The 72089-nt window shown below is 33.9% G+C and overlaps 5 protein-coding genes and 1 long non-coding RNA gene across 8 annotated transcripts; 4 read left to right on the top strand and 2 right to left on the bottom strand.

The window, feature by feature from the left end:
- Positions 1 to 20103: 20103 nt before the first annotated feature.
- LOC132641324 (zinc finger protein CONSTANS-LIKE 13-like) lies at positions 20104 to 24017 on the top strand. Its single transcript, XM_060358272.1, has 4 exons — positions 20104 to 21162; positions 22243 to 22443; positions 22900 to 23162; positions 23276 to 24017. Exons 1-4 carry the CDS (start codon positions 20344 to 20346, stop codon positions 23379 to 23381), a joined length of 1389 nt encoding a protein of 462 aa, XP_060214255.1. The 5' UTR covers positions 20104 to 20343; the 3' UTR covers positions 23382 to 24017.
- Positions 24018 to 24763: 746 nt separating this feature from the next.
- LOC132641325 (uncharacterized) lies at positions 24764 to 28246 on the top strand. Its single transcript, XM_060358273.1, has one exon. It carries the CDS (start codon positions 25383 to 25385, stop codon positions 26253 to 26255), a length of 873 nt encoding a protein of 290 aa, XP_060214256.1. The 5' UTR covers positions 24764 to 25382; the 3' UTR covers positions 26256 to 28246.
- Positions 28247 to 38362: 10116 nt separating this feature from the next.
- On the top strand, positions 38363 to 41558 carry LOC132641323 (leucine-rich repeat protein 1-like). Its single transcript, XM_060358271.1, has 7 exons — positions 38363 to 38624; positions 38916 to 39048; positions 39152 to 39223; positions 39917 to 40060; positions 40154 to 40225; positions 40908 to 40979; positions 41201 to 41558. The coding sequence occupies exons 1-7, from the start codon at positions 38558 to 38560 to the stop codon at positions 41274 to 41276; spliced, it is 636 nt and encodes a 211-aa protein (XP_060214254.1). The 5' UTR covers positions 38363 to 38557; the 3' UTR covers positions 41277 to 41558.
- Positions 41559 to 43784: 2226 nt separating this feature from the next.
- Positions 43785 to 44801, top strand: LOC132641322 (uncharacterized). The gene is made up of 2 exons (XR_009582809.1): positions 43785 to 44250; positions 44284 to 44801. It is a non-coding gene; the product is annotated as an uncharacterized LOC132641322 (long non-coding RNA).
- LOC132641321 (pyruvate dehydrogenase E1 component subunit beta-1, mitochondrial-like) lies at positions 44524 to 51562 on the bottom strand. 3 transcript variants are annotated; one of them, XM_060358270.1, is made up of 15 exons: positions 51230 to 51562; positions 50996 to 51080; positions 50805 to 50858; positions 49500 to 49580; positions 49391 to 49417; positions 49121 to 49183; positions 48844 to 48930; positions 47056 to 47181; positions 46639 to 46772; positions 46477 to 46549; positions 46317 to 46382; positions 46198 to 46236; positions 45541 to 45665; positions 45285 to 45399; positions 44524 to 45101 (listed from the first exon to the last, which is right to left on the bottom strand). In XM_060358270.1, the coding sequence occupies exons 2-15, from the start codon at positions 51047 to 51049 to the stop codon at positions 45033 to 45035; spliced, it is 1113 nt and encodes a 370-aa protein (XP_060214253.1). In that variant the 5' UTR covers positions 51050 to 51080; positions 51230 to 51562; the 3' UTR covers positions 44524 to 45032. The 3 variants fall into 3 exon arrangements, with proteins under 3 accessions (XP_060214253.1, XP_060214252.1, XP_060214251.1); XM_060358269.1 differs by having other exon boundaries at positions 51308 to 51562; XM_060358268.1 differs by having other exon boundaries at positions 51227 to 51561.
- A 7320-nt stretch (positions 51563 to 58882) lies between these two features.
- On the bottom strand, positions 58883 to 63823 carry LOC132639705 (uncharacterized). The gene is made up of 2 exons (XM_060356139.1): positions 63500 to 63823; positions 58883 to 58927 (listed from the first exon to the last, which is right to left on the bottom strand). Exons 1-2 carry the CDS (start codon positions 63821 to 63823, stop codon positions 58883 to 58885), a joined length of 369 nt encoding a protein of 122 aa, XP_060212122.1.
- Between the last annotated feature and the right edge of the window lie 8266 nt (positions 63824 to 72089).

Genomic DNA, 72089 nt, shown 5'->3' with positions numbered 1-72089 from the left:
ATACAATGTAAAAGCAAATAACTTAAAATTGGAAATATAACCTAAATTCAAAATCCAAAAGAAAAAGTTCAATATAATACTCTTATGTCAAATTTCAACATTACATAAGTAAGTTTCAATGTAACTTAAGTAAATAATTCAAAAGAAAGGAAAAATATAAGTCTATAACCTCATTCACAGTGAAATTCTACTTTAATAATGTCACTCGTTATATGTCAAGTTTGTTAATGACTCAATCTTTTTAATATTAAGAGGTGTAGTTTGAAATATTCGAATAATAACACAGTTATGTTAAATGAATAAAATAAAAAAATATGAGCAATTACATGAAACCACAAGAAGTAAAGGTTGGGAATGAGAAGAAAGAAAACGAAAAATAAATAATATAAAAAGAAAAATACATTTTAAAAAATAAAAATAATTAAAAAGTAAAAATAAAAATTAAATTAAAATAATAGAAATAAAAAATTAAAAATCAAAAAAGTTAAAATAATAGAAATAAAAAATAAATTAAAAATAAAAATAAACAAACTAAAAAATAACTCTGTAATTACAGGGTGTAATTACACTCAATTCTCAACCCTCCCTGAGAATTGGAGAGCGTAATTACACCCCGTCAACTACACCCAATACTCACATAACTGTGTAATTACTTGATCAAACAAACAGGTCAAACTGTGTAATTGCACCCAATTACACCCAATTTCAATTACCTGGGTGGCTTTCCAAATAGGCCCTAATTATTTTTTTTTGTATTTAACTCTATCACAATCCTCAAAACTTCCTTAGGAGTGGTTTCAGTGGCGGAGCCACAGTCCGGCAAGAGTGTTCAACCGAACACCCTTCGTTAAAAAATTATACCATATAGATATGTCAATTATTACGTATTACAGACATATATTACATATTGAACACCCTTAATATATAGATTATATGAATTCGAATACTTTTGACAAAATTTCTAGTTCCGCCACTGAGTGGTTTGGTTCTAAGATAAGTTATGCAGATATAATTAATGTTGAGTTTAGTAATGTTAGAATTAGTTGTGTTAGTATTTTTTTTTTATTGTTTTGGTTTATTATAATAAAAATAATATGACATTACATAATTTTTTAATAGTACTCCGTCCATTCAAATATAATTAAATTTCTGACATTCTTTTATAGTCCAAAATAAATGAATGTCCAAAGATGTATTAATTTTTTTTTTTTTCAATATTATCCTTCTTTTTAATGAGTTTTTCAACTATTTTAAATTTCATAGAAGTATAGTATTAAAGAGGGAGTATTTCAAGACATAAATTGCACTTACTAAGTTAATTTTACGGTTTCACATTGAATCTTCTTCATTCTCAATAATTGCATATCCATCGACGTTATGATCTGTATCAACATGAGGTCGGAAAGTTCATTTGTATCATACTCAAATGAAATATTTAGATCATATCGTGTTGTATCTATCTTATTATGCTGCAATTTTCAAGATAAAAATTAGGCTCCAATTCAACGAACTTTTCACCGGGGAATAGGTTTCAAGAATTCAAGTTAAGAATTTGGCATCAATTCATCATACTTTTCGTATTGCTTCATTAACGGCTAATCATCATAATCAAATCTCAATATTGATTATCGAAAGGTTTGGAAAGGAGTAAAAGGATAATATCTATAAATCACCCTTTGATTAATGTCTTTAATTAATTTTTTTAACACACCCCTAAAAATTTATTTATTTTTGTAAGAAGGGAATACCGAATAGGGTGTATAAGAATAAGAGTAGTATTGATATTATTAATGTCATGTCTCACTATGTATAAAAATAGTAGTGAATATAGTATATAAGTAATATTGGTATTAGTCATACTAGACTCATATTTGCAATCAAACCTTGCAGTTTGCACTCCAAATTTATATCATCATTATTCTACTTAATACACCCTATCAAACAACCCCTTAATTAAAGCATTAATTTTTAATAGGGTGACATTTCAAGGATAAATTATACTCCTAACTCATAAACTAAGAAAAATTTTATGCAATAGATTTAAACTCTAAAATACTACGTAGTACACATTTTCTCTATCAAGATAATCTTTCAACAATAATTAATTTTAATAGTGTTTACAGAAACATTAAGTAGTAGAAACTTAAAGTTAAATTAACATTTTAAATAACGTAAAATGATAAGTGAATCAAATACATTGAATCACGCTCTAGTCTCCACGTTCGAACATGGTACAAGATAAAAATGCCACGAGGTTACAAGGATTGTCTTTTGTTTTTCATTTCCCCTCTGTATCGTGTGATATTTTCTCAAATTTTCTTAGGGATATTGAAGGGAAAGTTAGGGGTCAAATTCTAAGTATGATTATACAATATATCTATTTTGTGATATGCACGCTATCGCGCCAAAAACATTTTACTTCTCACGCTTGCAACAAAATAATGTTTTCACCGAAAAGATTGTAGTGGAATGATAAATACTCCTTCATTTTTAATCAAAGGTCTTGGGTTCAAGTCATTTGGATACGGAGTAGCCTTTATTAGGGAGTATTTTACCCTCTCAATGTGAAACTTTCCGGAACAAATCCATATTTAGTCGGACTCAATATAGATATAGGACACTGGATGAAAAAAAAAACGCTTTCTTTTTAGGACTTCTCTTGATGCAAAGTACAAATAAAATTGGAAGACTAATACTAATAGTAAAGTAAAGAGCGAGAAGATCTCCCAAGGGTGTTGAAGAAATAAAAAAAAAATGGATATGTTTGAGTTAGTTTATAAATCCGTCAAATTAGCATATAGATACTTTTCAATTTACTAGTGCATACATCATTTGACAACAAATTAAACACGAAAAGGAAATTAGACTGAGCTACAAATTTTGTCGTTAATCCATAGCTAAATTGCTCGTAGCTAACAATTTTATTTGATAATTCATCGCTAATTCGTCTGTAAATATGATTACTAATGAATTTTACTGTTTATCTTTCCGTCGCTAATACATGTTTATTTAGTAGTGAAATAACTTAATATATAAAGAATATTAATAACTTTCAGTTGTTAGATAAGTGTAAAGAAAAAAAATGACAATTCATTTAGAATATATTTTATTTTCTACTATTTCATCCTTGTTATTTTAAAATCGTATTTTACCAATTTGTCATTAAACATTATACTATAATCGATTTTGCTTTATTTCTAGTTTCTTTCACCACCGATATTTTTCTTCTTTAATAAATTTACATAACTTTCTTAGTTTGACTGTTTTGATTTTTTTTAAAATCAAAATATATATTTTTTGGCTTAAAAAAATCATAATTATAAATCTTTTTTAAAATCATTTTTTAAGACAGGAATTTTATCTGTGTATTTTCTTACTTTTTTTTATATATGTTAGAAAACTTAGGAATATTCTGATCTGTTTAACATGTAGATTAATGTGTTAATGATATCTTGCATCTTTGTTAAGTATTAATAAAAGGTGTATATGTGGTAGGTTTCTTTTTTGAATTTCAATCACAGAGACATGTCATGACCAAATAATTTTTTCTTGAAACTCATCCTTAATCTTGCAATTTTGCCCTAAAAGTCTGTTACTAAATCAGGTTTGAGGAAGTTGTCCATCACATAATTATTTTGATGTTGTTTGCACGTTTTACCCTTTAAAATAGATTTTACATTGGACGAAATTATAATTTAATAATATTTCTATTATTTAGGACTTTGAAATCACCGGAAATTTTGATTGTTAAATCTTTCCTTATTTGAATTATGTTAGAAGTCTTAATATTTAAAACTTTGAAATTAATTTTATTAAATCTTTCCATATAATAATTTTGTTCCTTTGAGATCTTGTACAGGATGCTCTTCATGAGTTTGTCCAGATGTAAAAATACCACAAATACAATGACGGCTAATTGCGACTTCAACAAAGTTCAGTTGGTGTTAGTACACGAAAAATACAGAGGATAATAATTAACAAAAATACTACAATTGTGAGCAAGGAATATTTATTTAGATATTAATACAACCACCTGTAACAAATTAACAATAAGAAAAAGGATGAAGATGAGTTTGGTTTTCGACTTTACCTTCTTCATAAAGCAATCAAATTATTTCGTCAGTTCTAACCTTGATAACAATCAATAAAAATTAATCTCTAATTATATACAATTCATATATAATCTTAAACGTTATTAACTAAAAGAAACAAAGAACGGAAGAAATAAAAACTAAAAAGACAAAAATCAAAAACAAAATAAGAACTAAGAAGACAAAGAAGAAGGAAGTAGAAAAAATGTATGTTTACGGCAAAGTGTATGTTTTCCCTAAAGTATGATCCAGAATATATTACTTAAATAGAATTGGAGAGATCCTTTTTTATATAATGTAAAATTCTAATTGATTGAGGAGTGTGGAAAAATATATTATTAGGGTAGATAATTAAATAATAATTAGTTTCTGTCAAAAAAATTTAGTGCCTATGGGAAAATAAAAACAATTCATTGAAATTTAGGGGACTTCAAAAACCAAATTAATAGGCAAAGTTCGGTCTAAAGCCTTGGCAAATTTCGTTCCTTAAGTAGGTAAATAACGAAAGCCTAATTTTAGGTACATAATTCAAATAAGGTAAGACATACATATTCTCTCACCATCTTTATCTCTGTTTCAGATTTTATTTTGTTAGTGGACTCAAGGTACACACAATACACATATTAATGAGTACATATTTTTAAAAAGATATCGAATTACTATTAACCAATATAGCTGAGTTAAATTGTAGGAACTTAAAAAAAAAGTGTAAATCCTGAAAATGGTGAACTTTTATCCCATTTAGCTTAGCTAGGCTTATAAGGGAAGAAATCTTGCTCTACAACAGTTCTTAAATGTAGTTCTGTAACTCTCCCCCCCCCCCCCCCCCCCCCCCCCCAATTGTTTCTGCAAGTTTCAATTTAATTATAATTTGATTAATTGCAGATAGAAAAATTCAATACCTTAATTCATAGAAGAATCTAATTGATTAGGTACTCGTCACTATAAATTTGACAAAGACATTATTTATACCAACAAAAAAAAAACAAATAGTCTTGTCTCAAACATAAGATTAAATCATAATTGAATAAAGAACTTACAATCAACGTCAAGAAAATCGAAGAGGAAGCCTATTAATTCCAGCAACTGAAATTAAACATATAAAACTCAAATAACATAAGCTGTAAATCTGGTAAGGTATTTTTTATAAAGAAAAGTAAAGTCATTTAATATGAATTGTCTCTTAAGACAACATTGAAACTAAAATAGTTGAACTCACCTTAGAATCTATAAGAAAATAGAACATTAAGTGAGTTAAAAATCAATATTAATATCAACCTTATAATCTGCTTCGCAGAAGCATTTTTTTTTATTTTTTATAACTCATCCATATCTGGAAGAACCATATAATAATTTTGTTCCTTTGAGGTCTTGCACAGGATGCTCTTCATGAGTTTGTCCAGATGTGAAAATATCGCAAATACAATGACGGCTAATTGTGACTTCAAAAAAGGTCAGTTGGTGTTAGTACACGAAAAATACAAAAAATACTACAATTGTGAGCAAGGAATATTTATTTAGATGTTAATACAACCACCTGTAAAAAATCAACAATAAGAAAAAGGATGAAGATGAGTTTGATTTTCGACTTTACCTTCTTCATAAAGCAATCAAATTATTTCGTCAGTTCTAACCTTGATAACAATCTATAAAAAATAATCTCTAATTATATACAATTCATATATAATCTTAAACGTTATTAACTAAAAGCAATAACGAACGGCAGAAATAAAAACTAAAAAGACAAAAATCAAAACCAAAATAAGAACTAAGAAGACAAAGAAGAAGGAAGCAGAAGAAACGTATGTTTACGGCAAAGTGTATGGTTTCCCTAAAGTATGATCCAGAATATATTACTTAAATAGAATTGGAGAGATCCTTTTTTATATAATGTAAAATTCTAATTGATTTAGGAGTGTGGAAAAATATATTATTAGGGTAGATAATTAAATAATAATTAGTTTCTGTCAAAAAAAATTACCGCCTATGGGAAAATAAAAACAATTCATTGAAATTTAGGGGACTTCAAAAACCAAATTAATAGGCAAAGTTCGGTCTAAAGCCTAGGCAAATTTCGTTCCTTAAATAGGTAATTAACGAAAGCCTAATTTTAGGTACATAATTCAAATAAGGTAAGACATACATATTCTCTCACCATCTTTATCTCTATTTCAGATTTTAATTTTGTTAGTGGACTCAAGGTACACACAATACCCATATTAATGAGTACATATTTTTAAAAAGATATCGAATTATTATTAACCAATATGGTTGAGTTAAATTGTAGGAACTTAAAAAAAAAAAAAAAAAAAAAAAAAAAAAAAGAGTAAGAGTCTGTTTGGATGGGCTTAAAAAAAGCAGCTTATAAGCCAAAAATAAATAAATTGGGCTACCCCAACTTATTTTTTAGCCCAACTTATTTTATTTTGGCTTATAAGCTGCTTTTTTTAAGCTAAGCCAAACGGGCCAACGTATTTTTTTGAGCTTATTTTAAGTGCAAAATGGCTTATAAGCCGGCCAGCTAAACACTCAAAAAAACTTAAAGCAGCTTATAAGTTGTTTTCAGCAACTTATAAGCTAAGCCAAACGGGCTCTAAATCCTAAAAATGGTGAACTTTTATCCCATTTAGCTTAGCTAGACTTATAAGGGAAGAAATCTTGCTCTACAAAAGTTCTTAAATGTAGTTCTGTAAACACCCCTCCCCCCCCCCCCCCCCCCCACCCTCATTGTTCCTGCAAGTTTCAATTTAATTATAACTTGATTAATTGCAGATAGAAAAATTCAATACCTTAATTCATAGAAGAATCTAATTGATTAGGTAATCGTCACTATAAATTTGACAAAGACATTATTTATACCAAATAAAAAAACAAATAGTCTTGTCTCAAACATTAGATTAAATCATAATTGAATAAAGAGATTACAATCAACATCAAGAAAATCGGAGAGGAAGCCTATTAATTCCAGCAACTGAAATTAAATAGATAAAATTCAAATAACATAAGTTGTTAATCTGGTAAGGTATTTTTATAAAGAAAAGTAAAGTTGTTTAATATGAATTGTCTCTTAAGATAACATTGAAATTGAAATAGTTGAACTCACCTTAGAATCTATAAGAAAATAGAACGTTAAACCAATTAAAAATCAATATTACTATCAACCTTATAATCTGCTTCGCAAAAGCAAATATTTTGTTTTTATAACTCATCAATATTTTGTAATAATTTTGTTCCTTTGAGATCTTGCACAGGATGCTCTTCATGAGTTTGTCCAGATGTAAAAATATCGCAAATACGATGACGGCTATTCCAAATATATGATTTTTGCAAATAATGTCAAGAACTTATTAGTCATATTAACAAAAAGGAAATCGATAATATATTTTACTGAACACGTTGGCTTCTTCATGAGTTTACTTCTTTATATTTTTTAACCTCCTAAGTAAAAATTCTGTCTCCGCTATTAATCCAGGAGGCTTAATATTTCTCCCCGTACTAAGGAAAGAGTTCTAGGATATGCAGTAGTATAATTTAATCCTAGGACAATCAGGGGCGGATGCAACTTGTCTTAATTTGACTTGTCATGAAGTTTAAAAAATAAATGGAGATTTATGAAATGTGTGATCCATAAGAAACATATAAAAAAAAAGTTAAATTGTTTCTAAATATAAAAATGTGTTAATCTTTTTTTGACAAACTAATAAGAAAATTAAGAAAACCTTTTTGAGATGGAGGGAGTAATATAATAGACTCGATACTAAGTAGGCGTTTAGGCATGCGATTTCATCTCATGAGATGAAATCAGCGTTTGGACATGCGATTTCATCTCATGAGATGAAATCCCAAATCATCCAAAAAGGCATGATTGGGATTTGAAATCATGATTTCAAAAAATATAAATGTAAAATTTGACTCATACGTTTTTATTTTGTAAAAAAAGACCCATAAGTTGGTAGATATATTTATCAATCATGTTTACCAACCACTTGTATTAAATATTAAGCTGCGAGTTGGTAAAATATATTTACCAATTATGTTTACCATGTGGAAGGATTATATTAAATAGTAGTTACATTACTATTCATGTTAAATTTTTCCTTTTTATTGAATTAAAGTTTGATCAATTGATGTTGTATTTTTTTAAAAGGCATTCTAGTTGCGTATTAATTTTATTATGAATTATGATTTACTCATTTGGTAAGATTGTATAAGAATTGGGAAAATTTTGATGGTTTTCACAACTTGTGGGGTTTTTATGTTTATAAAAAAAACTGCAACTTAAGAAATTCAACTTGCATGTCCAAACATGATTTCATCTCATGATTTCATCACATGAGATGAAATCATGTCCAAACGGCTCCTAAGTAGGCGTTTGGACATGTTGTTTGAAACCATGAGATGAAACCAGCGTTTGGACATGCATTTCATCTCATGGTTTCAAATCATGGTTTCAAAAAATTTAAATATAAAACTTGACCCATAAGTTTATAGTTTATAAAAAAATACCCATAAATTGGTAAATATTTTTAACATTTACTCTCACCAACCATTTAACGACCTCATTAACTTCCACCAACCTTTATTTATGTTTACCATATGGGAGAATTATATTAAATAATAGTTACATTACTATTCATGTTAAATTTTCATTTTTATTGAATTAAAGTTTTATTAATTGATGTTATATTTTTTAAAAAGGACTTCTAGTAGCATATTAATTTCGTTATGAACTATGACTTGCTCACTTGGTAAGATTGTATAAGAATTGAAAATGTTTTGATAGTTTTCACAACTTGTATATTTTTATTTCTATAAGAGAAAATATAATTTACATATTTAAATTATATGTCCAAACATAATTTCAAACGGCTCCTAAGAATCTTAAAAAATGGATGCATAAAATTTAAATTTTCGATAGAAATTAAAGCAAAATATGGTGAAAGTGGACCACAATAATGGAAGAGGGGAGATTTTCCACTAAAAACGAACTTCAAACCATGAAAATATTTGGACGCGATCGATTGAAAAGACAGCAGCCGGTCGCCCCCAATGATTTAAAGTAGTTGACAGTCGACCCTCCCTAACTACGCCTTTTGAAGGTCCTAACTTTGTGTCTAATCTTTCTACATCAACGTCCAATAACTATCATTTTATTTATTATTTGTCGTTTTTTGTTAAGCATGTTCCTTGAGAAAATTATTTAACTAAAGAAATAATTTGATTAAATTAACTTTATTTATTTTTAGTCTCAATTTAATACTAATATCTTTTCCACCAAATTAATCTACCTTCATATTTATTGAGTAAAAATAAAAATAGTAATTAATTTTATTTTACTATTTTAGATAATTAACTTTTAATAAAAACGAAATAGATAAGAACTACAAGTAAAATAATACTAAGGGAATAAGTGAAACCCAACTACACAAGTAGTAAGTAACCAATTGAAGTAATTATAAAGATAGTGGTTGCTCAGAAATCGATGACTGTTGACTTTAAGCAGCTAATACTATGACTCACGGAATTGAGTGGTCTGACCGACTTTGCCATTAATTAATTCTACACTATCCCGCCGACTTAATTTCAATAAGCCATTATTTAGAAAGATCTAAAGTATACTATAGCGACTGTTAAATTACTCATACGTTCACTTTTATTTTTTATTTTTGACTTTGCACATCCTTTAAGAAATAATAAATGAACTGCATAATTTACTCATCTATCCATCTTAATTGGTGCATATTTTTATTGAATTTAAAAAATAATTTGAAGTGAGTAATTAATATAATGGGTAAAATGAAAAAAAATGTCTTATACTCTTATCTTAATATGCTAAAGTGACAAGTAAAAGTAAAAATCTATTTTTAGAATGCTAAATAAGTAAAAATGAAATGAGGGAATTCATTTAATCAACAATGACTATAATTTGCCTTATTAAGCAAGTTATCTCCACTCGCCCGTGCTTTTTTTGGTCATCTTTTTGGCTTTTGTGTGCTTAATCGTGTTAAGTATCGAATATTTTAGTATGGTTTCTTAAGTTTGGCCGTGCTTGTTAATCTTATTTCTTTTCTTTCAAAGCTTGTAATGACTTCTACTTTAATTTGTTCTTGGCTTCTTGTGCGTATGTCCTCTAATTTTCTTTTACACAGCGTTAAACTCAAAACTTTATTAGAGCCCGTTTGGATTGGCTTATAAGTTGCTTATAAGTTATTTTCAATTTTTTTGAGTGTTTGGTTGGGCAGCTTATAAGTCATTTTGTGCTAAAGTAAGCCCAAAAAAATAATTTGGCCCGTTTGGCATAACTTATCTAAAACAGCTTATAAGTTGAAAATAGCTTATAAGCCAAAAAAAAAAAAAATTAGGCTACACTAACTTATTTTTTTGACTTATAAGCTATTTTCAGCTTATAAGTTGCTTTTTTTTAAACTATCCAAACAGGCTCTTAGTAGACCGTGATTAGTATAGTTTCCTGTACCGGAATTTTTGTCATTTTTCTTTTTACACGTGTATCATGTGACGGTAATAAACATAAGTCCGAAAGTGACGTTTCCTGAAAAGTATTATGATTGAAAAATAAACTAATCAGGGAAAGAAGAAGTAAAATGAATGAAACTAAAAGAAGAGATAGTTGAGCCAAGAATGCAAATAGTGGAAGGTCGTCCCTGTTGCATATGCTGAAAAGGGGCGGACGTACCATCTGAGCATGAGTTCAATTGAATCCATAACATTCGGCAAGAATCTTTAAAAAATGAACCTATATAATTTAGATTCTGAAGAAAAAAAGACTCTGTTTCGTAATAGTATCCGTTTCAGTCTCTCTCATCTTCGTTTGTTCTTAACCTCATGTATAGTGATTTCTTTGTTACATTAATTACTTTTTTTTTTTTGCTACATTGCTACGTTAATTACTGCAGCACCTGTTAATGAAAGGGAAATTTATGTAGTGTAGAGAACATATAAGAGATATTTATATTTAGTAACTGCATTTTACTTTAATTACATTTAATAGCTAAATGTTGTATTTCAATTACACAAGTTAACTAATATAACAACATACGGTTCCTTTCCTTGCATCACAATTCAAAACCCATCTTCCCCAATTCCTCCACTCCTCTTCAACCGCCGTCGGCGCTTCCGCCTCTTCCTCCTCCACCATCTTCTCCACTACATGCGAAATTGAAGAAAAAATACAAATCCCTAAATTGATCTAATTTGTGATGTGGGCTTAGTCTAAATTTCATCCAAACTTGGAGAGATCATAGCCAGCAGAGACGGAGGAGCCTCTAGTGGGCAAAACAGCCTTATCTGAGAGCTTTTTGACATTGAAGGAGGAAGCGATGCCATTTGCAGCCAATTTTGGGAGTGGAAAGCTCAACAGGGTAATCAAAAGTATGAGATGAATTTGTATTTGTGTTGAATACATAGAAAGAAATGGTTTCTGGTTGGATTCTTACCGGTTGCCAGCGGTAGAAAAATTTCCGCCGGTGTATTTTTAGATATGAGTGTAGTTTATTTCTTGTATCTCAAATATGAATGTATTTTATTTTTTGTATTTCAAATCTGAGTGTATTTTTTTTATATCTCAGATCTGTGTGTATTTCAGTGTATTCGTTGTTTTTTTTAGTGTAAAATACAGTTTCTTTATGTATTTTTCGCTTGTATTTCGAAAGAGATTTTTTTGTATACAAATGATTACAGTGAATTTGAATACCATTGAATATCCCTACATATATATATTGGCTCTTATGTTGTTTGAATACGAATTTAAATATAATAAGTTGAATACAGTGTAAAAGTAGCTATGAATGAATACATCCGGATTGAATACAACGAAATACACCCGAATTTGAATACTTTTTACTGTAGCTAGAAAAATGTAATTAACAAAAGTGTAGCTATGCCTAAAAAAAAACCCCAAAATATAGTCATTTGTGAAAATTCCCCTTAATGAAATGTCGTTGTTTTGATATGGTCCCACTATCGCGTCGTATAAGTAATTAAGTCGTAAAATAATTTGAGAGATTGTACAGCACGAAAAGAAACTGAGAGAGTAGCAGTAACCACTAGGGGTGTACATGGACCGGGTTGGTTCGGTTTTTTCCAATACCAAACCAATTGCATCGGGTTTTTAAATTTATAAACCAAACCAAACCAATAAAAGTCGGGTTTTTCAACCTCGGATTTTCTAAGATTTTTCGGGTTACTTGGATTTTTTCGGTAAAGTCTTCATACAAAACCTATAACTTGTACTTCATATATTTCTTTAATTCTAGCAAGATACGACTATTCAATTAAGATATTTTTAAATAAATATCACAAAATGTGAGATGAGAAATGACATTGTACTAAAATATTCAACAAAAAAAAAAAGGAATGAAATGGCATAAAATAAATGATCATAATCTAAAAGTACTAAGCCATGCTATAATAAATACGACTAATTTATAAGGCATATAACAAGGATCATAACCTAAAAGTACTAAGTCATGCTAAAATAAGTACGGCTAATGAGTGTGAATTACATGACTAAATATTAAAGAAAAAATAAAATTAAGTTATGTATTTTCACAGTCTAAATCAATAAAAAACTAAAGAATAGATATCCAACATTATTGTTATTCCTACTGTTAGAATTGAATTTCTTTTGTTAGCATTAGGATTGATTTGATTTTTGTTGGGTTTTATTTGAGTTATTAATATGTATGGGCTATAAACTTATTGGACCATTCAAAATTCTAATTCTAAGCTTGAAATACTATGTTAAGAGACAAATAATTATGAAAAAATGTAAGAACTATTTATAAATTACATTATAAATAAACAGTTTTATGTATAAAATATATTTGAAATTCTATACATGTAATGTTGGTTGGTTTGATTCGGTTTGACTTTATTCAGTTAAAACCAAACCAAACCAATAGTGGTCGGGGTTTTCTTTTTAAAACCAAATCAAGTCAAACCAAATCACAAGTCGGGTTTTTTTCTCGAGTTGGTTCGGATTATCGATTCGGTGCGGTTTGTCGGTTTCCCTTGTACACCCCTAGTAGCGAGTAAGTAAATAGTACTCCTTTCGTCCATTTTTACTTATTCATTAAAATATTAATTTAAGTATATTATCCTTAATTATTATGAATTATTTAAATAATAGAATAATCAAACATACTTTAAAAGTTGTGCAATCACTATAATTTTTTTGAAGTTTCCAACCCAATAATTAATAATAAGTGTAAAATAGACATGAAATACTCTCTCCGTCCTATATTACTTGTCCACTTTCCTTTTTTAAAAGTCAAACTATACAAACTTTGATCAATATTTTGAGATATATTTTTCACCATATTGATATGAGAAGAATTGCAACGTACAATACTTTTTGTTTAGTTTTTGAATATCTAAATTTTAGTTTTTTAAATATTGAATTGATCTAATTCAATTTAACTCCAAAGATTAGTCAACGTGGCCTTCGAAATGAAACAGGACAAGTAATATGGGATAGAGGGAGTAGTAAATTATCTCTTTGTTTCTCAAACTGAACAAACATAAATTAGCATCTATTTTTAATATAGCGGACAAATAAAAATAGACGAAGACAATTGGACCTGAGTGGCCATGAAAATTATTCACTTATTTCGGAAACTTTTTTCACTTCATTTAAAAATCAACTTTTGAACATGAAAATTCCAAATACAACTTGAAGTTGTATTTAAAATTTTAAAAACACCTAAAATCCCATTTTTATTTTTTTTCCACTTCCGATACATTCAAACACCTTTAGGAGGATAAGTTATCCCATGTAGATTAGATTGGGTGGGATAAGATGGGATTACTAATCCCACCTTTTATCCCATCTACATGGGATTGGATGGGATATCAAAAAAGTTATCCCACCAACCAAATATAGGATTAATTCCAATTCCATTGGATTAATAATCCAGCCCATCTTATCCCTCCTACCAAACGACCCCTTATCTATAACGAGTCCGAAACCAAAATGCCCCCAAAAAAATCATTTTGAACCAAAAAACCCCGACAAAAAAAAAATGTTACAAAAGTACGTTTAGCGCAGTAATTTACTGCGCTAAAGCACTTCACGGAGACGGAGCCGTTAAGTGCTATAGCGCAGTATTTTACTGCGCTATAGAAATCTTTCTCTCACCTATAGCGCAGTAAAATACTGCGCTATAGGACTCCGCCATAATCCAAAACATTACATTTTCACTCCTTTTTACGTAGTTTAGCCGTATATTAATCATGCTTTGAAATTCCGGAACTTCAATATTTTATATAGAACTCTAGTTATATTTGTACAATTAATAAAATAGGCTCAACACATCAAGAATACGCAATACTTTGGATTGTTGTTTTAGTGGTTGAAAAGTGCTAGAAGTCCTTTTTTGCTTGAAGACTTGTAGTCATTAGCTTTAAGTTATTTATCTTTTAGGATTTCGTCTTATTTTTAAATTAATGCTTAACTTTATTTCGAATGTGTCACGTTTTTTTTTATTATCAATTTAGGATGTGAAACTATAAACAATAATAAAGACTAAGATAATATTTATAAATATGTAAAAACAATAAAATATAATATTTACGATAAATTGTACAACACTAATGAATATACACTATCGAGGATGGGTCCCATATGTAGTATGCCGGAGACTATCCCTAGGCCTAAGGCCCATACCATCCCCACCGCCTTCGCCATCGTCTCTATCGCCCTTTTTCCTCTTAATAACCGGGCGCTCTAAGTCATGATCATCTCCTCTTCCCCTAGCTATTGCGCCCTTAACTAGAACGTGTTTCTTCTTGGGATCTAGTCCCGCTGGTACGCTCAGAACCTCAGGCTGAGCTAGGTCTAGAAACTCGACCTCTTCCTCGTCAGGAGTTGCCACCGCGGGCGCCGAAGGATGAACCTAAAAAATATATAATAATTAGTATCATTTCTTATTTATATTGAATACATTAACGTTATTTATTTAATCAAACCTGTGTGTCAACAGGCGCCTGAGTAGGCTCTTGAGATGGGTCTGTAGGCTCGTGAGATGGGTGTGGTGGTGAATATGAGGTAGTCTCCTGGACGAGATGCTGTTCGAAGTCCAAGTAAAGGTTATAAAAATTAAATAAATATTTACCTTATATTGAATAAAATTAGTTTTAAGTAAAAAACTTAAATGCGCCTCCGTAGTCTCATGAGAAGACACCTCTGCCTCGGCAGGCTGATGAGAATGCTCCTGAATGGGTAGCTCCTGTGGACCCACTGGCTCCGAATCCTAAAATATGAAAAAAATGAAATAATAAGTAATTTGATTATTTAAAATAAGTACTTTAAATAATCAAATATGTATATTAAATATCGACCTTATATTGAATAAAATAATTTTTAATAAAAAGCTTACCTGTGGCTCGGTAGTCATATGGGAAGACACCGCTGGCTCGGCAGACCCATGAGAAAACGCCTGAGTGGGTGGCTCTGGTGGACCCGCTGGCGCCGAACCCTAAAATATAAAATATTACTAAATAATGAGTAACATATATATATTTAAAATAAATAATTTTAAAGGAACAAATAAGTATTTTAAATACTAACCTGGATCAAAAACTCATCGAAGTCAAGAATCCTGGCTCCCTCTAAATTCCTCACAGGTCGCTCATCAGCTAATGAAGCGCGTAACGCCGCCCAATCAACGTTATCACGCTCCTCCATGTATGCATTCTGGCTCGGCTGTGATGAAGACCCGGGTATCTCAACAAGTAAGAGCGCCGGCGTAAACGTAAGTGAATCCTCAGGTGAGCTGCCACCGGCCTAGAACGGCTGCGGATGGACTAGACCGTGAACGCCCTATGGAATGGGATCGGCCTCATCCGCCTCATCTACCAGATGGTGTCCTCCACCACCAGGTCCTCTAGCAGCAGCGTCGCGTCCTCTACGCGCACGACGTCCTCGAGCAGCACAGCATCCTCTGCCAGCACGGCCTCCTCCTCTGGAAGCACCCGGTCCTCCTCTTGGCGCTGCCTGATACCCAGCCTCCGGAATAGGCTCCTCCCTGCGCCTAATCTCGCCTGCCTGCCGGATACCATCCTCGGATATCCGTACCATCTCTGCGGCAAGCCCCGCAGGCCAAGGGTAAGGCATATGCTCTAACCCTATATGCCTTACCCTAAGATGTGTAAACGTTGTACGGCCACCAGCTGCATTTGTGTTCAACAGAAAAAAAAGTTTATTTTTAAAACGTAACAATTAATGCAATTAAATAAATCTAAATACGATAAACTTACCAATGCCTCGTATTGCCCCGCGAGTGCTGAGTATCCTACATCCCTAGGGGGACGCAAAGCTGGGTTGCCGATCAATCGGCGTGTGATCTGATGACACCAGCTCATGTAATGCTCAATGGGAGTCAAATGGCCGACCACCGCTAACGTGCCCAACCTGTTCTCCCAACGGTGGAGCTGGACATCCATGAAAGCCAGAAAATCATCATCAACGGCAGCTCGATCGTCCCGCTGGTAGTGTCGGAGCTCATGATGGACGTCAGAGGGTATACTCTGTGTATGCCCAAACTGTCGTAAGACACGCTTGGGCATGTGATTCTCTACGATGTCCAGGTGTATCAATGGACACCGCGACCTCCAAACCCCCTGACCTGCCGTACAGAAGGGCGGAAAACCATCTAATATAGCAGCGTACGGCGTCCATATAAATAGTTGCATAACATATAAATACAAATCAGTGATCGCCAAGTAGAAAAGACGTTTAATTAAATTATTAATGTAAATTTAAATAGTTTTACCGCATCGTCCGTCATGTGATCAAGCTGGTCCCGGAATGGAAGAATACTGTGGTGCATATCCACATCCCGGTCAAAACCTGCTGTCCACCTCCTCGCATAAGGCATGTCAATCTCGAGGTGATGCCTAGGTACGGGCTGAAAAGGCAGCATTCTCTCCCACACCCATAACTGTAAGCGACATTCGAAAATATGATTTTTAAGTCGTCATTTCAAGAGGTTTGTCTACATTAAAGGAAGACACACTTAAAATATTACCTGGAGAAGAGCAAAAAATCCATACACATCTCTGACAACACCAACAGATGCTCGGCACAAGCATCTGTAAAGATACGCAAAAACAACACCACCCCAGCTGTAGTCTCCCAGGCGGTCCAGATGCTCCAAGAAAACCAAATAACGTAAGCTGACAAAAGCACCCGATGAGTTCGGGAACAAGATGCCCCCGAATATAATAAGAAGGTACAAACGGGCATGACGATCAACATCGTCCTGCGGGGTGCCGACGTCAACCAGATCGAGACCCTCCAAATAAGTGCAGAGTGTACTAATCTTAACCCGACTCTGTCCCGAAATCTTGCCCTCGGCATTAGGCACGAAGTGGGTGAGCCTAGTCAACTCTGTCGCCCACGTCTAACCAGGAGGAGGCTCGTACCGAGTGTGTAGTGGCTCTCCATCTACCCGCAATCCAAAGAGGACCTCCACATCCTGAAGTGTAATCGTGGCCTCAACAGTGCGAAGATGGAAGGTATGTGTCTCTGGCCTCCACCGCTCAACCATGGCCGTGATGAGCGCCCAATCATGCTGTACCCGACCAACGGACACGCAACGGTAGATGCCGCCCCGAAACAATATCTCCAACACGCGAGGGTGTGAGGGGTGCTCGCGTAAAAGAGTCCACGCTCTCTGCAGCCTACGGGGACGGAGCCTAGTAGATATCCCTATAGTACCGGCCCATAATAACTCTGACCTATGATTGTCTTGCAAAGACAATACTGATCTATCAGCGGGCCCCGGGTGATCATCGGGCCCGGGTGAGCTTCGGGCGCCGGGGGAACATCAGGCCCAGGGGAACATTCGGATCCATGAAAGAGTCTGGTCTGTACAAACTAAATTAGTCATTATTCTTGAAATGAAAGATAAATTATATTAACTAATTAATAATTTGTAGGGAATAGGTGAATTATGTAGTATTATATCTTGTGAATAATTAACATGAGATATGCAATAAATTTAATATGTGATAGTAAAGACACATATGTGATGGCAAAGATTTTTAAGTTAATTACTTTTGAATTATGTGATGGCAAAGAATTGTTAAGTTAATTAGTTTGGGAATAGAAATTCAACAGTAATATTTGTTTGGAACTCTATTTTGAATATATGATATATTTTTAGTTGACCAAATAGCCAACACAACTACGATAAAATTAAACTAAAAGAGTATATTCGTCGACCACATATTTTCTTACAAATTTTACATTTTTTTCGTTAGCTTATGTATTTATGAAAAGAAGAACTTTAACTATTCTTTTTAAGATAATCTTTTTTTATTTAACATATGTATTCACACTTTTAAAATTATATAGATTAACATTTCATAATCATTTACAACTTGTTTGGATGGTTCTTACCTATTGTATTATATTATGTTGTTAGTTTAAATATAATGTTTGCTTTGATTGTTACTTTAATTTTATTGTTATGTAACGACGAAAGATCCTATTTTATGTAACCACTGATTTGGTCCTATACAATACAACACAATACGATAAATGTCAAAACAATACATAACAATCATCCAAACAAAGTGTTAACAACATAATAATTCATTACCAATCAACTTCTTTCAATTCATAAGCAATATTTAACAACTAATAAATTCATAATCAATATTAAACAAATAATCAATTAACAAAATAATAATTCATTAACAATTCATAAATAATTAACAAATTAACAACTCATAAACATATAACAAATTAACAATTCATAAACATTTAACAAATTAACAATTCATATACACTTAACAAATTAACAATTCATAAACATTTAACAAATAATGAATTAACAAAATAATAATTCATTACCAATCAACTTCTTTCAATTCATAAGCAATATTTAACAACTAATAAATTCATAATCAATATTAAACAAATAATCAATTAACAAAATAATAATTCATTAACAATTCATAAATAATTAACAAATTAACAACTCATAAACATATAACAAATTAACAATTCATAAACATTTAACAAATTAACAATTCATAAACATTTAACAAATTAACAATTCATAAACATTTAACAAAAATTGTTTTTTTTTTTTTGGAAAATAGCAAGGATTAAATGTTAAGCATGCTTAGAATATAATGTATATAACAAAATAATAACAAAAGTTCATAGTAGAAAACCTTAATCGAAGATTTTTTGTAGAGTTATTTTAATCGAGTTGTACGCCGCTTTTTCCCAAAATTCGAACTTAGAATCTTGCTCCTTGACTTGAATATACCGAGAATCTAAACTTTCCGGACGAAATTTAATAGAAAATGACGTTTTTGGATGTGGGGACCACCTCAGTTTCCCCTCCAATGGCGTTTTCAACTTTTTTTTTTACCACTGGAGGGACCAGTGGTGGAACCCGATGGGTTTTATGGCGAAGTCTTATAGCGCAGTATTTATTGCGCTATAAGTGAGAGAAAGATTTCTATAGCGCAGTAAAATATTGCGCTATAGCACTTAACAGCTCCGTCTCCGTGAAGTGCTTTAGCACAGTAAATTACTGCGCTAAAGGTACTTTTGTAACATTTTTTTTGTTGAGGTATTTTGGTTCAAAATGATTTTTTTTGGGACATTTTGATTCCGGACTCATCTTTAACTCCATTTCAAAAACAAAAAAGGGCTAAAATTACCCCTGAACTTTGGGAAATAGTTCATTAATACCCTTCGTTATACTTTAGGGCAATTATACCCTTACCGTTATACTATGGGGTCAATTATACCCTTATGTCTAACAGTTGACACGTGGCATCATTCCAGCCCTTTAAAATTATTTTTCCCTCAAATAATTTTTTACCCACTATTTCTCAAAGTTGAGGGATAATTTCGGGCCTTTTCCGTTTCAAAAATTCCAACTAAAGCGACAAGTATTTAATTTCTACTGCCAAACGCCTACTAAATAAATAGGAGTAGTAGTAGCAGTAGGAATAGGAGTAATAACAATCATTTAAAAAGGTTAGTCGGATCAGAAAAGATGACAAACCGTATGCCAGTTCAGCAAAAAGTTCACAAAGATATTTTCAAAGTTTTTTGGTAAACCCCACTCTTTCCTCTCTCATTCCAGCCCTAAATAGAAACATCTTTCAGACATATCATCCCAGCTAAGCTATCCCTTCTTCTTCTTCTTCTTCTTCTTGTTTCCATTTCAAAACAAAAGATCTAAATAATATTACAAACAAGATAATGAGCCGAGAGTCTCGTCCATGCGATTACTGTAATCAGCGAAGTGCCATACTTTACTGCCGAGCTGATTCAGCTAAACTCTGTTTATTTTGTGACCAACTTGTTCATTCAGCTAACGCACTTTCCAAGAAACATCTTCGTTCACAGATCTGTGATAACTGTGGTTCTGAACCTGTTTCTATCCGTTGTGCTACCGACAACCTCGTACTCTGTCAAGAATGTGATTGGGATGCACATGGTACTTGTGTGGTCTCTGATGCACATGATCGTAACCCTGTTGAAGGTTTTTCCGGTTGTCCTTCTGTTTATGAACTTGCTTCAGCTTGGGGTTTAGATATTGATGCCAAGAAACCAACACAGTTGCAGTTAGATTCAAATCATGCCACGTGGAATGGTTTGTTAGAGTATAATTATGTTGCTCCTTCTCCTTGTACTATGTTGTTGCAAGATTTAATGGTACCTAGTGCTAATAATAATAGTAATTGTGGGATTTATAATGATGGCTCTGTCGTTGGTAGAAAACAAAATCAAAATCCAACTTGTGGGAAGCAGAAACAAGTGATATTGAAACAGTTAATTGAGTTATTTAAGAGAGATGGGTGTGGTGGTGGAGTGGAAGATTTGGATCCAAAGACACCTAATGGGAGTAGTGATAATTGGCAAGGAAATAATGTTAGTCATGTGGTTGTGGGTGGTGTTAGTGAGGAGCAACAGCTGAAAAATGTGCCATTTACGTCGTTGATTAGGCCGAAAGAGAGTGATCAAATGGTGGAAAGGAACATTTTGTGGAGCGGAAATTCCTATGATCAAAACACTCAGGTATTCTTCTATACTAAATATGAGTGTAATGTACCAAAATGACCTGTGAATCTTGTGGTTTTGTGGTCTTAAATAGACCATTTAGGATGTTGCGCGTAAAGAGTTACTAAATATAGAAAGTAGCATTCTTTTTTGAAACAGACTAAAAAGGAAAGTAAGATAAACAAATTAGAACGGAGGGAGTATTTTGTTTCAAATGTCGTGCAGAATTGTAGAATAGAACTGTTTTATTCTCATTGTCTATCGGATTTCGATTGAAATGAAGATTTCTTGATATTAATGGTGATTAGATTGATAACAGATAATTCAACATGGATCTGCAAGTATGATGATGTATTTGAGTTGAGAAAAGAACAGATGATAAGACTATATCATCTTTGTGTTTGGTGCCTTTTGAGTACATTTGGGATGTGAATGGAACTTGAGATTTTGCTTGATTTGTTTCTATCGGAATTATGTGATATGTGTACGGGCAGCATGATGGATTTCCTTTTCTGTCTAGTTTTGTTAGATTTTGAGTTGGTTGTGAATTGGTAATAATCTAGATCTATACGAGTTGATCCTCCTTTTTTGCGATTTCATGTGATTTTGGCATTAAAGTTTCATGAGATGCCCATATTCTCTTTATGGTCTATTTTAGTTCTTGAGATGTGCTTCAAGATAATATCTTCATCTTTAAGTAAATAGAGGTGCATAAATCTATGATGTTGGATTTTATATTCTGTCTTTAGTGTTAAGAAAATTTTCTATTTCCATTTTAGGAAAAATATGATATTGAGAACTATCTTTGAACTATCAAAACCAATCATACAACTTTAATCTTCTCCTGCAAAAAGTATTAGGAATTTTAGAAACCTGCAATGAGCTTAAAGAGCAACAATTACTGTCACGGAATTATGCTTTTGCTCTTTTAAAACTTAGAAGGAAGAGATATAGGTCAAAAAAAAAAAATGTGTCGCTGATATACTTCATCTTGTACCATCTTTAGTTACCTGAAAAGATACTAGCTTCACCTTCTCTGCTACATCTTTGATCCAGTTCTGATTGGATATACTGCCTTGTTTGTATTTGTTTCTTCAGATATGGGATTTTAATCTGGGGCAGTTGAGGAGCCATGGACAGTCGAGCTCAGTAGAAGCAGACTACAGTGAGAGCGACATGGCGTACATGATGAAAAGCTATGGTGAACTCATAAAAGGAACAGCATTAGCAACTTCAAAAGGATTAGGATTCTCAGCCATTAACTGCTCCGTTGCCCATGACGATATGACAGCCTTCAGTGTAAGCACTAGCCACCCGTTAATGTGGTTGATCTCAATATGTTCTATTTTAATCCCTTAAATCAACTCTTGTGGCATGAATTCGTGACACTTGTACTTTTAAGTGACAGATCAGACTTAACATAAAAACGTTTTCAGGACAGATCAGAGACTTCTTTTACCAACTTGCATTTCTTTGTTCTGTTTCGGAGGAATATTGAGGTTTCCTTTGTGTGTTGAGGAATATATATATATATATATATTACCTTCACAAATTGTAAATTCTAGAGAAGGCATGGTGTACAAGTAATTCTGCTGTGCGTTTAACCAGAATATGACCTTACCAATTTTAATAAAGATTTAAATTTCTCTGGTCACCTTGATGAATCATGACAATTGGAGGTTCATGAAGTAATCTTCCAAAAAGCTGATGCCTTTCCTCCTGAACCTGAGAAATAACTTGCTCATTGCCTTGCAGAATAATTCAAATAACCGAGCGGCAAGCCAGGGGCCAGCGACATCTGAGAGCAACAATTTACCAAGAATAAAGACTTCATCTGACTTGGGTTATGTTAAGCCAAAATGCTGTGGTGTATCTACAGATCTGAACTTTATGGACCAAAGCATTGTTGTGGCAGGTGAAAACACCGGTGCGGAAACACTCCAGGCTGATATGGAGCTTCTGGCAAAGAATAGAGGAAATGCAATGCAACGTTATAAGGAGAAAAAGAAAACACGAAGGTAGGTTATCTCTTAGTATTTTCGTTTCAGCATAATTTTCCCTTGTCACCTCTGAGTTTACCCCTATATCTCGGTTTTGTTGCATCTCTGAGTCTGTGAGTTGTGATGTCCAGATATGATAAGCACATTCGATATGAATCAAGGAAGGCAAGAGCTGATACTAGAAAGCGAGTCAAGGGTCGTTTTGTCAAGGCTACTACTGAAGCTCCAGATGGCTGAATACCTGTTGAATGACCGAGGATAAGGATCTGTTTTGTCTCTGTATGTATATATTTCTTAGTCTACCTAATATTTGTAACCTTAGGTTTGCTGTGATGCAATATGTCGCACCAATTGTTAGTTAATATTATAGTCACGCTTTGTGCTTCTGCGTGTATATCAAGTGCTTGGATGTACAACCTTGATCATCAGGTTGTGGCTAGATCCTTCACCGGGGAGCCAGCCTTTTCAGGCAAGTCTTGGAAGTGAAATCTTGGCTAATTTGTCCAAGCATTAAATGGATCTATAATACGAATCCACCGGGAGTGGGTCGTCTAGATAACCTCGTTGAGAGATATCCAGAGAATCAATTCACTCTCCCTCTGGCAATACTTAGATGCTTGAGATCTTTTTTAGTGACATGATCCATTCTTTCGTGATCTGAGTGATTACATTCTTGTTTGTTTCACCTGGAGCTGGGGAAAGTCAAGGAGAATTCTTGCTGAGCTAAGCTGATGATAAGCACGACGTTAAAATCCCTTTAGCACCTGTTAATTGCCCTCTTCTTTCCTCCTCCATTTCTGGAAAGCTGATGTTTAGATTTAACTTACAAGATGGTTTATGGATATACTGATAAGTTGATGGTGGTGGTATCAATTCTTTTCTCGTGCAACTTTATTTTGTTTGCGGTCAAGATTATCTTGCATGTATACACTTTTCCGCTCAAAGAATGGAAATTACTGGAGTTTTATCTTATCTTTAAAGCAAGACTCAAGTTTGTCATTGTACAAAAAGGAATTGGAAAAAAAAAAAAAAAGAGAAAACGGAGAAGAAATATAATGAAGTGCCGGGCTAGATTCCTGGGTTGAACCTCATATAATATCTAGAGATGCATCTAGAATTTAAATTCTATGGGTTCAGTCTTGAGATTTTTAGCATTGAATTCATTATATTTTTAAAGTTGAAGGTTCAAATCTACTATTTGTCATAGATTTAGTAATTTTTTACAGATAAATTCATGCTCCGCGTCAAAAGTTAGGGGTTAACCCCAACTTGTAATGCTAGATACGCCCCTGATAGTATTCTCATTTTATTAGAGAATTGGGGTCTGCCAATTAAAAGGACAAAAGTAGATTCAAAGCTGGGGAATTTCTTAGATCTTAAAAAAGATGGAGTCGATAAGTTTCAGTACGATCAGCTGAACCTAATCTCATCTTATCGTGTGGTTAATCATGGAAAATGGTTCAACTAGAGAGAAGGTTTCAGGACGATCAACTGAATCTAATCTCATCTTATCGTGTGGTTAATCATGGAAAATGGTTCAACTAGATAGAAGAAAATTTTGTTTGGTGATGTTGGTTAACTTGTTTGCATCTGATGACGGTTCTCATTTACTGATGCTGAATGGTTGTAATAAACCCGTGCAGCCTGTACGTCATTATTAAATTCAATTCGACATATTAAAATTCAGGTGCGTGTTGTACGTATTAACATTGCGGTTGTAGATGAATTGAATTTTCGACAAATAGTGTTCGTTCATCAAGGAAATGTGAAGAAGCAACGAGGTGTTAGTTAAAGCCACTCCGTTCCAATTTATACGAAGGTTGACCCATTTAGGGAGTCAAACAAAATAACTCTTTGTTTGACTAAGATTATCTCCAACTCTTCGTAAATATTGGGAATTACTTAATTACTAAAGTACTCGAAGAATCTATGTTTGAAATTCCCAAATAAGTCAACCCTCGTATAAATTAGGTCTGAGATTATAACTTTTTCCTGCAGAGATGTGAGGGGTGGAATATCTTGTGAAGACTCGAGGTTAAGCTGTTTTATCACGTGAATGCTTTTAAGATTCATGTAGCAGAGAAAACAACCTAACACCGCTCCCTATTTACTTCATTCACGCCTTGCATGTCTTACTTTATCAACTTTGTTTTCTAGTCACTTGAATTATTTATTCATACTAAAACATAGTCACCCCACATATGTTGTTAGTCTGATGAAAAAATCCCTTGGGATAATATGAAGGACTTATCTTTCTTTCAGTTGAAAAATATGATGGGAGCTAAGATGAGGAAAGGCTTTAAAAACTTCTGTAATAACGATACCTCTACTTCCACACTCAATCATCAAACCCGTCCCGTCTCATCTCCTTATATTATGGACACTAGTGCCACTCTACGGGGGACTAGTGATCTACGGGTAAACGAAAGGGAAAGCCCGACAACGTTGGAGGAGATGTTGCTCCAATTAGACATGGAGGAGAAAATGGCAAGAAGAGAAAAACTGAACGAATATGAGCCGCATGTCCGACATAGAATGTCATGTGTCAACAGTTCTGACATTCTACGAACAGCAAGGAATGCGTTAAACCAGTATCCTCGATTCTCTCTTGATGGCAAAGATGCCATGTACAGGTCTTCTTTCCGCGACATGTCTCCTTTAGTAAGCACAAGTACTGTTGGTGCAAGAAAATCAGTATGCTGTAACCGCGAGCTGAGGAACATGAAAACTCAAACTCAGAACATGCCATCGATGATAGCAGGAGAGAGAGTGATTTGGTGTAAACCGGGAGTAGTAGCAAAGCTAATGGGACTTGAGGCCATGCCAATGTCAATGCGGAGAAAGTATAACAAGGATAGTACAGTGAGTGCAATTATCAAAAGGCAAAACTTGAGGAAAAAAGCAGAAAGGTATGAGATGGAGCATAAGAGATCAAGAGGAAGGGGAACGGGCTGTGGTGGGCGCAACTCTAGAGAGATGAATGAGAATATGACGAGCTCTTGTTCAAGAAATGGATACTGTGTAATGAAGCCCGTGGCAGTGGAGGATTACCAAGAAGTAGGCTGGCCAATGCGAGGCGGGGTTTTGTACAGAAATAACGATGCCATGTAAGATAAAAATGTCAAAAAAACATATACAAGAGGACTATCCTTTCTGTGGGTCAATTAATTTGATCGTATCTTTATGTTTTTCTAAATAATTGGATACAGGAATATATGTGTATAAACTTTCATATGGGGATCCAGAGTTATGTACCTGAACAAGTTTTAAACTGGAAGTAGCGACGTAGCAAAATTGTGTGAGGTCTAATTAGTAAAGACCTCTTAATAAAGCTTCTGATTTCATACTACTATCCTGAACAGATAAAAGAGCAATTGCATGCCTTGATCATATTATTCATATCACTAAGGGAGAATCGTCAATCTATGTCGAAATCTTTAGGACAGATTAGACGAAAGTTTCCCCAACCCCAGAAATCAGGAACAAAAAAACACCGCAGCAGAAAAAACAAGACCAGTATTTCGGAGAAAGAAATTTTGAAGCACCATAGCACGTTCAAAGACCATGGTCAAGAAGTTAACTAATCTATGCATCACCTCGTCATATATAATTTGAAATGTGTTGTGAATAAAGATTTCTCGATCATCTATGTACCAGAAAAAAAAAATAGAAAGAACAAACTGATATCTTTTCCTTTAGTTGGTTCTGGGGAAACTACTAAGTGAATGAATTTCAATACTTCAATGTCCAAACATGTCTTCTTATTATTCGTTCTCCTAGAGATATCTCAAAATCCTGAACAACAGTACTTAAATCAGATAACTAGGAAAAGTAGGGATAAAGGGGTTAACAATAAGGAAAAATAAATAGTACTAATTAAGTAAAACAGCAGATTTAGCGTGAGAAATGGTCACAAGACATTGATTAGCTAGGCCTCCTAATTATTAAGCGTACGATAACTACAAATACTCACTTTTCCAGTTGACTAGTGAGGAAAAAGCATGAAAAAAACCAAAAAGTCTTAATTTACTTTGGCATAAACAAGGGAACAACTAGGTGAAAATGGACATATAAAATATGTGACAGATGTTACAGCTAGCAACTTAAAGACAATAGAAGTTTCCTTGATTAGTAAAAATCAGGCTCATAGCCCTCGTTTTCCTTGTTATTGCACTCGTCAGTATACTTGCAGAATGTAACTCTGAAGGCTAAGTACTATATGTCCATTTTTCAAATTAAAGCTCTTTCATTCCCTTCTTCAACAGTTCCTAATTTGTATATATACATAACAGGCTCTTATTCTAATCAATGTTATCCTGTCTGTGTTGAACTAGATGCTCTTGATGCATTTAGAACCGAACTTGCAGATCTAAACAATGTAATGCAGCGCTGGAATCCGGAATCAATCAATCCTTGTACCTGGTTGTATGTCACTTGCCATTCACGTAATTCTGTGACACGACTGTAGGTCACCATTTTATTTTATTATTATAAGAGATTGGATATATATTCATCATTGTAGGAAAATTACATTTTTAGACCGTTAAAAAGAATAATAGCTAGCAAATGTATATGTTTTGTATATGAAGTATAAAAATACATATAATATACATATTGTATACATGAATATACATGTAATATACACAATCAGGGTATAAGGAATGTATAATTTGGCTAGCATCCGTACTTAGTTTCGGTCGATGGGCTAAAAAAAATAATCCCTTGATTGTATTCTAAATCTTATGTATCCTACAATACAAATGAAGGGACCTAGGTGGTGCTGGACTCTCTGGATCTCTTGTGCCTCAGCTGGCGAATCTAACTAATCTCCAATACTTGTAAGATCAAGTATTTAGCCACATAGTATGTGTTATGATGAATCCGTGCGTTCAATTTCTGTTTTAACTTGTAATAAAAAAAAATGGCAGAGAATTGTCTAATAATTCAATCAGTGGAGAAATTCCAAGTGCATTAGGGAAATTGACAAGGCTGGTGAGCTTGGGGCTGGCTAACAATCAATTGACCGGTTCGATTTCAGCATCTTTTGGAAATTCAAAATCCTTGCGGTGGATGTAAGCTATTCCTTTCATTTATAATACGAAAAAGGTGATATGCCCCTTTACTATACGAAATTGCACGTCTTTAAAAGGTGGTCTCACATATGCCCTTAACGTTACTTTTTGGGTTATTCATGCCCTTGATTTAACGGAAACCCGACAAAAATATTTGACGGCAGATTTATGCAGTTTCGCATAGTATAGGGGCATATTTGATCCATAAAATTTCTAAATATTATGGCAAAAAACAAAAATATGGTACAAAATATCATTGCATTCCAAAACATAAAAAGCATTTGCAATTACAATCCACGCATCTACCATTACATTACATCTAAATTATACAACTAAAAGATTAAATGCAACTACAACCATCTTTTAAAGATTGTTTTCACAAACAAGAGCACCATTTTCCTTTTCAAAAGATTTATTTTACTAATGATAATATCATTTTTATTTTTCAATTTGCTGATGACCTAGCTATTTTTCATCTTCGTAGTTCCAGTATCTACACGATAATGCATGCAACAACTGCCGCGTAAAACATAAACATAAAAAAAATTCATTACAGATTCGCTACAAAAAAAAAAAAAATCACAGGGAAAAGAGATAACTTACATTAGACTTATGACACCTGAAAAAAGTCTCCCGTGGTACTGAAACTTTGATAACAATAATGGAGAGAATATTACATTTTAAGCATCTATACGGTCTTGCATAAAATTCAATGTGGTCTTTCCCTTTCGCGAATTCCACGTATAACAGAAATTTAGTAGATCTATAATGACTTGTGATTTTTTTGTGATCTGTAATGACTTAGTTTAGACTTGTAATTTTTTTTTTTTGTAACAAATCTGTAATGATTTTTTTTTTATGTTTATGTTTTGTGCTGCAGTTGTTGCATGCATTATCGTGTAGATATTGGGACTGGGAAGACGAAAAATATCCAGATCATCAACAAATTGAAAAATAAAAATAATATCATCATTAGTAAAACAAATCTTTTGAAAAGGGAAAATGATGCTCTTGTTTGTGAAAACAATCTTTAAAAGATGGTTGTAATTGCATTTGATCTTTTAGTTGTATAATTTAGATAATGCAATGGTGGATGCATGGATTGTAATTGCAAATGTTTTTTATGTTTTCGAATGCAATGATATTTTGTGCCATATTTTTGTTTTTTGCCATAATATTTAAAAATTTCAGTGGATCAAATATGCCCCTATACTATGCGAAACAGCACAAATCTTCCCTCCAATATTTTTTGATCGGGTTTCCGTTAAATTAAGGGCATGAGTAACCCAAAAAATAACGTTAAGGGAATATGTGAGACCACCTTTTAACGACGGGCATATCCGTGTAATTTCGTATAGTAGAAGGGCACATCTGGACCTTTTCGATTTATAATATATCTAATAAAATTAAACAATATGTATACGTTTGGAGAATATTGTCACACCCCCGCTGAGGGCATGACGGGCATTCGGCTTCCTTAGCCGGGCACCGCCTGGCGTACATACGTCATACTCTCCCTGTGACTATTACGGAATATCATATGACATAAATATTATCTAAAAGAACACCTGCACGCAAAAAAGACCCAACACTATACAAGACGCATGCACATATAGATATATATACACGCAAGCCGACAAGGCTGCCACTATTATCAATATATCATAAGACCAGTAAGGTTGAAACATGACACCTATATACATAACACTGTCTATTAGCCTCCAAGAGTACATACATAACATACTGGTCGAGACAGGGCCCCGCCGTACCCAAAAGATGCATATATAACATAAGTAAAGCAAAATACCAAAGACAGGCAAGCCCGGAGCAAGTGGAACTTGCTGACTATACGCTGAACTGTGCAATCCTACCTAGAAGAGCCTTCGAACTGTCTCTCAAGACATGCAGCACAAAATGCAGCGCCCCGTGAAGTGGGACGTCAGTACGGATAAAAGTACTGAGTATGTAAGGCAGGAAACAATAACATAAGACATAAATATAAAAGAATAGAAGTAACCTGAGCCATCGGAGGACGTACAATATGCAATGCATGAGTTTAAAAAACATATGCAAGTATATACATATAGTACATCATCATTATCATATCGTCCTCAACGCACGTCCGGGGAGCATCATAACATGCCCACTGCAGTGGTGTGCACATCCACGTGCCTGCCCGACCGACTATAGCGCGGCGCAGTGTAGTAAAATAATGAATACATATATATACAATGCATAAGGAACTAATAGAAATGACATCTGGGCCTTTCGGAGTGATGTAAGGTCGATAACCTCCGAATAACATTATGGAAACTCATATCAACATCAAGAAACCATTTAGTGAAGGTAATTTATCATAACATGAATCAATCAGATAATTAAGGCATTAAAATTTGAAGTACAAACCATATAATTAAGGCATTAAAATTTGAAGTACAAACCATATAATTAAGGCATTAAAATTTGAAGTACAAACCATAGGAATGGAGTGAATTGCTATGGGATGCTCGTGTTCATGTTCTAGTTGGATTCGTGCCAAAGAAAGAGGGAAACGAACACCTTACATACCATATATGTCGTGCCGAGTCCTCATAGTAATCTTTACTCCGGTGTTCGTCCAATGTACGGACCTATATTGAAGAGGAAGCCCTTAGTTAGGCTTTAATATTTTCGTATATCACATATATAAGTTGTATATCGAACTATGATTCAGAGTTATAAGGATTCGGGCAACGCTTCCTCTATTTCTATTACGTTCCCGATGTTCAACAATCAAAACCACAACAACCACATCAAGTCTATAAATTCCAGCCATCAAATAATTTAGAACTTATTTGATTATCTTAGCTATCTATAGTAGTTAATGCTCCTTTCTTTCCGGGCTGTTCTACCATGACTTTCTCGTTTTTGTTATTCCTTGCTTTCATATTGTTTTCGATATGCTTGGTCCTATCTAACCTTTTGTCTTGTTTTTCCTCTCTTGTTTCTCCTCTCTTATTCTCTTCTTGAGCCGAGGGTCTTTCGAAAACAGCCGCCCTACCTTTCAAGGTGGGGGTTAGGTCTGCGTACACTCTACCCTCCCCAGACCCCACATGGTGGGATTATACTGGGTTCGTTGTTGTTGTTGTTGTAACCACCAAACAACCCATACGACAATAGCAACATCAATACGGTTTACGGTATAATTTCCGTACTTTGTCAAATAACAACTTTGCTATGATATAAATTGACTCCAATTCATGTATAGGGAGGGAATTCTTACCCTATTTACCAAGAATTCCTCTTCTTCCACCTTACTTCACTTTGACAAAAATTCAAATTCAACAACGTAATCAAAACGGAACAATAAAATTGAAGGGGTGAGCGAAACCCGTACCAAAATTGAATAACGGTGTTGAATATAGAAGCAAAGTGAGACCCTTTTGTGTTGCTGGTCACGTTTTATTCCTTGGATTTGGATTTGGCTTTGTCAGGTCTTTTCACACAATGTATTTTTTGGACCCTTCCAAAAACGTGAGTTAGCCTATAACATGAATATTAGGTCCACCTTGACACCTTATCCCATGCCATGTGTCATTCAAGCACAATATGTGCTTTGACTAATCAAGTCTAACTTAATGACACCTTTTCCTCCTAACTAATGCCATGTGGCTGCCTACCTATAATACTTATCCATTAATTCTAATTAAGACCATAATTAACCCTTGTTCTCCCACTTTATTCCAACATTTAACCAGTTATCCACATAATTAATTTCTTGATCTCAATTCACTTAAACGTGAGCCACTTTTAGCACACTTCCTATACTCAATGTTATAATTATGTGGTATAACACTAGTCCTTAGCCTATTTTCCATACACGAAATATTATTTTCAACTGTTGTCGTCACATTTTTAAGTCTGAAATCATTTCCGGATCCTTTTATACACTGAGCTCTCGATATGCAAAATTAATTATGGCCAAGATTTCCCGTCTCAAGTCTACTTTACCTAAGTCGAGTTGTTCAGACCACAACCTAAAAGTACGGGCTATCACAATCCCTTCCCTTCCGCGAACTTCATCGAAAAGCGTTTTTTGATTCGTTTAACTTCTTATCCTGACGATACCTCTTGAACCCTCGTATCTTGTGGTTAACATGGTTTAGCCTCTTATAATTTCATTCTTCAAGCTTACGTTGATTAACTTACGACGAATTTGACGCTCGAAAGTGCGAGGTGTAGCAAATATTGAGTTTTTTATTTATGTATTTGTACATTCTTGTTTGCAGGAGATTAAATGGCAATAAATTATCAGGGAAAATTACAATGCAAATCTTGGAACTCATCTATGAGGGCAATTTGAAGCTTATGTAAGCTTATGCTTATTTGTATCAGAAGTATCTTTTGATGAGTTTGTACTGTAATAAGTAACATGCAAGCATTTATTTATAAAAGGAACATGAAGATACACGATTTATTAATGCGGCACCTAAGATGTTCAGATATTTTGTTTATGAATTATGATTTGCACATTTGGTAAGATTATATAAGAGTTGGAAATTTTTTGATAGTTTTCACAAAATGTGAGGTTTTATCGATTATGAGAAAATATAACAGAAAAAATCCAAATTGCACGCATGTCCAAATAAAATTTCAACTTCAAATCAATAATTTCAGATGCCCAAACCTTACTTAGTTCTAACAAGCTTCGGCAATTTGGAATTCTAATTAAGATCCCTCTTCTAACGACCTTTTTTAATACAGAAATGTCTCAAAGAATCAATTAGCAGGGACTGCCCACCACGCTCACAAAACAAGTAAGCACCACATATATATGCATGCGCCCTCTCCTTTATCTCTCATAGCTTCTTTCAGAAAAAAATAAAGACAAACAAAGGAATAAAAATGCTGCGTGTTTACGTAAGTTTGAAATTTGAGAGGTTGTTTTTGCTGTAGGATTTGCCATAACGACAGTTATTCAAGATATTAAAGCTTAGCGAGGACACATGAACGATGTGTTACATTTGGATATGCACGTACTTGGGAGCTGCACTTTGCTATTTCCAGTTAAAATTCATGACTTTGAGAAGAAAAAAGTTGCGATTGAGATGATATTTTCTTCTAATGAAAATATTCTACACTAGTATCTCACTTTGAGGCTTCAAGTGCACTTCTACAACGGTACTCATGAATCATGATCCTTGGAGTATTTAGACTTCACATAAATGAAATACTCTAAGACTATGTGCTGTTTAATTGCAAACTTGAATATCATAGACGGACAGATAAAATTTGTATCCCAATTTATATCTCTCATGTAAATTGTAATTGAGAAGGGTGTTACGATAACCAACTGCAATGGGCCATGGAAACAGCAAGGAAAGTGATATATTGATAGTCAATGGTCAAAAATGTCAATTTTCTTTTAGTTGGCCTTTTGTTTAAGGAAATGATTGATTTACATATGGTCCGCAACAATAAGCCTTTTTCTCAAATTGACTAGAGCAACTTTTTATCTTCTATAATAGTACCAACTTTTTTCCACTGAAGCTAATCATGGCCATTTGAAAATCTAATACTCTGCTTTAACTTAGTCAAAGTTACTCCTTTTTAGAGAACATACCACTGATTAACACTTTTAACAGGCATTGCATATGATTAAATTTGTAGTGGGCTTGAGTTTGAGTACTTTTTTGACGTGTGTGGGAATGTTATTTAAACTTTACATATTTAACTTCATTCCAATCAGAAACTTTGAGAAGGATCCCTAAAGAAGAAGAAGAAGAAGATCAAAATGTTTAAACCGTTACAATTGTACATGCCCCGTAATGATATTTATTTTCGCATAGATAGTCACGTGTATGGAGGATTAAAATGGATTGCAGTGACCAAGAATGTATTATCGATCGAACTCATAAAACTAAGCGTATTTATTTTCACCACTTAGACACTTTCAAATAATACTCCCTCCGTTTTGTTTACTTGTCAAGTATACTAGAAAAATATTTTTTTGCTGGTTCATTTTAGCAAATTAAGAGAGAATTGTTTTTTTCTTCTAATTTTATCCTTATCATTAAGCAATCATTTCACAAACTTATTAAAATATTGATTGATATTAGTTTATACCATTTATAAAGGTAATTTAATAAACTAAATTGTATTTGATTTAAACATTTCACAAACTTTTGAGTATTAATTGATATTAGTTTATACCATTAACTTTAAACTTTCAATTTTAATTTTAATAGGGTTATTTATAATCACACAAAATATTTATGACTTGTTTATGCCACAAGTTTCAAAAAAAAATTCTTTCATTCTTAAATTTCGTTCTCACTTAAACACCATATTCACATAAATTGAGACGGTAGAATTAAGTATTTTTTAAAAGAGAGTCAAAAAATGCATACTGGATATGTAAAAAGGAATAAAGGCAGTGATAACTTCTTCGATCCTAAATACCGAGGGGCTTGTTCATTACTCGAGACGAACAACGAAAGTTAATGTGTACTTTAGACATATTTTTACGAACCTTATAAAACTCTTCCTTAAATGGACTGAAAGGAGTATAATACCACTAACATTAAAAATACAAATCTTTCTAGAATAAAGGGAAAATGACAAAAATAGTCCCTTATGCTTGAGATAGGTTTGAAGTAATCCATTAAATATATTTTTTAACAGTGTTGATCTTTAAGTTTGTCGAAAATGGACACTTTCAATCTCTATCAAATATTTTGACAAACTCTATCTATTGATTTAAGGAAAATTATGAAAAAAGATAACCGTAATCACCAAAAAAGTCACACCAAATCTTAAAAAAACGCAACACAAAAATTATAGTAGATACCAAAAATAGCAAGAGTTGCAAATCAAAAAGCTCCACCAAAATTGAGAAAATAGACCAAAACTAGCAAAAATTGCACCTTCAAATCTAAGCTCCAGATAAATCTTTTTTCTTTTAACAGTTCCTATTAAATTTAGCATACAATAATAATAACGAAGATCAAAAGTGTTCATTGTGACAAAATTAAATGACTAAAACCGCTTAAAAATATATTTAAAGAATTACTTTAAACCTAATCTCAACCGTAAGGGACAATCTCTGTTTTTTTTCATCTTCTACAAAAAAGTGACGATCCTGCTGTCTACTTTTTGATCCAATTACATGTGTAGATTGTAATGTCACCGGTGGCATCACCGGCCCACCACTTCATATTGTTATCGAAAGTCATTTCCCGCCTTGCATAAAGAGGCGGGTTAAACTGAATCTTTTGATTTGCTTTTGTTTATATCAATAAATAAACAAATCAGAGAAAAATGATGGTTTTCGTGCCCTGTGCTGTAACACTAGTACAGTCAAATTCCTCCGTAACAACATCGTTGAGTCCGAAATTTTTTAACTGTTATAGAGAGTTGTTGTTATACACCTATAACAACATTTGCCATTAAAATAATATGTGACTGTTATAGGCAAAAAAGATGCATAAAACCTATGCTTTTTATTTTTAATGTTGTAAAAAATAACAAATTATTTAAAATTTAAATCTCAAAGACATGAATACTTCACTAACTAAACATTTAAGAAAGTTAATACAATTTCAATAAATTCATAACTGAATGTATAAAGTTTTAAGCTTTAAGACGGACATTTTAAATCTATAAAAATATAGTATATTAAAATATCAAATTAAATAATTTTCCATAAAGATCTTTTATTTATTGTAATAAAACAATGATATTCATATGTATATTAAATAAAGTTATAGAAGACAATGATATTCTTAGATTACAAATATGTATTCATATGTAATATTCTGTCATAAATATAGTATATTAAAGTATCAAATTAACTATTTGATCAAAATCTATACACTTATTATTGGTAACCATATATATTCTATTTTTTATAAAGATAATTAACTACTATATTACCCGAAAAAGCAGATAGCTGTTATATGGGGGGTAATTTTACAAAGAGCGTACTGTCCATAAAGTTGGCCGTTGCCGTTATAATTAAAATGTTGTTATAGAGAAGTAAAATATAACATAAAAGATAGGTTCCGAAAAATCTTAGCTGTTATAGAGAGGTGTTGTTATACGCGGATACCGTTATAGAGAGGTCTGACTGTATATCGTGTTATAAATTCATAAAATATAGGGATCTAATGAAAGTCCAAATACTACCATCCCAAAGCAAATCTCAAAAACTCAAAGTTAATTGAATCTAAGGGTGTGTTGGATGCGGAGAAAAACATTATTTTTTTCATGTTTAATTTGGTTGATCAAATTTTTAAAAAAATTAGTTCGTTAAAAATAAGAAAAATGACTTTATTAGAAGAAGTAGGACAACAATTTTCACAAATTACATTTCATATTGATTGTGTCATCCTTACCTTCCAACACACCCTTCACCCCAATCCTAACCCCATAGCCCCCAACCTCACCATCCCACACCCCTACCCCCACCCCACGTATTGTTCTAGAATATATACTAATGCTTTTTAGATAATAGTATTTTTTGCTTAAGTACCGAACACAAAAATAAATAAGAAACCACTTATTTTGTATGAAAATAATTTCCTTCATTCCGAACGCACCCTAAATTAATCCACATTTTATTATTTTTTGCTTGAAGTGGTGAAGCCTTGGGTAGTTTAAACATCCTTGTTTTTTTTTGAGTTAAAGATCAAAAACATACCTCAAGTATCACATTTTTTTGAATTTTCTACCTGGAATATCAGATGTGAGAGTTTCCTACCTAAACTATCACTAACTAGTTTGCAAACACACCTCAACAGCTCAACTATCAGTTGTTCACTTTTCATACCTGAACTATCATCAACTAGTTTGCAAAACACACCTCATTAAAAGTGAACACCTAATAGTTTAGGTGTGTTTTGCAAACTAATTGATGATAGTTTAGGTAAGAAAAGTGAATAACTGATAGTTGAGGTGTGTTTAACAAACTAATCGTGATAGTTTAGATAAGAAACTTTCCACCTGATAGTTTAAGTAGGAAACTCAAAAAAGGCGATTGACTCTTTGTTTTCGCATAGTTTCAACATCCTTGTCTATAGCATCAAAAATAGTTGGGTGATGTAGTACTAATTTGAGAAAAGCTTGTTTCTTGACTGATGCATAAACATAAGAGTTGGGTGATGAACTACTATAATATATAGTAGTACTAATCTTTCTCAGTTAAAGTACGAAGAATGAATAACACAAAGCAAAACATTAACTTTAAAAATGTAAATGTATAAAACCGAAAATAACGAATTTCAATGTAATGCAACGCAAGTTCCTAAAGTTTTTGTCGTGAAGACTTGTCTGTAATATTTTGAATACATTCTTGGGGCGGTAATATTATAGTACTGTATTATTATTGTTAGTAATTTATTAAGTATTTTGTCTTTGCTAGTTCTGGTGATTTTGAATTATTCTCATTATCTTCTAAGTGTTGTGCGCTTTAAAAGTTAAAACAGTGAATAATGTAGATTCCAAGTCCAGTGGCAGTGAATGTCTGTTCCCCATTAGAGCCTTTGAGGTTCCATCTCTATCGTCTTACTTATCTAAGAATCTTTATACAGCCTTTTATTATTATCCCCGACATTATGCATTTTTCTTTTTCTTTTTTTTTACCCCAAGAAAATTGAAAATTTTAATTTTCATCAAAATTCAAAAGGAGGAATTTGTTCTCGTGTTTTTCATATATACTGTAATCAAAGTAAAGGGAACCTTGTGCTTTGTTAAAGTTTTCAACTTTCTAAATTCTTGTCTTTTAGGGGTCGTTTGGTAGGGCGTATTAGGTAGAACAACATTGATACTATATTTTAGTACAATATTTAGTTGCAAATTTAAGTACAACTAATATCTGTATTACCTATACCATTCAATATTATTCTTATACATAGTAAATCATTGCATTAACTATATCAATTAATGCTATTCACTTTCAATACCATTTAGAAATTATGCAATGCATGTTATTTAATACGACAAACTAGACGATCGATAAATAATAATGCCAGCATAATTATCCAAGGTTAGTAATTCCAACATTACTAATACACCATTTTTAGTATTTAGTATTCTTATACACCCTACCAAACCACCCCTTATATTTTAAAAATTTGAAAGTAAGTTGTACCAGTGTAAACAAGTTAGCAACAAGGGCAGAGGAACAGTCGAACAGACGTGTTTTTTTATTGGCTCTATAAATTCCCACCACTCTGACAAAGCTCTGTAGATTCTCTTCTTTAACTACCCAAGTTATCAATCTATCTCCTTCCCCCTCTTTTTCTATCTCTGTTGTGGAGAACACTACGAACATCAACTCTATTAACAATTGAAGTTTGAGAAATGGCTATCTGCTTTCTGTTTCATATTTTCGTTCTCTTACTAACACTCACCAATGCAAATGTAGAAGGTAAGTCTATATGAATCTTGGAATAATCCTAGGTTGTCTGGTTTTATGTTTTTTGTTGACGCAATAGAAACTTGAAGCAACGATAAAGTTATCTTTACGATGGTCACAGGTTCGAGCGCAACCACTAATATTTACACTAAGTTAGACTATCTACATCACACCTTCGGGGTGTGACTCTTTTCCGGATCCTGTTAACGCAGTGCGCCGTACTGCCTTTTTTTTTAATAAATTTTATAGTTTACAATGAAATGGTACTAATTAAATTTGGTTATGGGTTTTGGCCTTATCCAGGTGATGCTCTATATGCATTGAGAAGAGCAGTGAATGACCCGGATAATGTGTTGCAGAGCTGGGATCCGACCCTGGTGGATCCCTGTACTTGGTTTCATGTCACTTGTGACTCTGAAAATCGGGTCACCCGACTGTATGTCTCCTAATTCTTTTCCAATGATTTATGCTTTCTTTTTGTTATATATGATGCTTATTCCAAGTCTGTAACTGTAAGAACACGTTTTTGGTGTATGCAGTGATCTCGGAAATGCCAAGCTGTCTGGAAATTTAGTTCCTGAGTTGGGGAAGCTTGAACGTCTCCAGTACTTGTGAGTCCACTTCTCTTCTCTCCATTTTTTTAGGCAGAATATCTAATAGACCTCCTTAAATTTGGTGCATTTTATTCCAAATCCCCCTTAATTATACTTGGTCTTAACTATTCGTGTACTTGGCTTTTTTCTAATCATCTCTCTTTCAAATAATAACTGGTCTTAATTATCGCATATATACTTGGCTTTTTTTATATAAACGTTACCCCTCAAAAGAAAAATGATGAAAGAAGGAAAAATTGGACTGTATTTTTAACAGAGGAATAAAGAAGATATATGGAAGGAGATTAGGAAATAGTTGTTGGAATGGCTAAATATAATAGGAAATGGTATTTTAGAATTTTTACGCGATTAATATGATGCGGCTGTTATATTTTATTCTCATGCGTTAAATGTCATTTGAAATCAATTGAATTATAGAAAAACCAAGTGCGGGGTAACTACATTTATGACCAGTTACTGTTTGAGGGGTAACAATATAATAAACCAAGTACATGGGTAATCAAGACCAAACATAATTTAAGAGGGATTTGAAACGCGCCAAATTTAAGGAGGTATTTAGTTCTTCTGCCTTTTTCTACAACTATAGTAACTCGGTTGGACTGGTGTGAATATGTTGGTATACAATTTACTGAAAGATGAAATCATGACTTTAAACCTAAACAGATAAATATAACTGTCTCAAACTTACAGGGAACTATACATGAACAACTTAGTGGGTTCAATTCCAGCAGAAATTGGAGGTCTAAAGAGCCTAGTAAGTCTTGATCTTTACCACAATAACCTCAGTGGCACCATTCCTCCATCTCTCTCCAAGCTTTCCAATCTCAGAATCCTGTAAGTATTTATTACTGTTTTTCTCTCTCACATTAATTACTTTCACAAGATTCATAAGTTATAGCTTCAACTAACTTTACTGCTGGTTTGTAGCCGACTCAATGGGAACACACTGACAGGAAGAGTACCAAGGGAACTTACTAAGCTTGCAAATCTCAAGATTATGTGAGTTTTCTACAAGACTACAACAAGCTTCAATTAACTGCTACACCCTTCATTTCATAATAAGTGATGTTTTTATCTTTTCATTTTGTTTCAAAATAAGTGGCGTTTCCCAAAATTAAGAAGACATTAATTGTTTTCTTCGAATTTTACCCTTATTTAAGTAAATGGAGTTTTATATTACCAAGAAACTACTAAGGAGCTACTTTTTTTTTTTTCAAAACATTTAATTAAGGGTAAGTTAGTAAAAACACTTTTTAATTTCTAGGAGTGAGTAATTTTCTTAAGTGGTGTGCCCAAGCTAAAAACACTACTTATTATGAAACAAAGAGATTAAATAATTCCTCGTTAAATAGATATTCTTTCTCATTCAAAATATATTAGTGTCTCTTTAACTTTTAGCACATCCTTTAAGAAAATACTAACTTCTAGAAAAAAAAAAGTATTTTGATTAAACTATTCTTAATTAAAATTTGCATATTAGCACCTAACTTGATACATTGGGATCTGTTAACATAACATTTAATAAAGATAAATATAGAAAATTAAAGCTAATTCCTTGTTGATTATGTAAATAGACACTTATTTTATACCAAAATGAAAAAGCTAAATGAGCACTTGTTATGAAACGGAGGGAGTAAATACCAAATTCCATAACTCATTAACAACTTTTCTTTGTATACAGAGATGTGTCCAACAACGATTTATGTGGCTACATTCCGACCTCCGGCTCCTTCTCTAAGTTCACTGAGGAAAGGTGAATGAACTGGCCCTTATAATTACTTTTTTGGATCGGTCAAAATAATAGTAGGTAGCAAATGTACAAGTTTCGCATATTAAGTATCAATATACATATAATATACACATTGTATGCACAAAATATACATATACTATACACAATTAATACTACTGACTTTTGCCTCTGAACTTATTCTTAAAAATCTCTTTTGTAATGCTTCTTGAGTTAATGGATTGCAGTTTTAAGAACAACCCAAGACTAGAAGGACCTGAGCTAATGGGATTTGTGAGATATGACACAGGAGGCTGCAACTAAAGCATATGTGAGCAGAGTTAAATCCCCTAGATTAGTAATCGTTTTTAATTAATATAGATGCTAGAAGAGCAAAAGTATCTATAGGTTTGTGTATGGAGGATCTTGCTCCGTGATTACCTTCTCTTCGCGTAGTATAAATGTTAATACCTCACGGTTCCACTCTACTAACGTCGTCCTTTTCCTTTCTGTACCATTTATGTGGCAGTACTCCCTCAGTGAAGGGTAGCAATCTAACTTTAAACTTGTAATGTTATCTTTAATAGTATGCTTTCTTTATAATCATTCATAGGGATGGTACTGCGTCCATTTTTATTTGTCCTCTGTATTAAAAATAAATATCCAATTTAGAAAATCAAGATAGAATTTAACACTTCTTAATTTACCTTTATTAGTTACTATAATCACTTCCAGATGCATTTCCCAAAACATTGCATTTATTATATTCAAAAGGTGATAGAGTAAAATTATTATTCTATTTTTGGCTTTTTAATAAGCGTGTCAAGTCAATACATGACAAATAAAAATGGATGAAACCCCTCCGTCCCATATTAGTTGTCCACGTTACTATAAATATCCGTCTCAAAATACTTGTTCATTTGCAAAATCAAGATAGAATTAATTGATTATTTCCTACTTTGTCCTTAACATTAATTATTTTTTAAAGTAACCAATATTGATTGAAGCTCAATTAATTAGAGAGAAATAAGGATAATGTAGTAAAAATACACTTTTATTTATGAGTTTTTAAAAGGTGCGTAAAAGGAAAAATGAACAAGTAATATGGGACAGAGAGAGTCGCATGGGTGGGGTGGGGTGGTGTGGGTTTAGACATAATTACTTTTAAAACCTATTTATGAATAGTAACTGCCTTTTATTTTATTTATTGTTCATAATTAAAATATTTTTTTAAATTACACATCATAACTAAAATATTTTCTTAAATTACACATCATAACTAGTGTTCTATATTTCACAAGTTTCTCTTTTAAATTGGTTTTCTCTCACTTCTCAAATCTATTTCTCCCTCACCCTTCTCTTTATCTCTCTCTGTTCCCTCTCCTGCCCCAGATCTTTTCTCTTTACACAAATCTCTATGGACTACTCTACTTCACTTTCTTCTCCACAATGACGCACAATAGTTTTTCTCCTTAACCTACGCTTCACTTAACCCTTCAATTTCCTTTAAGCTTAACTGAGAGTTTAGTTTTCGGATTAATGGATCCGTGTCCTTTTGTTCGACTAAGTGTGTGTAATTTAGCGGTAGCTTCAAAACCGGCTAGTTCTGTGGTTCACCTTTCCTCATCACTGTGTTACTGTAAAATCAAATTGAAGAATTTTCCTCTCCAAACAGCAGTTATACTGTACATTTTACCTGAAACTCAGTTTCCAGAAAGCCACGCAGCAAGTTTTCATCTCAACAAATCCGATCTCGCAAAACTCGTTACAAAATATTTGTTCGGCGGTTGTAAATTGTACCTTAAAATATCAATTTATACCGACTGTAGAGGTTCAACATGTGGTGTGAATTCAGGCAGGTTGTTAAGGAAAGTTGAAGTACCGTTAGATTTAACGGGAACGAAAGTTAGGTCTGTGTTGTTTCACAATGTTGAATCTCTTCTCTCATTGATAACGGCGCTATTCTACCGCCTCTCCGGCATGAATCCAACGCATACTCCACCGATGAGAGTTGTGGAGCTTCATGCTCACCAAGTGTTTGATAAAACGTTTCAGTATATTTTAGTGTACTATTTCAGTATATTTCAGTGTACTTTTTCAGTATATTTCGTTGTATTTCAATGTATTTCTAATTTATGAAATAGTTTCTGATATATTTCATTGTATTCCATTGTATATACACATACTACAATTTTATATTTCTTAAACAATCAGCCATATTTCAGTTGTACATTTTTCTGTATTTGGAAGTATTTCTAAAAGTTTGGAATGGAGTAATTTGGAGAGAGAGAAACGTGGGTTGTTATGGAACTTCAACAGTTATGCGTGATACATGGTTGATTTAATTTGACTTACCATTTAAAATGAAAGAAAAGAATTTGTTCCATAAATACAGTCTATTTTTACTCTGCCAGATTTTGTATTTCAGTGTATTTCAAAAATGCGAACTCTACCGGATTTTGTATTTCCATGTATTTCCCTGTATTTCAAAAACGCGAAATACAACCGAATACAACAAAAACTAGCTACGATTTGTAAATATAGAAAAAGTAGCTATAAATTGTTAGAAGCTATTAAAAGGTAGCTGTTTATGTAAGTTTCAACTTAGACATATGCGTCGATTGCAGGGCAGAGCAGGCGATCAGAGAAGAAAAGTTAATTCTACGTAGGTCTGGTTCGCGTTATGGTTTAAATTTTATAAAAAATATAACTTAAAGCTGGTGTCATTGCCTAGCTATTGAAATGTTTTACTTTGCTCCCTCACAGACGCAATGTATTAGTAATATAATGCATTTATTTGCGAAAATATCTTTGTGAAATGTAAGTAATATTTATGGTGTGAGAAAAGGATATTGGCTCAACGCTCTCAAGAATACAGTGAAATGGCATATAATCAAGTGGTTGAAATTCTAAAATCCAAAGTTCAGTAGCTCCTGAAGGCTAAAACAGTGAGAAGGCACATACGAGCAATGGCAGAACAATTCACTGTATGGTTTTAGTAATAGCTCCTAACTTTAAGCAATCAAAAATTTCATTCTTAACAAAATTCAGTATGTTTTTATATACGGTTAGAAATATATTTAAAATGCAAAATTTAGTTTATCTGATCCGAATAGATCCAGCTTCATGTATCTAGAGATTATGCACTAGCTAGCTTAATTTCGCTAACAGATCCATCCCATATAGAATACATCATTTCAAACTCAACAAAGGCATAATTTTGGCAGGAACAAACTTATTATAACAATTTAGAACACAACTCTCGTGAAAATAAAAGAAAACTCAGCAGGGCAGGCAGGTGAATGCAACTGTGAGTGCGCAAGTGGAACAGGTGAATGCGGGCGAAAATGCTATGCTGACAGGGCAGGTTGAAATTTTGCAGGTTATCGCCATCCATACATATTCCAGACCTTAAGTATTTAAGCATCTCTTTTTCGAATTGTGTGTTAATCAAGCACCGCCATATAAATTAAAACAAGCAAGCATCTATTTTCCATATATCAAATTATAGCTTCGGGTTTTAGACCTCTGCATGCATAAGCATAAACGATCTTTCATCTGGACAGACATGTGAGGAAGTAAACATCCACTGGAAAGTGGAAAGGGACCACTTCTTTAAAGATTCCTGGCTCAAATATCTTCATATCTCACTACACATGATCATAATCAATCGTGAATCCATAACTAATTCGCAATGCATTAAACTACTTGTATTAGTTATACATACCGGCGCATAATGTCTATCTCAAGCATCAAGTGGGCATCAAATTCAATCCCTTTATCATCTTCGATATATGCTCGGAATCAACTGATTTCACGTTACATCAAACACCACTTCAAAAATTCAAAGCTTCAAATTTCCCTTAGGCAGCAGCGCTTCCTCATCCATTGAATGTCTTAGCATATATTCTGTCCAATATCATTCCCACAACATTATTCTTTGCCCAATGTTATCAGTTTTGAACTCTCTCTGCCAATTCGCTACATTATTTCCTCTCAAGCAATAAAAAGCACAAATTGACAATGGCAAACATCTACAAATTTATTTTATAGAACCTACGAGCCGTCAAAGGTTACACACTAAACAGCAGCTGCCACTGGCAAAGATCTGTAACACACCCTCTTGGCTGCTCGAACAATGTCTTCAATCTGCACGATTCCGTCATCACCACAAGAAAATAAGTGAATCGAACTAATAAACTGCCGATTAGAATATAGTAACGGCTTCTAGTTAACAGCCTGCTAAAAGTTCGAATATGTGACATGTTTTAAGGCCCAAGGACTAATATTATAAGTTGGAAAACAAAAATATACAATATGCAGAGTAGAGACCTGTGGAAGAGCCATTCTTTCAAGATTGGCAGCGTAAGGCATTGGAACATCTGCACCAGTAATTCTTTCAACTGGGGCATCAAGGTACTCGAATATTTCCTCGACAACTGAAGCACTATATATGACAACCGAAAGCAAAAGTTAAATTTAATGATTGATCCTTTGGATGTTCTAATCGGTGCAACCAGCTACATCAACTATAGTACTGTAGAACTAGTAATGCGTTATGATTTTCAACACAGTTTGAAACACGAACCAGATTTCAGCACCAACACCATGTTGAGGAAATCCATCTTCAACAGTAACCAGCCTGTTAGTTTTTCTCACCGAAGCATTGATGGCAGATCTGTCTAATGGCCTGATTGACCTAATATTAATGACCTGTAAGATCGGTATACAGATGTAACACAATTTTAAACTTCTGTTTGCAAACTATAATCTGAAAACTAGCTCTGTCTTAGCTCATAGTTACATTTTTGGACCGCTCAAAAGATTAATAGCCAGCAAATGTATAGCTTTTGTATATTAAGTATAAATATACATATAATATACATAGTGTATACAAAAATTATACATATACTATACATAAATAAGCATATAATATACATAATCAGTGTATAGATTAAATCTTGTAAATTTTGGCCGATGGGCCAAGAATGGAAAAAACCCTCTTTATTAAAATCAAATGATGAATAAAGAACACTGAGATCTATAAGTTGCATGCATATATCCTTGGTTATCAGGAGTGTCTGGACACATCAGAACGATTAATGGCAGAGAGCACACGAGCAAGCCAACGGCTGGATTTCAAATCAAGGAGTTAAGGTAAAACACAATATGATGTTATTTCATCAACTCTTATCACCACGTTGCAAAAAGGAACGAAAAAGAGCTCCTATTGGAACTAATTTACCTCAGCATCTATATCCTCCTTCGCAAGTGTCTCTGCAGCCTGAGCAAGAAATGGAGACAAATTAAGGAGAATGAAATTATACTCATTACCGGAATGTAGGGATGTATGCACACACAAACCTTGAGAGCATAGCCAACCATCCTTGAGAATGCTGTAATTGTCACGTCTCTCCCCTCTTTCTCTATCTGTTATACATAAAAAAAAGCATCACAAACAGGTGACTACAGTAAGAAGGGATGCAAACGATCCCAGAGAAGTAAAGCTTGTTTGAGTGCATACCTTTGCTTTCCCTATAGGTAGGGTAAAGCTAGGATCAAGAACTTCGTCCGACACAGGAAAAGACTCACCATACCTGAAAATTGATTTACCAAAAATTTAATCTGGATACCAACGTGTTTAGAAATTTTGCCTACAACTCTCAAACTCGTGCCAATAACTTACAATAATTCATTCTCAAGAAAAACAACTGGATCAGGGTCTCTGATTGCTGTTTTTAGAAGTCCTCTTGCATCTTCAGATGAATATGGTGCCACAACTTTCAAGCCAGGGACAGAGCCATACCACGGTGCATAACACTGCATATTGATCATCATATGACAAGCTGAGCTCTAATATTTTGTGAGATATAGATTTCCCAACATGCATTTCATCCTAATAAACTGACAATCGTCTTCTTGTAAGAGTAAAGGATAATGCATATCAAATTTGAGAGGATTAATGTTGTTGAATATTGGTTATTTCTCAATCCACAGCCGGATAAAAACACATCAGTGGAGATGGAAGCTGTGAGTATTGAAAAAGCATGCCACTTCCAATCTTTTCTTTGCTCATGACCACTATAAAACTAATTCAAGGTACCTGAGAGTGCTGAGCACCAACACCTAGAGCGGCACCATTCGGTCCTCGGAAAACAATAGGAACACTAATATTTCCACTAGACATGTAGTTTGCTTTGGCCGCAGAGTTAATCAGATGGTCCATTGCCTGCAAGAATGCATCAGAACTTGTATCATCCCAACAAAATTCAGCATCCAATATCCCAAAGAAAGGCACGTAGTTTAAGAAGGGAAAGTGGTTCTCCATGCCGTAACGAACATAAATGTCTCGTACAGAATTCAGACAAAAGTACCATTACAAAAGATGAGAGTTGTATGTTCTTCTTAAACATGCCATGTGGGATGTTGAAACTAAAGAGTTTCTAATCAGTTACCAGTTTCAATTTTTTTTTAAAGAGTTGCTAAATTAGGAGAGAGACATTCTTTTTTTAAGAGACTAAAAAGGAAAGTAAGATAAACAAATCGAAATAGAGGGAGTGTAACAAAAAGAAATTACTACATTAATTATTGAAGGTGACCAGACCACGGAATTAGTTACTTGTGGAAAAATTTCATGATCTCAAATAAGATGCTCAGTGCTTTTTATCTGCAGCAACTCCTACCTGTTCATCCTTGTTAAGCTATATATGGATAACAAAGCTTATTGGGAGTTGAAAAGCTGATCTAATTTTGATAATTACATAAATAAAGAACTTATGACATAATTTCTCCAAGATGAACTAAAAGCTTCACACACTACCTAAGCTATATAAACTGGTCTCTATACACGGTTAATGCTATAATTATGGTTGTGAACATCATAGCAACCTGCAAGGTGGGAATTAAGCGATATTGGTATTATTTCTCCAAATATGTTTGAAAACTACAAGGTGTGAACATAGTTGATAAAGAGGAGCAGGGAGCAATGTTGGATGAATGGTTTGCAAATGCAGCTAAGGATACAGATATAATTCTAGGCAACAAATTAACAGGAAAACAAAATAAAACTCATGGTAGAAAGCAGATCTAGAACGGTAAGGTGACTGAGAAGTTTGTTCCAAGGCACCGCATTGGCCAGTCGATGCATCTGGCAAAGCAGAATCATGTAATAACGTCAACAACTTCAACAAGATCCAATTAATCCAAGAAGAAGTGATGAATTTTCAAGTGTTTTGGATAGGTTTGAAGAAAAAGACAAGGATCAAATATATCAAGTTACTTCAGAGAGGCCAACGTTCCTTTTTGGTTCATACATTTAAAAAGTAAGTTTGAGACTGACACCTCAAATTTCTTCTTGACTTTTATATTTTTCAATTACTAAAGTATCCTTATTTCTAATACATAAACTGTGTGATGATTATAAAATATGTAGTTCTCTCTAGCTCTTATCTTTTGCACACTTGCTGATTAGTAGAGGTTTGTTACCTCATTAGGATTGGTAAGATATAACCATACATTTAAAAAGTAAGTTTGAGACTGACACCTCAAATTTCTTCTTGACTTTTATATTTTTCAATTACTAAAGTATCCTTATTTCTAATACATAAACTGTGTGATGATTATAAAATATGTAGTTCTCTCTAGCTCTTATTTTTTGCACACTTGCTGATTAGTAGAGGTTTGTTACCTCATTAGGATTGGTAAGGTATAACCCCCTTCTTGTACTTCTCTCCCTTTTGAGGATTAGTTTTTATTATTAATAAAAAGGCCCGCTGAACATACTATCTAGTGGAGTAAATTCACTTAAAAAAAAAAGAACATCATAGCAACCATTCTGACATGTGAGAAAAGCTGACATGGAGAAGTTTGAGAAAGTGAAGATATATCTTACCTGCATGGCAAAGTTAAAGGTCATGAACTCTAATACAGGCCTAAGTCCATAATATGCAGCTCCGGTTGCAAGTCCGGTAAATCCAGCCTGCTCAATGAGAAATAAGCACATACATGAATAACACTTTTAATGGGGAAACTAAAGCTTGTGGCATCATACATAGATGAGTAAACTGAAGCTCGACGCATGACGTTGAGCAAATTAAAGCGTCATGAAGTTAAAGAAAATTAAAAATAAAGACTGCAAATTTATTCCTTGGCTAAAAGTGGAATACAACCTCAGTAATTGGGGTATCAACAACCCTGTCTGGGCCATACTTCTGCAAGAGTCCTTTCGTGACCTGCCAAAATAGAGGAAAAAGGTTTTTACTACCGCACGCACTTGCCCAGAAAAAAATATTTTTGTGCCTCATACAACTGACACTAGTGAACCCAAAAGACACAACTAATGTACTAATGTCAGTTTTGTGAGGCACATATTAAAAGTTTTTTCTTGCACATAGATAGGGAAAGAGAGCAAATTCAATGAGTGGAAAAGAAACTCCAACCTTGTAAGCACCTTGATATTCTCCAATCTGAATCATTCGAAAAAGGTAATCAGAAGAACGAAACAATCAGTAAATCATTTGATGTACTACTATGGAAATTCGTTCTTACCTCTTCACCCATTAAAAATACTTTAGGATCAGCTGCCATTTCCTCATCAAGAGCAGAATTTAGTGCTTCTCTCACCATCATCTGCAATAGGTTACAGTTGCACGAATTAATACAAAGCAATATGCTTACAACAACAACAACAACCCAGTGAAATCCCATATCTTGGGGTCTGGGGAGGGTAGAATGTACGCAGACCTTACTCCTACCAAGGTAGGATGGCTGTTTCCGAGAGACCCTCGGCTCAATAGAAGCATAAAAAGGGAATCAGATAAGGTTAAAAGATTCAAAACGATATTGCAATGAAATAATGCAAGCTTAACAGTAAAACAGGATAATCAGGGAATTCAAAGCGATATGGAAATGCAAATAACGAAAGCGGCACAGATAAAATAGAGTAATCAAAGTACAGGAAGTAGCAAATAATAACGTAAATCAGAGCACAAAAAATTATAATGCGCTAATGCGCCTACTAATAAGGAAAGATAACGAGACTTATCTACTAGCCTTCTACCCTAATGTGGGTCCTCCACACCCTCCTATCTAAGGTCATGTCCTCGGTAAGCTGTAACTGCGTCATGTCCTGTCTAATCATCTCTCCCCAATATTTCTTTGGCCTACCCTTACCTCTTCTGAATCCATCCCTGGCTAACCTCTCACACCTCCGCACTGGGGCATCTATGTCTCTCCTCTTCACATGCCCAAACCATCTCAGTCGCATTTCCCGCATCTTGTCTTCCACCGAGGCCACTCCCACCTTATCCTGAATAGCCTCATTTCTAATCCTGTCGCTCCTAGTGTGCCCACACTACAAAGCAATATGCTTAGCAATCACATATTCCTAGTTCGGTTCATGAATGCAAAAGAGACTGATAACTTAGGGTGTGTTCGGTACGGAGGAAGGAAAATATTTTCTACAATATTTTTCAATTTTCTCATATTCGGTTGGTAAAAACTTTTAAAAAACATATTTTATGAAAAAACAAGTTCCTCAAGAATGAGAAAAATACTTCCCGAAGTAGAAAAAATAAATTCCATAAGTGTCATTCCATTTTGATAGTATCATCCCACCCTCGTAGTCCTCATCCCCGCCACCCCACCCACACCTTTGTATACAAATGCTTCTGAAATAATATCTTTTATTTAGGTATGGAATACAAGAAAATAGGTAAGAAAGCACTTATTTTCCCAAAAACTATTTTCCGCGAAAACATTTTCCTTCATACCGAACACACCCCAATTCAAACTTACTCCTTTTCTTTTTCTTTTCCTTTAAAGTAATCCTAAATAAGGAAAATGAAAGCATACCTGCTTAACTCCAGATGAATAACTTCTCTGAGTCAAAATAGCTGGCCCCAAAATCTGCAGAAGTTGGAGGAAAAAACATAAAGCCGAAAACAGAAAAAAAAAAGATTATTTCTTTTTAACTGTGTCTCATAATCTTGGGAAGTGAATAGCAATATCATGTGATATCAATTAAATTGTTAGTTAAAACATACTGGAGCTATTAAGCCTCTGAAACAGACTTTAGGCTTTGCAATCCTCAACATCATATCTTCTCTTCCAAATACCAACTTAATTACCCTGTACGAGTATATGTAAATTATCAGTTTCGGACAGGAAACTCATCCCATCAAAATGATCATCCAAAATCAGACACTTTTGGTAGACCAAGATATCAACTTTGTAATTCAAAACAGAAAAGAATAGAAAGAAACAGAGTTAGTTACCACCGAATAAATCAAGATGACAAGAAGCAAAACAGGACACGATCAATCATCTAGCTTGGCTAAGTTTAGCCTACTTTGTACCTGATTGTGTGTCGCTCTATGTGTTATGACACATAAGATGTGGCACTAACCGACTTCACTTCACTAGACTCTTCTAAAGTTATAATTTAATGTACGGGCAACAAGGATTCTCTCTTCTTTACTTCTTTTCATCAAAGTCGATATACGTGTAGTGTCATGGGTGGTAGCTGCCAAATGTTTCTTCTATACTTCTTTTCATCAAAGTCGATATACGTGTAGTGTCACGGGTGGTAGCTGCCAAATGTTTCTTCTTTACTTCTTTTCATCAAAGTCGATATACGTGTAGTGTCATGGTGGTAGCTGCCAAATGTTTCTTTTTTTCTTTCGTCTCTCATGAGGAAAATATAGTTTTACATACATAGTATGCCGTCCGTTTCAAAATACTTGTCACGCTTTTTTTTTTTAAGAGTTTAAGTCTGTTAAACTGACTGAATTAGTAGACGTTTGGCCAGAAAAATCAAATATTTTTCACTTTATTTAAAATGTTAAAGTTAGAGATGAAGATAGAGTTGTGTCTGGTTATAATTTATGCAAAACATATTTTGTTGTTTGAATGTACTAAAAGTGAAAAAAGTAAAGAGACTGTTTTAAGAGCCCGTTTGGATTGACTTATAAGTTGGTCAAACCAGCTTATAAGCCATTTTTAACTTATTTTAGTGTTTGACAAAAATAGAAAATAATTTAAATTAAGTTAAAAAGTGTATAAACAAGCCAAAACTAAGAAGTTGTTCAACCTCAACTTTTTTTTTTGTTTGACCAACAACTTTACCCTTTTATTTCTTATATTTTCTATTAATTCCAATATTATCCTTAATTCTAAAAACTCTTTAAGCGCTCTTATCCAAACACGTAACTGCTTATTTATAAAATAACTTTAAGCACTTATACTTAAAATTCACTTTTTTCAGCTAATCTAAACGGGCTCTAAGTGTTTTTCAAATTCTAAATACAACTTGAAGTTGTATTTGTATTTGAAAGTTTTATGGCCGAATGCTGATTTTTAAATAAAGTGAAAAAAATTCGGAGAAAAAGTGGAAAATTCTCATGGTCAAACGGGTCCTTAGACTAATTCAATATTTTAAAATTAATATTTAAATATTTGAAAATTATAAAAAAATACTATAAGTTATAATTATTTTTATATTGATATGATGAAAAAATATAGCTTAAAATGTATGCCAAAATTTATATAGTTTAACTCTTAAAAAGTGAAATTTAACAAGTATTTCGGAATGTAGAGAATACAAGGAAGGGGCGTCCTGGCTCTTGTCAACAGGCTCAGTTCTGGCCTTGTCGTCACTTAATTTTACCGTTTCAACTTTGTTGAAAGGTACTGTCTTCTTAATTAGCTGCAATCTTTTTTTGATTAGATCTTTGTGATTAGTGACAATATTGTTTACCTAATTATTTTGTCGTCTTTAGTACATTGGAGTAAACGTGTTAACCGGTTTGAACCGGACCGGATCGATAACCGGTTAATAAATCGGCCGATTTCCGGTTAAAAAATCGGAACCGGCCACCGGTTCCGGTTTATAGGTTAAAAACCCGAAATCGGAACCGGTCTGGTTCAAACACGTCCAAACCCTCTTTTTGTTTTTATTTTTTGTATAGTAGATATATATTATAGTATTTATTAGTATATTATAGGTATATTTGCATATGTTATATAAGTTTATAAGTAAAATTTATATATTTACTGACTAACAGGCTAACAGCAAGGCAGCAATACGTCATATACGTGTATATATATATATATATATATACATATAAAGTTATATGATATGTTTAAGTTATATGTATACTATATATACTTATAACTTAAGTTATTTATAGCTTAATTTTTTTCTAAGTTTATAAATTCGTATATATATATATATATATATTAAGTTATATGCTTAAGTTATACTACATATACCTAAAATATAGTAAGAATATACTTATATATATCAATATACTTAGGTTATATAACTTACATATATGTATATACGTTTAACTTATAACTATATATAGTATACATATAACTTAAACATACATATATATATATATATATATATATATTATAAGTATATTCTTAGTATATTTTAGTTATTTTTCAAGTATATAACTTTCTAGCTTTTAATTTAAGTAGATGTATATTATAAGTATATTCTTAGTATATTTTAGGTATATTCCTAACTTAATATAAGTAAAAATATGAACACAAGTAAATAGAAGAAAGCTCAATGAGCCACATATTTTATTCATTCTTGGATAACATTTATTTGCAAGTTGTAGTTTTTTTTAACTTGCAAATAATACATGAGTTGCAAAGAAATAGTAGAATAATAAAATCACTAATTCTCAATCATTTGGTTAATTTCTCTCATATCATATTCGGCCATGGAGATATCTTCAAAGTCTTCCATTTGGTCCGGTCCACTTGCTATCAAATCTTCAATCTCTTCCTCTTCGCCTTCCTCCGCTTCTAAGTTTTGGTTGCGTCGCTCCGATCTAATCCAATCATGAATGCACACTAGTACTTGTAAGCTAAAGCTGGATAATGAGTGTCTATGGTCTCCAATTTGTTGTCTTCCTTGGCTAAATGCACTCTCCGAAGCCACGGTTGATACTTGAACCGTAAGGATATCTCGAGCCATTCTTGAGAGTATCAGATGACTTGCCTTGTATTTCTTCCACCATGCTAAGACGTCCAACTCATCTAGTTCCTTGATATCCACATTTGGCTGCATCAAATAAAAGTGATATTCATCAAAGTTTGCACTACAAGAAGGAGTTGGATGTGAATGTAAAACTTTTAAACCCGACAAGCCCTTTTTGCTACTTTGAGAAGTAGTAGGGCGTGGAGCAACGAGTGTAGCATGTTCTTCCAAATTAGAATAATAAGTAAAAAAATTTCTAAACTCGTCATCAATAGCGGGTTCGGCTTCAGCTAAAGATGGTTGAACTCCCTCTTCAATTTCTAAAAATGTATAAATTTGACCAACCAATGCTTTAGTTATAAGACACTTTTAAACAAGGATTTAAAAGAGAGCCCAATATAAATAAAGTTGGGTTGGGAAAAAAATACTTCTTAAATTTTGTTGTCATATAAAAAATAGCCGCTTGATAACCGGGTTTATATTTATACTCTTGTAAAACTCTAGCTATTTCCGCTAAGTAGGCTAAAATTCTGGTTACCGTGGGATAGAATTGTTTAGAAAAAGCAAGAGTTGCATTATAAAAAATTTCTAGAGTTCAACACATTCCTTAAAATCTTCTCAATCCGTAAAATTTAACCAATCATCACTATTAATATTATATTTGTTGTGAACTTGTTGTATGGGAATCCTATACGCATATGCTTGTTGTAGCATAATGTAAGTGTAGTTTCACCTAGTCTCAATTTCTACTTGAATTTTCCTAGGTCTAAGGTTATTTTCCACACAAGCATTCTTAAAATCTCTAATTCTTCTCCTATTAGCATTACAAAAAAGAAACACAACCGCATCTCTAACTTTTTGAATAGAATCGTCAAAACGCACAAGACCATCTTTAACAATTAAATTTAAAATGTGACAACTACATCTTACATGAAAAATGTTTTTTAGCGGAGGGTTTAATTCTCTTCTTAAAAGATCAATCGCCTTTGTATTATTAGAAGCATTATCTAAAACAATACAAAGTGTTTTTCTATAAATGTTAAAAAATCTCATAATAGTAGATATTGAATCGCTAAAATTTTTCCATCGTGACGACCTTTTCCTTCATCATATAAAAAAACTATAATTCTTTTTTGCATAACCCAATTGTCATCAACCCAATGACATGTAATAGCAAAAAAATCTAACTTGTTAAGACCAAGACCCAAATCAGCGGTAAGAGAAACATTACAATTTAAAGAATTAAATACATGGCGCAAATAAAATCTATATTTTTTTATACAAATCTATAACATCCGCTCTACAAGTACTTCTAGGAATACCCTCAAATAACGGATTATAACAACGTTAAATGTAAGTAACAAACCCCAAACCCGAAGGAAAGGAAAATGGTAAACAAATAAGCTACCATTTTAGCTATTTCTACACGCTCTTTTTTCTTGTCATACTTAAAAATTTTACCGGTTCGTGGGTCTATCGTCATTTGAATACCCCCCACATTTGAACCCGTTTGCTCTCCCCAAACATCCATATGTTTCTTTCTCATATGAGCATTTAGTGTACCCGTTCCACCATCCTTACTAGTTTCTTGCTTAAAAGTAAATACTTGTCCACATAGGGTACATTTAGCTGTTTGGCTTTCCCTATCCTTAGTCATAAATTTTCAAATTTTAGCGGTTGACTTACGAGTTCTAGGCGGTTTGTCTTGTGTATGTGATTGTGCAAGACATGTATCTCCTATGGGATTTTCGGGGGCTTGTGTTTCATCATCATCATCATCATCATTAAAAATGTCGGTATAATGTTGTTGTATTGCCTCATGACCTAAAAGTGAATTATTTTCACCAACATCAATACCTAAATTAGGTGTTTCTTCCATAAATGTTTCCTCATTAAGCCCACGCCTAACAATACCACTACTACCGGCACCACGTCTAAATCTCTTCGCCATTATTAAATAGAATTAATTTAAATCACATTCAAATAAATCACAAGAAAATAAATTGCAACAAATTAAATTGCTAGAATTAAATTGCGAAAAGTAAAGATAGAGTTGGAACGAAGGTACCAAATTGCCGGACTAATTTTCAACAAAGTGAAGGCGACTAGAATTGCAAATCCACCAAAGCTACTTCGGATTGTTGCAAAATCACTAACTCCACCAACAATATTATAATTGTAAAATTAATAATTGAAACTATAATAAGACTTTATAATATTTATTTGAGAGAAATTTAAAGTGGCTAATTGTTGCAAAGTAACTATAATTGAGAGATTGAGATTTGAGAGAAAGAGAAGAGTGAATTGGTGTGGATTAAAATGAAAATGGAGAGGGGTTTATATAGAGGTGGGGGATGGGTTAAAGTGTTAAAAAAAAAGTTTGGGGGGGGGGGGGGGGGAGGGGGGAATGGGTTTGGAACCGTTTGGCAACGGCCATTTTTGCAAATGGACCATTGCCCAACGGTCCATTGGGCTGCCCCAACGGCTACAATTAAAAATAAAATAAAATAATTCCACCGGTTTTATCGGTTTAACCGGTCCGGTTCCGATTTTAAAAAAATAGAAACCGAAACCGGTATATAATAAACGGTTAACCGGAATCGGTTCTGGTTCCGGTTTCGGTTTGAACCGATTAACCCGAACCGGTTGACGGGTTTACATAGGAGTGATACTATTGCAATAAAAAATTGTATGCTTCTTCTATGGGTTAATGAGCTGTAATTTTTAAATTTAAGAAGTACGTAACATGTAAAATTTTATTCGCTGATGTGACTAATCTAAAAGCCGTAGAAAGCTGGAAGATCAATCTTGTGAGGAAGGAATAAATCCTTCATTGAACAAAGAAATTGAGAAATAAAGAAAATAGAAACATGTTGCTCTTCACATATACGAAAGAAAAAATAAATTACAACCTTATATGTGTCGGAACATTAAGAAGTAGAAGCACTTTTAATTGCCTTTTTTTTAAAGACAACTGGGAAAAAAATTCTTTATTTTACTCTTTTTGTTCTCTCAATCAATAATTTTCTCGTTGAAGACAAGTGGAAAAAAAAATATTCTTCTACTATTTCGCTTGCATGAATATTTTAATGCCTAGATATTTATAGGAAATCTTCAAACATGTACTTATACGAGTCAATTCCTCAAATGATCATTAAATATATAAAAAAATTCACTAAAGTAACTTTTGAATTTTTTTAGACAATAAGATTATCAAACTATGTTCTTGTTTCCAATAAAAGTAAACCAATCCATTTTTAGACACAAGACCTCTTCACCCATATATAAATTATAAAACCATTGAATACTTCAATTTTATTTCAAAGTGTAGAAAATATTTCGAACAAAGATTTCAGAATATCACAAAATTGTGTCTAAGTAGACAATAAAAGGATACAGTTGAATGATAGTAGAACTAAGCATGGTGCTTCTCTGTAGATTAATTCTTTAACTGATTATAAATGATTTGTTTAATATATAAAATTTTCAATTATCACAAAAATATTTACTATTTTTATTTTCTTGGAGATGAGCTTGTAAGATTTTGATTTTATAAATAAGTGGATTATAATTAATATAAATATTTTATATTTTTAAAAAGCATTTATACAACTAATTGTTAAAATGTTTTCATTTTTACAAAGTAATTATCCAACACAATTTTTTCTTTAAATTTTTTTATCCAAATACTTTACTATTAAAGCAAGCTTATTATAATTCTTAGACACTGGATATATTATGTATATACATATTACTACTATATATAGAAGTAAAGATACCAAAATATTATAGTCCTCACCGAGGCAACATAAAGATTTCATACTCTAAAGCAAATTCTCTTTCCTTGCCACTTGGACCTTATTGGAACAGGGACATATGCTACAAGGTTTTCTTGGAGTATACTAATTTTTTTTTGTGGATCATTTTAACCATTATTTGTCCTTATGTATTATGGTAATCTAAGCAACTTTGAAGTCAGATTTCTATTTTCAACTAGATATTTATGCCCGTGCGTAACAACGTTTTTGTGAAAGAAGATTTGCTTAAAATCATTAAACAACACACAAAAATGCGAAGAGAATTGACATGCTCAAATATTATAAATTCCTTTTTTGTGTAAGTGAATATTCAACCCAAATCAACTTCCAAGTTAAATGCTCGCCCAAATCATCTAATAAAAATAGAAAGGAGACCAAATCTTAGCATTAGTCAAACGACGTCCAACAATAAAAGAAGCAAAAACAATGAAAGTTAGTTCAAAGAAGCTGTTAGAATCATTTTTCTCACTTAACTACTCTTGGTAGGTTCAATAAACTAAGAGTTGCTCATTAGTCCTTATAAGAAGGCTGATTTGTAAAAAAAATCAAAGTACTCAGAATCTTCACCTACAGCATGTATTCATGTGTTAAATAACCATCCTAAAATTTGTAATGTTGTATTAGGCTGCCGGTCATTTTGTAGTTGGATCACCAAGTTTTTGGAATGCTCCAAATTCAACTTAGAGCATCTAAATCAGGGTCAATACCAATTTCGTTCTTCTCAAATAGACATGTTCATATCTTCCCTTTCCTTGGAAATAGAGACCATGCTTTTCTTAATGGTGACATTCTTTCCGAGGGTACATACATGGAACTCTACCTCCCCCTTGGATTCCAGATCAGCCTTCATCTCCATAGCTACTTTTTCTTCCATGGATTCCAGATCAGCCTTCATCGCCTTTCTTTTAAACTTTAGCTCATCAAATACGGAAGGAGAAAGATCGATAAATAGGGTGAGGGAGTGAATTCACAAGCTACCTCCAAGGCTTCTGTCACCGTTTTTGGTTTCCCTTGAACGCAAGTCCAAGCTCCTTAAATCAGATGGTTATCAAAATGCACACCAATCATATTCATGAATGAAAATTAGCTAAATAAGCAGCTACCTCTACTTCTCTTGGTTATGAGAATTTCTCTTGAGCCACAAGAGCAACAGAACTTTTTTCCTGTCATCCAAATGTCCAAAAGTTATCAGCACATGGAAGATAATATCCAAATCACAAAGGAGGAGAGTATTTTAAGAAGTTGAAATATATGCCGACACTTAGAATTCATTTTGATGAGTGACATTGTAATGGATTTCTGAAAACGTCTAAGTCATCGATGTCATAACTAATGCCTCTTATTCAAAATGGAATACACATAGTATGCATCAGTTTTGTCAGTAAATAGTGATGTATATTTAAAGAGACACTAAGGAGGGTAAAATTTGGTAGATACACATATACAAATATGAATAAGAACAAAACATAGATAGAGCTGAGAATCTACAAAATATAGATTAGAAGGACTCTAAACTGCACAAGTTCAACACACTCATCTATACCATCCTATCCACGGCAACAACTGATTTGTCAAAGGCATTTCTATGAGCTTACGAAGACATTGAGTACTGTTTTCAAGGCACCTGTTGCATTAAAAAATGACCACTTGACTCTACTAAAAAACTGGCAAAATTCGACAGACAAAAAACCGACGGACTGCGTCGCTTTGAAAAACCGACGGAAAACTGACGCAGTGCGTCGGTTTTGTGTATTTCTATTTTTTTTTTAAATTTTTTTAATTAAAAAACTGACGGACAACGTCGGTTTTTTTCGCAAATTTGAAATTATATTTCCGCCAATTTTTTTTTTTACAAAAACCGACGTCCCACGCCGGTTTTATTTTTAAAAATATATTAAATAATTTATAATTCATTTTGTTTTGTAAAATATTAATAAACGAATTTATTTTAAAGAAACCGACGGACTACGTCGATTTTTTTTTTTGGTCAAAGGCTGGTCAACATTTTAAAAAAACTGACGGACCACGTCGGTTTTTTTTAACAATATGATAGAAACGGGTTTGGCATATCATTTGCTATCTTCCCCAACAAAAATACCCACTTCTCTCTACAATAAAAAAACCCTAACCCGCCGCCCACCCCCCTCTGCCCACGCCCGCCACCTGCTGCTAGCCGCCGCCCACCCGCCGCTACCTGTGCAGCCCAACCCCACCTACCCCAGCCCTATTTTTAACTTGTAATTTGAGGTAGTTTCTTTTAAATTAGGGCTTTTAAAATTCTTTCAATTTTAGTTTTATTTGTAGATTTTAGGCCTAATGTTAGTCTATTTAGCTTTGTTAAACATCATTTGTAATGTTATTAATGTTGAATTTGTGAAAAAATGTAAACTTTATTTGACTAGTTTACTTTTCATTTTTTTTTTGCTTGAGATTGTGCTATATTTTATGTTCATTGTCAATGTATTTGTGTTAGCTTAGTTATCATTGTTTGTAATATTATTGATGTTGAATTCGTGCAAAAATGTATACTTTATTTGACTAGTTTTTTTGTTTGTTTGTTGGGATTGTGCTTTTTGTTAGAATCCATAAGTTAGTAGAATTTGTATTGAGCATTCAAAATTAGAATTGGTTGAGATTGTGCTTTTCAAAGTTAGAATTGTTAAGTTATAGTATTTCTATAACCTCAAAACTAAAGTGTAGACTTTATTTGACTAGATTTACTTTTCAATTTTTGGAATTGGTTGAGATTGTGCTTTTCAAAGTTATATTAAAGTTAGAATCCATAAGTTATTAAAGTTAGAATTGTTATTGAGAATTCAAAGTTAGAATTGGTTAGGATTGTGCTTTTCAAGGTTAGAATGTCAAGTTATAATATTTCTATAACCTCAAAACTAAAATGTAGACTTTATTTGGCTAGATTTACTTTTCAATTTTTAGAATTGGTTGGGATTGTGCTTTTCAAAGTTATATTGAAGTTGGAATCCATAAGTTATTAAAGTTAGAATTGTTATTGAGAATTGAAACTTAGAATTGGTTGGTGTTGTGCTTTCAAATTATTGTTAAATTTGTGAAAAAATGTAAACTTTATTTGACTAGTTTACTTTTCATATATATACAACAACAACAACAAGCCTAGTAGAATCCCACCATGTGGGGTCTGGGGAGAGTAGAGTGTATGCAGACCTAACCCCCACCTTGAAAGGTAGGGCGGTTGTTTCCGAAAGTCCCTCGGCTCAAGAGAGGAAAACAAGACAAAAGGTCATATAGGGCCAAGCATATCAAAAACAATATGAAAACGAGGAATAACAAAAGCGAGAAAGTCATGGTAGAAAGGAGCATTAACTACCATAGATAAATACGATTATCAAAGTACAAAGGCCCAACAAATATAAGCAGAAATCAAATGGAAATAAACGAATGAGCAAAACTACAACTACTATGGTGAAAAGATAAGCAACCTAGCCTTCTATCCTAATCTGAGTCCTCCACAACCTCCTATCTAAGGTGATGTCCTCGGTAAGCTGAAGGTGTGCCATATCCTGTCTAATCACCTCTCCCCAATACTTCGTTGGCCTCCCTTTACCTTTCCTGAAACCGTCCATAGCCAACCTCTCACACCTTCACACTGGAGCCTTTGTGCCTCTCCTCTTCACATGCCCAAACTATCTCAACATCGCTTCACGCATCTTGTCCCCCACCGATGCCACTCCCACCTTGTCCCGGATATCTTCATTCCTAATTCTATCCCTCCTAGTGTGCCCACACATCCATTGCAGCATTCGCATTTCCGCGACTTTCATCTTCTGAACATGAAAGTTCTTGACTAGCCAACACTCCGCCCCGTACAATAAAGTCGGTCTAACCACTACTTTGTAGAACTTGCCTTTAAATTTTGGTGGCACTTTCTTGTCACACAGCACTCCGGAGGCGAGCCTCCATTTCATCCACCCTGCACCAATACGATGTGAAACATCCTCATTGATATCCCCATATCCCTGTATAATAGACACAAGATACTTGAAACTTCCTTTCTTTTGAATGGCCTGGGTACCAAGCCTCACTTCCTCGTCAGCCTCATGCGGTACGCCACTGAACCTGCACTCCAAGTATTCTGTCTTGGTCCTACTCAATTTAAATCCTTTAGACTTCAACGCCTGTCTCTAGCCCTCCAGCTTATCGTTAACTCCGCTGCGAGTCTCGTCAATCAGGACTATGTCATCCGCGAACAACATACACCAAGGCACCTCACCTTGTATTTTTTGTGTCAATTCATCCATTACCAAGGCGAATATAAATGGGCTAAGAGTTGATCCCTGATGCAACCCCATCAGAACAAGGAAGTGCTCCGAATATCCTCCTACCGTCCTTACCCTGGTCTTGGATCCATCATACATGTCCTTTATCGCTCTAATGTACACCACAGGTACACCTTTAGCCTCCAAGAATCTCCATAGGACCTCTTTTGGCACTTTGTCGTAGGCCTTTTCTAGGTCAATGAATACCATGTGTAAGTCACTCTTCCGCTACCTATATTGCTCCACCAATCTCCTTATAATATGAATTGCTTCTGTAGTCGAGCGCCCAAGCATGAATCCAAACTGGTTCTTTGAAATAGACACACCTCTCCTCACCCTCATTTCCACCACCCTTTCCCATACTTTCATAGTGTGACTTAGCAGCTTGATACCTCTATAGTTGCTGCAGCTTTGAATGTCGCCCTTGTTCTTGTACAAGGGAATCGTTGTACTCCACCTCCATTCTTCCGACATCTTCGCTGTCTTGAAAATGACATTAAACAACCCAGTCAGCCACTCCAAGCCTACCCTGCCTGCACTCTTCCAAAATTCCCCAGGAATCTCGTCAGGTCCGGTCGCTCTTCCCCTACGCATCCTACGAACCGCTTCCTTAACTTCCTCAACCTTTATACTCCTACAATATCCAAAGTTGCGACGCCTATCAGAGTGCTCCAAATCTCCCAACACACTGTCTTTTTCCCCTCCTTCGTTTAAGAGTTTATGAAAATATGACTGCCATCTCTGTCTAATGTGGGCTTCCTGTACCAACACTTGGCCATCCTCGACCTTGATGCACTTTAATTGATCCAAGTCGCGTGCCTTCCTCTCTCTCGCCTTGGCCAGCCTAAACCGTTTCTTATACACACCTCGGTCCTCTAGTTCTGCATAAAGGCGTTCAAAGGCTGCCGTTTTCTTCGCCGAAACTGCCAACTTCTCCTCCTTTCTCGCCATCTTATACTTTTCCTTGTTCGTCCGCTTCTCTTCATCGTTCTTGCTATCAACCAAATTCACATATGCCTGCTTATTTGCTTCCACTTTCCCTTGGACTTCTCCATTCCACCACCAATCCCCTTGTTGCCCATCACGGCGGCCTCTTGAGACCCCCAATACCTCTCTAGCTGCTTCCCTAATGCAACTGGCCGTCCTATCCCACATACTACTCGTATCCCCCCTACTATCCCACGCTCCCATAGCCATCAACTTCTCCCCCATTTCTAGGGCACTAGACAAAGTCAAACTCCCCCACCTAATCCTTGGTCGGTCATCCACGACCCTCTTCTTCTTATTCCTCCTTATTTCCAAATCCATCACCAATAGTTTATGTTGGGTCGTAAAATTCTCACTTGGAATGACCTTGCAGTCCTTACAGAGGCTTTTATCATCTTTTCTAAGGAGCAAAAAGTCTATGTGCGTCGCAGCCACCGAGCTACGGAAGGTTACCAAGTGCTCCTCCTTCTTTGGAATACTCGAGTTGGCTACCAGCAATCTAAAAGCCTTTGCGAAATCCAGGAGTGAGACTCTACCACCATTCCTGTCCCCGAAGCCAAATCCTCCATGCACCTCATCATGGCCCCTCGAAACAGACCCAATGTGCCTATTGAAATCTCCTCCTATGAATAACTTCTCAGTAGACGGTATACTTACCACCACTTCGTCTAAGTCCTCCCAAAACCGCCTTGTTTCCTCCTCGTCCAAACCCGTTTGCAGCGCGTAAGCACTAATAATGTTCAAGGTGAACCCTTCAACGATCAATTTAATCGCCATCATCCTGTCATTGATCCTACTAACCTCTACCACCTGATCTCTAAGCTCACTATCTACTAAGATCCCTACCCCATTCCTATACCTCGACTTACCCGAGAACAAAAACTTGTACCCATCCACATCCTTAGCTTCAGGTCCTACCCATTTAGTCTCTTGGACGCAAGCAATATTAATCCTTCTCTTCTTAAGAATCTTAACTAACTCTATGGACTTTCCCGATAACGTCCCAATATTCCAAGACCCTACTCTCAACTTAGAAGCGCCCTCAACCCCTTTTGTCCCTCCAATCCTAGGCCCCGTCCCTAACCGAGAACATGACCCTAGTCTACCATCCCTCACCAAAGCCAGTAAAGCAAATATACGCTAATGAAAGGTTAATCTAAGACAAACAAAGGATCAATACTAAAGACAAGTTAGCAAGAGTCTATATGCATTGAAATAGGTATTCAATTAGGCGGAGCAGGAAAAATTTAAAAGGCTAAAAGACAGGGAATGGGCTACTGGAGGTACCGACTCCAAGTAAATAAAACCTGTTCACCACCGAAAAATCTCTGTTTGCCACCGAAAAATTCTATTCTCTGCCGGAAAGTACTGCTCACTGACCGGAATCACTGTTCACAGCCGAAAAACTTGAGTTCCTGCACAGAAACTGATCAGAAACCTACTGGTGAAGGGTTTCCGGTCGCAGGGTAGAAGAGGGAGGAAAAGAGAAAAAAAAAAAGGAAGAAGGAAAGAAAAGAGAGAACAGAGGCGAGAGAGAGAGATCTGGCAGGCCGAAAACGTACTACCAGTGGTGATGGTGGTCGACGCCGGTCGCCGGTTGGGGTGGCTTTGTTGGGGTGGGGGGTGGCTTGGGGGCGGGGGGTGGGAGGGGTGCTGAAACTTATCGTTATGGGGAATTGGTTGGGATTGTGCTATCTTTTATGTTCATTGTCAATGTATTCGTGTTAGCTTAGTTAGAATTGGTTGGCATTGTGCTTTTTCAAGTTATATTAAAGTTAGAATTCATAAGTTATTAAAGTTAGAATTGTTATTGAGAATTCAAAGTTAGAATTGGTTGTGATTGTGCTTTTCAAAGTTAGAATTGTTAAGTCATAATATTTCTATAACCTCTAAACTAAAATGTAGACTTTATTTGACTAGATTTACTTTTGAATTTTTAGAATTAAAGTTAGAATCCATATGTTATTAAAGTTAAAATTGTTATTGAGAATTCAAAGTTAGAATTGGTTGGGATTGTGCTTTTAAAAATTATTGATGTTGAATTTGTGAAAAAATGTAAAATTTATTTGACTAGTTTACTTTTCATATATATATATATATATATATATATATGCTGGAGATTGTGCTATTTTTTATGTTCATTGTCAATGTATTTGTGTTAGCTTAGTTAGAATTGGTTGAGATTGTGCTTTTCCAAGTTATATTAAAGTTAGAATCCATAAGTTGTTAAAAAAAGAATTGTTATTGAGAATTCAAAGTTAGAATTGGCTGTGATTGTGCTTTTCAAAGTTAGAATTGTTAAGTCATAATATTTCTATAACCTCTAAACTAAAGCCTAGAATTTATTTGATTAGATTTACTTTTCAATTTTTAGAAATAAAGTTAGAATCCATAAGTTATTAAAGGTAGAATTGTTATTGAGAATTCAAAGTTAGAATTGGATGTGATTGTGCTTTTCAAAGTTAGAATTGTTATTGAGAATTCAAAGTTAGAATTGGCTGTGATTGTGATTTTCAAAGTTAGAATTGTTAAGTCATAATATTTCTATAACCTCTAAACGAAAGCGTAGACTTTATTTGATTAGATTTACTTTTCAATTTTTAGAAATAAAGTTAGAATCCATAAGTTATTAAAGTTAGAATTGTTATTGAGAATTCAAAGTTAGAATTGGTTGGGATTGTGCTTTTAAAAGTTATATTAAAGTTAGAATCCATAAGTTATTAAAGTTAGAATTGTTATTGAGAATTCAAAGTTAGAATTGGTTGGGATTGTGTTTTCTTAAGTTATATTTTAAGTTAGAATTCTTAAGTTAAAATATATTTCCATAACCTCAATAATTTGTGGGTATATTTTTGTAGATGGATCGTATGTGGATGTATAATAGAAATAACAGTGATCGTGTGGGTGTACATGATGAATTTGTTGACAAGTTTACACACATGCAATGTCAGTTCACCCTTTTCAAAATGAAGGGATAATTAGGGGTGCTTGTTCTCGTTGCCGGTGTAAGAAGTATTTGAAACCGGAAGCGGTTAGGGTTCATTTATATAGTCGTGGGGCTTATGTTTTAGTTTGGATTTCATAATGGACTTATGTTTTATGCTTTATGGACTTATATTAAAACTATGTAGAACTAGTTAATGGTACTTTTGGTTGGACATTTAAATATTTTTGAACTTTAAAGGTCTATTTAGATCGTATTTGATGTGTTTAGATAGTGTTTGATGTGTTTGATTGTTACTTAGGGTGATTTTATGTGTTGTAGCTCTTTTAAAATTGATTTGGAGCATTTTAATGCTAGTTTTGAGCAGCTTTTGGTACTGATTTTTGTGCAGGTGTGGCTGCAGAAAATGCAGCAATTGCATGCAGGAAATTTTCCAGAAAACTGACGCAGTCCGTCGGTTTTCTGGAAATTAATTTTGGAAATTTTCCAGAAAATCGACTCAGTCCGTGGTTTTTCTCAAAATTAATTCTTAAAATTTTTGAGAAAACCGACGCACTGTGTGGTTTTTTATTTAAAATAAAAAAATTAAATAAAAACTGCGTCAGTTTTTTCATAAAATTTATATTGTTTTTATTTAAGATAAAAAATTAGAAATTAAAAAAACCGACTCAGTCCGTCGTTTTTTTTTTAATTTTTTAAAAATTATTGGATAAAAACCAACGGACCACGTAAGCGACGTAGTCTGTCGCAAAAAACCGATGTGGTCCATCGGTTTTCAAAAAGCTAGGCTATGTAAACCGACGGACCGTAAAGGGTCGGTTTCATTGAAAAAACCGACGTGGTCTGTCGGTTTTTTTCGTCCGTTTTTGGCAGTTTTTTAGTAGTGTGAGAGACCGCCTATCCTCATTAGACGTTCATCATGTGAAGTTTAAGAAGCAAATAGCATTGTTTATTTCCCATTCTACCAAGTAAATTATTTACACAAGGGCGTTTATCAGTGGTACCTTTTTCGGAAACTTGGAAAAACTTTTCCATGAACATTTTTTTAAAAAGTTTTTTTTTTTGCAGAATATTTTAAAAAATACTAAATTTTGAAGTAGTGGTTTGAGGTTGTTTCCGAAACAGATGTTCTCGCATTCACAAAACATTCACATACTTCCAGATAAACCACAACTATCCAAAAACTTTTTTAAGTAGCTAAAACACAGGTTAAACTTTTACCGAATGGGCACACAAATCATAGGAAGGTCTATCACTGACTACAAAGGAACCACATGTAGCTGTAACTGATTTTCATCTGGAAGAAGAGTGTGAATTATCAATTCTACTCATCTAATCAAGGCTAACCAGAAATCTAATCTAAAAGGAAATGTACTCCCTCCATACTCAATTTTTCGTTCACAACATTTTTAGATTCTTTTTAGTCAATTGAGAATTCCTCAATCTTTCATTGGATTCTCATGTTTAAATTAAAAAATCCGGATATAATTTCTTTATATTAAAAAATTGAAATTACAGTGTGCAGTACCATCAACAAAATTTGTCTCTATTAATTTAGGGGCATTCTTGAAAGGTTGACACATTTATCCAGTAAATATCAGCGTCAAATTTCCAAAACCTCGTCGGACACAGGATGGTATTGAACTATACAACTCTCTACAATTTGAAATGATATTAAGGGTATTTGTTTGTTTTAAATCTTCTGAAAATGCAAAGGAAAGGGGCTCTTAAAGTTGCGTGAAGCAACAAAGACTTGTCTAAATTTGCATCAAACTTCTGTATGTTTAACCAACATTACTAAAGAATGATTAAGTTGCAAAGAATCAACCTCTATGCAGTGATCTCACTTGATGTCATGTTCAAATGCTAACAACTGCATACTTTTAACGGAAGAGGAAGATAAGCTAGGGCTGGGCATAAATACCGAAAACCGAAAAATCGAACCGAACCGAACTTAAACTTTAACAAACCGAACCGAACCGAACTATTTTGGTTCGGTTTTTTGTGTCCACCATAAAAAAACCGAAACCGAAACCGAAATAGCCGAACCGAAGTTTGATAAAACCAAACCGAAAAATCGAACGCACACAGAAATTTAATACATTACCCAAAAAAAAAATTAAAATAGTCCAGGCCCATGATGCACTCTGGATCCAAATTGGATCGAAAGTAGCAATTTAAACTAGCCTAAAGAGTAAATGAAGTAGAATTACTCTTGACAGCCAAGTTTAAGAACCCTAAATTGGAATTCAGTTGAAGAAGAGAGAAAGGAGTATTGTTTCATAGAAGAATCTGATTGAATGCTTTTACAATTGATGAAACTACACTTTATAGCCTAATGAGGTTTTAGCGGCAAAGTTAGTTATAACTAACTTTGTGACAGCTCATACCCATGTGCAGTGCACATGACTGTAACTAACACTACTAATCACCTCACTAATCAACTCCTAATTACAGCTAAGCAATTACAAGAAATTTAAATGAATTAAAATGAATTACAACTAATAGAAATGACATGCACAAATTCTGGATCATATCAACACTTCCCCCTTGAGATGATCCTTGTCCTCAAGGATCAAAGTGTGGAAATTGCTGTTGGAATGAGTCAAAATCTTCCCAAGTACTATCTTCCTGAGCTGAGTTAAGCCACTGGATGAGGAGTTGAGGGACAGCCTTGCCATGCTTTTGAACTAGCCTTCTATCTAGGATTGCCTCAGGATATAGTAAAACAGGACCAGCTTGAGATTGAACCACTGGTAGGGTAACTGAGACAGGCTGAGAACCCAGCATCCTCTTGAGTTGAGAAATATGGAAAGTAGGGTGGATTTTTGAGCCAGTAGGAAGAGCTAAGGTATAGGCAACAACACCAACCCTTGCAGTTATCTGAAAAGGTCCAAAGAATTTAGCAGAGAGCTTTTGGTGAGCATGAGGCTTCAATGATAGCTGTCTGTAGGGTTGTAGCTTGACATAGACCCAATCCCCAACTGCATAAGTTCTATCAGTCCTTCCTTTATCAGCCTGAGACTTCATCCTGCTCTGAGCTCTGGTTAAATGTAGTTTAAGAGCCCTCAATGTAGCTTCCCTAGCCTGCAAACTTCTGTCCACCATATCTAATTGAGAATCGAAGGGCAAGTAAGGTAGTAATGGAGGTGGTGGTTGACCATACACGGCTTCATAAGGGGACATTTTAATGGAGGAGTGGTGAGTGGCGTTGTACCACCATTCAGCAAGGGCTAACCACTGGGGCCACTCCTTAGGCTTCTCACAAGTCATACACCTAAGATAACATTCTAAGCATATGTTAACAACTTCTGTCTGACCATCAGTTTGTGGATGGTATGCAGTAGAAGTTAACAATGAAACCTTTTGTAGCTTGAAGAGTTCCTTCCAAAACTTACTAGTAAATACCGCGTCTCTGTCAGAAACAATGGATTTAGGCATGCCATGCAATCTAAATACTTCATTCATGAACACCTGAGCTACATCCAAGGAAGTATAGGGGTGTTTTAGGGCAATAAAATGAGCAGCTTTGCTCAACCTGTCAACCACAACAAAGATGACCTCCTTCCCTGCAACTTTAGGTAGGCCCTCTATAAAGTCCATTGAAATGTCTTGCCAAACCTTGTCAGGGATAGGCAAGGGTTGAAGCAACCCTGGATATGCTACATTTTCATTTTTGCACTTTTGACAAACATCACAGTTCCTCACATAAGAGTACACATGTTGCTTCATTTTTTTCCAATAAAAATCCTGTTGTAACCTTTTGAGAGTAGCAGTTATACCTGAATGTCCACCCATGGGGGAATCATGATAGAAGGCAACTAGGTTTTCTCTCAAAGTATTATCAGCACCTACCAGCATCCTGCCCTTTCTACTTAGAATGTCAGAATGGTATTTATAGTGAGGCTTGTGACTTGAACCAGCCTGGATTGTCTGAATCAGTTGATGCAGGCTTGGATCTTGAATCCAAGAAGTCTTGACAGCATCCAACAGATCAGCATGAACACCAGAAATGCTGAAAAGTTGTATAGAATCCTGCTTCCTAGACAAAGCATCAGCAACAATGTTTTCTTTACCCTTCTTATAGTCAATGGTGTAGTCATAACCTAGTAACTTGACTAACCATTTTTGTTGGCTAGGGGTGGTGATTCTTTGCTCCAAAAGGTACTTAAGACTATGATGATCAGTCTTAATAACAAATTGTCTACCCAGAAGATATGGCTTCCACTTTTGAACTGCAGTCACCAAGGCTAGAAGTTCTCTCTCATAAACAGACAGAGCCTTGTTCCTCTCAGACAACCCTTTACTGAAGTAAGCTATAGGCCTGTTATCTTGGACTAACACAGCCCCAATACCATCACCAGATGCATCAGTTTCCACAATGAACTCTTTTGAAAAGTTAGGAAGAGTCAGAATAGGTGCAGAAGTTACAGCTTTCTTCAGATTTTCAAATGCAAAAGTAGCAGCAGGATCCCATTTGAAGCTGCTTTTCTTCAGTAGATTGTACAAGGGTCTTGCAATAAGGCCATAATCTCTACTGAACCTTCTGTAATAGCCTGTCAAGCCCAGAAATCCCCTCAGCCCTTTTAGAGTAGTTGGTTGGACCCAATCCAATATCGATTCCACCTTTTGTTTATCCATAGATACCCTTTGTTCAGAGATGACATGACCCAAGTAATCTATTTCCTTGACCCCAAATGCACATTTACTTTTCTTAACAAACAACACATGTGCTCTAAGAACTTTGAAAGCCTCTTGTAAATGTGTTAGGTAATCTGTCCCATTCCTGCTATATATGAGGATGTCATCAAAGAAAACCAATATGAATTTTCTGAGATGAGCATGGAAAATTTGGTTCATTAGACTTTGAAAGGTTGAAGGGGCATTTGTGATACCAAATGGCATAACTAAGAACTCATAATGGCCATAGTGGGTTCTGAATGCAGTTTTATGTATGTCTTCCTCAAACATTCTAATCTGATGATAGCCAGATCTTAGGTCCAACTTAGAGAAATATTTAGCTCCATGTAATTCATCCTGAAGTTCCTCAATCACTGGTGTCACACCCCATTTTAACCGGGTCCGATTTAGGGGTATGACGTATTGGTGATTCCTGTTTATTTATTTAAGGAGTCGCCACCTAATTAATTAAACGGTGAATTAGGACACCTAGAGATTAACTAAGGCGAAGTTAAAACTAAACCCCAATTAATAGTCTGCGTAACCAATATGATTCTAGGTAAGGGCTCTATATTATCCTAAAGGGAAGGGGTTAGGCATCCTTTAGAATCCGTTAACTTACGATTATCCGACCAAACTTAGGTTAATTAATTAAGATTAGATGTAATGCTTAAATCTTAAGAAAATAGGTTGTAAATATTATTAAGGTTTTTAAAGGAAAACATAATAATGTTATTTAAACTAACTTGATGAAATACATAGTAGTCCACTTAAAAATAAAACTTATGAAGGTTGTTAAACTTTAAATAATAATTTTATTTAAAAAAAAACGAAAAACTTGCAAAGTATAATGATTTGCATATAAATAGAAACTTTTAAATAAGACTTAACCGATTTAATCTTAGAACAAAATTATATTGTATAAATATAGTGGTGTAGAAAACCTAGACTTATTTTGAATAGGATGTAAAAAATAGATGAGTTTGCTTTCTCTTATACTAATTCTATTTGACTACATTTGGTTTAAAACATGTATGATTAAAAGAATCTTGGAACAAAGTTTATAAGATATACTTAAGTTGCTATTTAGTGACGTTTTGAAATTTTAAGATAGTAAGAATAAAATATGATTCCTTTTAACTTAACATGTATAGTCATGACATTTTGCGGATCAATTATTCCAAATAAATATTAGACCTTATAAATAGTTTTAACATGAAAGGAAGAGAATAACTTATGAAATTAATTATTAGTCCTCCTAACTACCCAACACTAAAACTAAACCTACTAATTCATCTGAGGTTCATCTAAATTAAGAAAATAAAAACAAAATAAAGAGTTAGTCATGCAATACAAATTAAATGCACAAAAATAAAATAGACGAGGCAAATAAGTTAAATGGGCTCAGCCCATTTAGGA

Source organism: Lycium barbarum, chromosome 5, assembly GCF_019175385.1.
Source record: "Lycium barbarum isolate Lr01 chromosome 5, ASM1917538v2, whole genome shotgun sequence".
Classification (NCBI taxonomy): domain Eukaryota; kingdom Viridiplantae; phylum Streptophyta; class Magnoliopsida; order Solanales; family Solanaceae; genus Lycium; species Lycium barbarum.
The sequence above is the reverse complement of the archived record's forward strand: the minus strand, read 5'-3'. Positions and strand labels throughout refer to the sequence as shown.

Bases quoted from the DNA above. Each gene is read 5' to 3' on its own strand.
- LOC132641321 (XM_060358270.1), bottom strand. From the start codon at position 51,049: ATGATGTTGAGGATTGCAAAGCCTAAAGTCTGTTTCAGAGGCTTAATA. The intron at 49,418-49,499 runs GTAAGAACGAAT...CGAATGATTCAG, and splicing joins TATTTTTAATGGGTGAAGAG to ATTGGAGAATATCAAGGTGC. The intron at 45,400-45,540 runs GTTCGTGTTTCA...TGTCATATATAG, and splicing joins GGTGTTGGTGCTGAAATCTG to TGCTTCAGTTGTCGAGGAAA.
- LOC132641323 (XM_060358271.1), top strand. From the start codon at position 38,558: ATGGCTATCTGCTTTCTGTTTCATATTTTCGTTCTCTTACTAACACTC. The intron at 38,625-38,915 runs GTAAGTCTATAT...GGCCTTATCCAG, and splicing joins CACCAATGCAAATGTAGAAG to GTGATGCTCTATATGCATTG. The intron at 40,226-40,907 runs GTGAGTTTTCTA...CTTTGTATACAG, and splicing joins CTTGCAAATCTCAAGATTAT to AGATGTGTCCAACAACGATT.
- LOC132639705 (XM_060356139.1), bottom strand. From the start codon at position 63,823: ATGGCGATTAAATTGATCGTTGAAGGGTTCACCTTGAACATTATTAGT. The intron at 58,928-63,499 runs GTAACCTTCCGT...TTTGGATGACAG, and splicing joins CAAAGAAGGAGGAGCACTTG to GAAAAAAGTTCTGTTGCTCT.
- LOC132641325 (XM_060358273.1), top strand. From the start codon at position 25,383: ATGAAGGACTTATCTTTCTTTCAGTTGAAAAATATGATGGGAGCTAAG.
- LOC132641324 (XM_060358272.1), top strand. From the start codon at position 20,344: ATGAGCCGAGAGTCTCGTCCATGCGATTACTGTAATCAGCGAAGTGCC. The intron at 22,444-22,899 runs GTAAGCACTAGC...ATTGCCTTGCAG, and splicing joins ACGATATGACAGCCTTCAGT to AATAATTCAAATAACCGAGC. The intron at 23,163-23,275 runs GTAGGTTATCTC...TGTGATGTCCAG, and splicing joins GAGAAAAAGAAAACACGAAG to ATATGATAAGCACATTCGAT.